Source organism: Triturus cristatus, chromosome 7 (assembly GCF_964204655.1).
Source record: "Triturus cristatus chromosome 7, aTriCri1.1, whole genome shotgun sequence".
Lineage (NCBI taxonomy): Eukaryota > Metazoa > Chordata > Amphibia > Caudata > Salamandridae > Triturus > Triturus cristatus.
Genome location: NC_140590.1, coordinates 389,062,777 through 389,134,865, shown reverse-complemented (window position 1 = coordinate 389,134,865; position 72,089 = coordinate 389,062,777).

Genomic DNA, 72,089 nt, shown 5'->3' with positions numbered 1-72,089 from the left:
GCATTAAATGACCGCAATAAAATCAACACCACCCCGCATAAATGCAAAACACGTTTGCAAAAAAAGTTGCGATGATGCCAAGCGTGATACAAAAAGCAGCGAAAACCAGCGACAGGCCTGCAATTCACACGCGTCTGGCAGGAAAATGCACCATAAAAGCAGACCAAACAAACGGTGAGATGACAATGTACGAGCACAACCCCACAGCTGTGACGCAGAACAAATGACCATTGTCCAAATCAGATAGGCAGTTCCCCACAAACAACCACAATGTACATTGACATGCATTCAGTATGTAACCTGCGCCAATGCGAAAGTAACATGGAACACACTGTGAAACCGCATCCCCTCTTCAAATTGCAGAGGGACAAACAACACCCCCTGCACACCAACGTGCCATGTCCATAACCATACAATAATGAAAGCATGGACTGATGTAGGGGCAGTGACTCCCCCCACATACATGTCGCCCATGTCACGGGACTTGAGTCACAGGATGCATCCCTGCATCATGGCGGCACATATCATAGCACAAAAGAAGCCCTGTTGTCCCTTGTAGGCCACAAATGACAGCCAAAATGGAATGAATTGGGACACATGTGAAACTCCAAAGAGTGGGATACTTTAACAACTTTGACACTCAAAACTGGCAGTTCGAATACGTGACACCCTAAACAGCCTCACTGCACAGAGGTGACACACCCACCATCCATCAACAAATACCTCAATTGTCAGCACAACATGTTTCACCCACACTTGTCTGAGTGAAGTGCCTGTACAGATGAGTGACAAGCACGCAGGGAAGGTGTTTCGGAATGTATTTATTAGCACATGCTGTGCCTGTGGTGAGTCAATGTACTGTGCCATTACTGCTGAGGACCCTCATAATGTGAAGTCAACCAGAGAAGAAACTGTCAATGATGTAGTCCCTACGGGCAATTCCTGCTGTGGCTGCAGTGGGGTGTGGTCCACCTGCCTCATCTTCATCATCATCGTCCGGTGCATCTGGCACTTGTATCCATGGGGCTCTGCTGTGTACACATATCTTGTGCAACACACAACATGCAATGATCATCTTGCCCACGAGGCCTGGGCTGTACAGGAGCTTTCCACCTGTGACATCCAGGTACCTGATACGTGACTTCAACAAGCCAAATGTGCGCTCCACGATGCCCCTGGTGCATTTGTGGGCCAAATTGTACTGCCTCTGGGGCTGTGTGTTCGGGGCTCGGAGGGGTGTCATCATCCAAGTGCAGAGTACATAACCTTGGTCACCTGTGACAGTGCAGAGAATCATGAGTCAATAGTTGGTTCTGTATGATGTGTTGGCAGGCTCACTGGTTCATCGGTGTGTGATATTTGTGACTTAGTGATTCCCGTATGACATGTACTGCGTGTTGCTAATGAGCGGTATCACTGTGTATTACGTAGTCGCACTACTGCACCCCCCCGAGCACATTCACTATTGTGCGCAGCGCGAATGCATCACATGCACCCCTATGGCACACCATTTTCATGCCTGTCTGCGCATGTCAACAAGCCTGACTACGACACAGTGATGATGCTGCGCAGAATGTTGCCGGACACGTGTGTGTCTGCCCATTGCAAGGACAGGGCTGACACAGATGTAGAGCACCAGCCTGGCTGAACCCGACATGCAGTTGAGGGTACATCTTTGGCTCATGCAGCGATAATAGCGACACATACAACAGTTGGCATGTGTGATCCCTGACCATGTGCGGGCATGCCCTCCCCCATACACCCCTCCGGCCGAGCACACACACCGGGGGCATGCCACATGGCAACATTGTCTATTGCGGGACGGGTGGCGCAGACACTACAACAGAGACACACACATCAGCCACATCCTTGGCAAGGCCTACACTGCACCACTCCTAGATCCACGTGTGACATGGATGCGCAAGCTGTACACATCAAAATGTTATGTGGAATGACCCTGGTCCCTCATGCATACATAATGACCACACGGACACCCTGAGTGAGTTTGTGGGACTGGCCACAGACACATGCGCCCGGCCCCTTTTATTGCCAGGCTCACATCTCCAGTGACGCCTGTGCTGGATGGGTGTTGGGTAGTGTAAGCCAACACTCAGGGGTTGGTTGGTGCTGGCAAAGACCACAACCGTGAGCAGACAATCAGCAGGACAAGGTATGTACATCATGGGTCCCTTATTTGAGCAGCACAGAGTTTGTGGCCCTGGATGCACAGCGGCCGGCACAGGCACACAGCCACGGGACTGTGACTTGCGGTGCACTGAGGTAGTGCCACGCTAGTTGAGCGTGTACTCGTCGATGTCCAAGGGGAATGATGCTGTGTCCTGCCTGTGAGGGGCTGCATTGGATTGGTGTGAGGCCTGCAGGACCGCAGTGCAAGCCGAAGGCACGAGTCAGCAGGGGCCCACAGACACGTGCAGCACAATGGAAAAAGCAAAATGCGAAGGTTTGTTTATATACAGGAAGGGACACCTTCCTGTATATAAACAAACCTCCCTGCTCGCAGATACCCTTGCACTCTGGTGCAAGGGTGCCTGCGTTGGCGTTAAGTCGTGAGACTTAGCGCCATCGCAGGGGGAAGCACCAGGCTGCACCATATCCCTGGTAGTATGGTGCAGCATGGCGTTTCCGAAGTGATAATGAGAGGCGTTAAGCCAAGGAGACTAACGCCTCTCAGAAAAATACATTTTAAGAAGATAGATAATTATCAATAGGTTTCCAAAATAAATGATAAGAATTACAATTATGAATAACACCATTCAAGGATAAATGGGCTACTCTTCTAGTAAAAATAACCCATGACCACCAAACATGAACAGATAATAATGAAACGTGTTTCCATCATGAGTTAATGGATTTTAAAGCTGCTGATAACAGGAAATAAAAATGTTTACCTTCTAAGTCAATTAATTTTTGAGAAAGAACCACAGATTTACAAATTAGCAAGTTAAATGATAAATCATCATGAATATTAAGTATTTTTTATAACATCCCAAACTTAAGTCCAAAGTTAAATATAGAAGGACATTCAAAAAGCAAATGTTTTAATGAACCAGTATGCAAATTACAGTGCTAACACTTTGAAGTCGAAAGGAGTTTAGCTTGAAACAATCTCAGTGGAGACCATAGACAATAATGTAAAGTATGTGAGTTTGTTTGATAAAGCGAAAAAGGTAACCATCCTGAAATACTATTAAGCCAAATAGTTTTCCCCATTTATTAAGATAAACATAGAGAAAGCTCATTATTCCAAAATGTCAAAAGCCCATTAATATTGTTACCATTAAATGTAATCATCTTTTTATACAATAATGAAACACCATGAGGCAAAGTGAAGAGAGTTTGAATATAAATTGATAAATCTAATTTTAACATTAGAAGGTATATAATGACCAAATTAATCTAAAATAAAATTGAATAAAAATTCATATTTGAGTAAATCAGAGGAAGGTAAATTAAATTTTTCCTGTAGAGCATCAAAAGAGATAAAAGCATTGTTATTAATAGAGATCTTTGAGGCAAAAAATACAAGCTTTAATCCATGAATGCCAAATTCTAACATTTTTAGTAAGTTTTATTCTTGAATTATACCATAACGACATATCTTCAGTAATGGACATGGGTGATTGAAAAATGTAATTGAAATCATGTAATATTAACTTAGTGGATTTTAAAATAACAGATTTATTAAAAAATATTGATTTATTGGACATAGTTAACAAAGAAGGTAAAGGAAACGGATCTATTAAACTATTTTCTATAGAAAGTCAAGTAGGGGGAATATTCAAATGAGAATGAGTACACCAAAGAGAACTTTGCTTTAATATAAAAGCTTTGTGATAACAAAAAAAATCTGGCACACTAAAACCTCCATTACATTTAGGCAATTTTAGTTTTTTATAACTAGTACGAGGTGCTTTATTGCTTCAAAGAAATTTAGAAAGGAGTCGATCTACATCTTTATAAAACTTCATAGAAAATTGGGTAGGAATCATGGCTAGGGAGTAAAAAATTTGTAAAGCTATAGTCAATTTTATGGAGTCCATTTTTCCCCACCACGAAAGATGAAGTGAAGACCATTTAGATATTTTGTCCTTAATGTAACTTAAAATAGAATCACAATTTAATGATATTGTAGTTTTCATAGAAGATGAAAATAAAATGTCTAGGTATTTAAATTTTTCTCTTTGCCAAATTATATTCTTCATGGGTATCATATCTGGGTTGCAATTAATATTTATAGGAGGAAAAAATATCTTTTTTATTAGTATTTAATTTATAACCAGAAAGTTTGGAATAAGATGAAATGATCACAAATAAAGGAGGTAGGGAGGAAATAGAATTGCTAATAAATAAAGGTACATAATCTGCATATGCTAACGTTTTAACATTAACCTCCTTAATATTAATACCATTAATATCATTACATTTCCTAATTGAAACAAGCAAAGGCTCAATAACCAGAAGAAATAGGAGCGTGGAGAGGGGGCAACCCTGTCTGGTACCAGTGAAAAGAGAAAATTGGTTTGAAGTTTAGCCATTAATAAATAAACGAGCTGTAGGAGTAGAATAAAGAGCAGATATCATAGCAATAAATATGTCACCAGAATTAAATGCAAATAAAGTATGAAATAAAAACTTCCAATGAACTTTATCGAAGGCTTTTTCAGCATCTAATGCTAACACTCCTGATGGTAAAGACAATTGGACCCTTGTTCTAAAACATGTAATAAAGTTCTTGTATTATTTGCAGAATATCTATTTCTCATAAACCAAGATTTATCTGGATGAATGATAGAATCTAAAACAGAGGTTAACCTAGTTGCAAGTTTTTTTACATAGATTTTACAATCTTGGTTTAATAAGGAAATAGGACGGTAATTTGAAACAAGTGTAGGGTCTTTATTAGGTTTGGGTAATACAACAATTAAAGCTTCAGTAAAAGAACCTGTAGTAGTCCCTGTGGAGCTAAAAAAGATAAGTATATAAATAAATGAGGAATAAGTTGTATTTGAAATTCCTCGTAAAATTCTGCTGGAATACCATCTGGTCCTGGGGATTTATTTTGTTTAAGAGATTTAATGGCTAATCGAATTTCATCTTCAGTAATGGGCAGATTGAATTAATTTTTAGTTAAAAGGGAAATCGTGGGTAATCCACATGTAGATAAAAAAGAATCCATTAAAGAAGAATCATCAAAGTTAGGTTTATATATTCAGTAGTGTAATAATTTCAAAATTCATTAACAATATCATCTTGCGATAGGGCTATTTTCCCATTGGTGCCATGAATCGAATTTACTTGAGTTTTATCTTTTTTAATGCGTAGATAATTGGCTAAAAGCCGCCCCGATCTGGATCTGTTAACATTAAAACAAAATTTGGCTTTAGATTTGGAGAGTTGAATCCCAGCTCTTCTGCTATGAATGGAATTAAATTCACATCTAAGTTTTTGTAATTTCAACCTATATTGAGGTTCGTTAGAAGTAATAACAAGCCTTTCAAATTTTGCAACTTGCTTATCCAATTCTTTCATTCTTACATTGTTATGTTATGTTATGTTATGTTATGTTATATGCACTTGTAGCACGCACAGATACTCCGAGGAGTGTCCCGGCGCGAACCCAACAAGGATAACACAGCCTAAGAAAGGGGACTAAAACAGGAGAGTCTTCAAATGCTTTTTAAATATAACAGGATCTTTAATGCCCCTCAAAGTCAATGGCAGCGCGTTCCAAGCTTGAGCCGCCAGTCGAGAGAAAGAGCAGCCGCCCAGTCTTACACGCTTGAAGCGAGGAATCTCTGCCAAGAGTTGAGAGGACGAGCGGAGATGTCGTCCCGGGACATAAAAGGCCAGCCTATTCTGAAGATAGGTAGGGCCCAAACCATACAAGGCTTTGTGGGCGATGGATAAAATTATGAATTTTATACGATCCTTTACAGGAAGCTAATGCAACTGTCGCAAGTGGGCACGCACACTACATCTGCTTGAAAGGCCCAGCAGAAGCCGGGCAGCCGCGTTTTGGTTCACCTGCAGTTTATCCAGCAAGGAACCTGGAATGCCAGCATACAATGCATTGGCATAATCGAGGCGTGAGAGGATTAGCGCACGAACCACTGTTTCCTTGGCCGCTCTGGGCAGACAGGGCAAAAACTTCCTAAGAGACCTGAGGATACTAAAGCAGGAGCCTGTTAACTTCTTTACCTGAGAGGAAAAAATCAGGTTCTCGCTAAACCAAATCCCAAGGTTCTTAGCAGAGTCACCCTTAGAACAAGGGAGAGGGAACCCAGGAGGCCATAATTTCCTTCTAAAGTCATCCGGAAAGGAGCCGTACAAGAGGATCTCCGATTTCTCCTCATTACATTTAAGCTGAGCTTGGGCGAGCCAGCAAAAAACCGAGGAGAGGCACTGTTGCGCAGGGAGGACAGAGATCTCATTATGACCCCAGGAAAACAGCAGTTGGGTGTCATCTGCATAGGTCATCACCTTAGCCCCCAAGGATTCGGCCAGATAGATAAGCGGAGTAACATAAATGTTAAAGAGAAGGGGACTAAAGCATGAGCCCTGAGGGTCGGCAGTAGCCACAAGCTGTGGTGCTGAGGCGCACGGTGGACGCCATACCAGCTGAGACCGGTCCTCCAAAAAGGACCTGACCCAGCCCCATACTGACCCTGAGATTCCAATCTCGAGGAGGCGATTGAGCAGTAAGGCATGGGGCACCGTATCGAAGGCTGCCGAGAGGTCGAGCATAACCAGCGCAGCCCTCCCCCGGCATCAAGGCACTCTCTAATTGCCTCCGATACCTCCAATAAGGCAGACTCCGTGCTGAAAGAAGTCCGAAACCCTGATTGAGCCAGATGGAGCAGGCCAGAGGCCTCCACAGAATCCGTGAGCTGATTGGTGACCACCTTTTCACAAACCTTGGCGAGGCTAGGAAGCAAAGAGATAGGGCGGTAGTTACCAGGGGAGAGAGGGTCCAAAGATGGTTTCTTGATAAGAGGCAGAATTTTAGCTTGCTTCCAAGAAGATGGAACGCAGGCCTCCCGCAATGACATATTTATAATCCGATTGACCTCAGGATTAACACAGTCCGCAACTGCAGCCAAGAGCCTGGCCGCACAGGGATCTGTGGGCGAGCCTGATTTTAGGGCCGTCAAAATTTTGAAAGAAGTAGGGAGATCAACCACTGAAAAAGAGGAAAAATTATGGGAGGATACAAGTGGTCGAGAGACAGATATGTCTCGGACGGATGTGTGAGAGTTAGTGGAAAAGGTAGACTGAATATCCAGAATTTTGTCCTGAAAGAACTTGGCCAATATATTACACCAGTCCTCTGTAGCAGGAACAGGACGTACCAGAGCTATCGGAGACATGAAGCTGTTTACTATTGAGAAGATTTCTTTAGAGTTGTTCCTCGCCTGGTCAATCCGCCTGGTGAAGTATTGACTTTTAGCCACCTCAACCGCTGCATAGTAGCTCTTTTGTTTAGATCTCAGCGTGAGCTTCGCCAAGGGGCAGTAGCCACTCAAGCGCCAGGCCCTCTCCAACACTTTACAGTCATGTTTCAGAATTTTCAGCTCCGGCAGGTACCACGGTTTAGAGGGCAATTCCCTAGAAAGCTTGGGTGGGCGGGGTGCCGAAAGAGAGGACACTGCATCAGCAATCCACCTTGTGAACTCGACCACACTCCCAGTAAGATCTTGTTGAGAGGGGGGCCTAGAAGCAGCCAAGGCCAGCTTGAATTGCAATGGATCAATTTTAGTAAACACCGGGGGACGGAGAGAGCACAAAGACTGAACTGGCCGACTAATGTCCCAGGAGAAGCTAATAAAAAAAATGGTCTGACCAAGGGACCGGCACAGGCTCATCCACTACCAGTGGAAAATTGGAACAGATAGGGTCAAGGATATGGCCACCCTGATGTGTAGGTGAGGAAACCCACTGGGTAAGGTGAGCAAGTTGCAGAAAGTCAAGGAAGGCCATCGACTCCTTTGCATCTTGTTGATCAAGGTGAATATTTACATCCCCAAGAACCACATAATGGGAGAACCGAAGTGAGCGTTCAGCCAGCACATCCCCACATGATTTCAAAAAAGCGCTGGCTGAACCAGGGGGGCGATAAATTAGTGAACCGCCTAGAGTAAAGTGATCCGAAAGATGAATACTAAAATCCAAGACCTCACATCCATCCCACAGGGAGGAGACCTCGCTATTCAATAATAGGTTCTCTCTATAAAGGATCGCTACACCGCCTCTCCTTCCAGCAGGGCGGTCCATCCTGCAAAAATTAAAGCCAGCAGGTGTGACCAATGCAATGATGGGGTTGGATGCATCGTCCAGCCAGGGCTCTGTAATAAACAGTAGATCAAGAGCATTATCCATCAATAATTCAGAGACCTCAAAGTGATGTCTCCTCACTGATTTAGCGTTTATCAAAGCGGCTTTCAAACGCTGCCTTTGCGGAGCGTTAGAGAGGGCCAAAGGGACCTCGGAATTAAAGGCAAAGCCACAGTCAGCACACCTAAAATCGGCTGTGAGGAGCAAGGGCCTAGTCCCTAAACAGGGACAAGGGGGTTGACGAAATGATTTAAGGTACTCACTCGACAGCTGGATGATAGTTCCGCCAGAGGGAACAAAATGGGCAGCATAACTAGCCTCTGCCGCTGACTTGGCGCGGATGGGCGCAGACGGGCTTGCCTTAAGCACGCCTTCGGTGCGCCAGCGGTGTGCCCGCTGCGCGCGTCCGCTGCGCGTCCACTGCGCGTCCGAGCCTCGCCCATTAATTAGGGTTAAAGTGGATGTGTGCAGCGTGCGAGAGCTAGAACGCTACTCGCAAAAGAAAATGGCACAGGTAAAATGGCCGCTAAAAGCGGTGATTCACACCCCACCAAGGATCAGGGAATACTGAGGCTAGCGAAATGATTTTAAAACCGGAATAGAGGAGGCATAAAATAGATTAAAAAACTAGCAGCGTTGTGTCTTTAAAAGTTTTATTTTCATGTGCCATGAGAGAAATAGAAGCACCTCTAATATAAGCTTTATAAGTGTCCCATCTATTCACCAGGGATGTAGAACGTTCTGGGTTAAGACGAAAGTAATCCTGAAGAGCATCTAAGATTTTCAGTTTGTTTTGTTCATTGAGAAAATACCAGTATTTATTCTCCATTTGGACTGTGTTTTAAAATTTGAATTAAATTGCAAAACAAAAGATATGAAAGCATGATCCGACATATCAATATTACCAATAGTAGGAGTAACCACAGAATTAATTAATTGTCTGGAAATTAGTAAATAATCAAGTCTTGAATGTGAGTTATGTGGGTTAGAGAAAAAGGTAAACATTTTTTCCGTAGGAAAACGTAATCGCCAAATATCAATCAATTTTTTAGTTTTAAGGAAAGTTTTAAAAGTTAGAAAAGCTTTTGGAGGTCTAAATTTAGTGAGAGAAGGTCTATCAAATAAAGGATCAGAAATAAGGTTGCAGTCTCCTCCAACTATAAGAGGAACATTACCTAACTTGAGTACTTCAGTAGTTAAATTAGACCAAAACATAGGATCATCAGCAGTTGGACCATTAACATTAAGTAAAAACATACATTTTAATTCTAAATCTGATGATTTACCTAAAATTTGACAATGTAGCCTTTTAGCAAAAAGAAGAGCAACACCATTTTCCCTACCTTTAGCAGGAGAAGAGACAATAGTATCAACCCACTTTTTTTCATATAATCTAATATTTTATCTTCAATATGTGTTCCCTGAATAAAACAAATATCTGCTTTACAACTTCCTAAAATCTAAAATCCCTGTACGTTTTCCAGGATGTCTCAAACCCCTGACAATTAATGAGGTTATTCTAACATTATGAACATTAGCCATAATAAAATATAGAGTAAAAAGAAATAAGATTTAAGAAGAAGAGAAAAAGTTGAAGAAAAATATTGAAAGTAGTAGTTCTAGAACATTGTATAAGGAAAAGGAGGGAAAGGAAAAAAGACAAACAAACCTAAAAAAGACGACCACAAATAAACATTAACAACAGATTTGAAACGCACAAGCGCTTTACAAGCATGACCGACCCGTTGGAGCCTAATTTGGAGAGAACAATAAAATTAGTCAGAAATTCATGTTAAAACAATATTCACGTAGCAGAATCATGCATATCCATAGAATGCTGTGAATGCTGTTCCAGGAATAATTTTAAATCCTCTGGACGCTGGAAGGACTTTGAAAAATTATCTTTCCAGATTCGCATTGTTGAAAGATCAAATAGGCCATGTTTAAATCCTAGACTTCTCAATTGAGGACGAGTGTCAGTGAATTCTTTACAAATCTTAACAGTCTCTTTGGCAAAGTCTTGGTGAATAAAACTTTTATTACCAATTTTAACTTTTTTATCTTGTATTTTAATTGAAGTATCTGAAACTTTCATTGCCATACTAGCCATATCTTTGCACAGGCTTTTATTCTCTGACGCAATGGTATCAGTGTTGGCACGAAGTGTATGAAGCTCATCAAGAATTAATGCCAAGGAAGGCTCACTAGATTCCACCACTTTAGATTTTACTGGAGGAGGAGAAATTTTTTCCTCCTATTATTAGGATTTTGTGTATTTTTATTCTCCATTTTTGTATTATAAAAATGAAAGGAGTAAATGAATGCAAAGTACTGGAAAATGAGATAGATGCAGAAAAAAATGCTTCAAGGAAAAAGCTGGTGCAGCATCTAAAACAGTGGGGGTGGTTAGGCCAAAGCCAGGCCCTTTCCTGAGTACTTGCTCCACCCCCCTGACAGGAAATCTGGGCAGTACCTTAAAGCAGAGCTCGAAGCTGAACCAGGAGGGAGAAAAACACCACTTCCGACATCCTGAACACCAGGGAAAAGCACCACAGCAGCAGGTAGGGCTTCAGAAGACTGCTAGAGCATTTTTCAGTAAATTCTGACTGGAAATAAATGCTTTGTCGTCAAAAACTGGTCCCTTTGACACAGAGCTCACCAGGAGGCGGCAATCTTGTTTTGCGCTCTCGCGCATCCCCCCAGAGACACAATGATTTCTAAAAGAGCTGGAAGTAGTTACCCAATTAGCAACATAACCACCACCCCTGCAGGCAATACATTCAACACTATGGGTGACTTTTAATCAAAGGCTTCTGCATCTTCTGAAGAAACGGAGTCCTGGTGAACATGCAGGCGTGCATCAAATATTTGCTTCTAACCTAGCAGTGCTTGCCACGCACTGTACCAGGACGAAACGCTTTTTTGATGCATGCCATCTACATAAAAATTATCCCACTTCCAATTATGCACACACACAAAACATGCAAATCCTGCTCTGCTAAGCATGTCACCACCCACAGTACTCTTACACCTTTTTCAACAGTCTATACCCTTGCGGTATGCTTTTAAGTATCCTCAGCAATACATATGAAACAAACGCCTCTACTGCCTATTATCACACCTCACAAATAGGCTTTATGACCTTTCACATTCACTATTCGTTACCTGTATTGCGGAGTAACGCTAGAATCAGCAACTGGCTGAATGAATGCAATCAAAAGGGCAACGTTCCCTAGATTTGAGAATTTAGGATTGACTAACTCAAGTTGCCTTCCTTATGTCCACACCGGTGTCCCTGGAGGGGAGAAAATGGGTCCCTTTCCCCATCGATATTAGTCATGGTACCCCCTTAGTGCCCCACCATAACAGCTGCCAGGAGGGCACAACAACAAAAAAAAGACATAAAATCTTGCCTGTAATAAGCTGCCCAACTAGCTTTCATTATAAAGCAGTGTTGTTTGTGTCTCTCTCTCTCTCTCTCTCTCTCTCTCTCTATATATATATATATATATATATATATATATATATATTCACAGAAGAAACCATAGGTTTCAGGGGCGTTATAGTTAGCTGGACTTTTCACTCGTACAAAACCATTGAAATTGCCCCGTTATAGTTAGTTCAGCTAACTATAACTCGCGCGCCAGAAATGCACTGCTGATGACGTCACATATTACATCACTCATGACATGGTCAGTGACATCACTCATGACATCACTGATGACATCTCAAATGACATCTCTGATGACATCACTGATGACTTCATCCAGTGAATGTGAGTTTTTCTGAAAATTACATATGTTTTATATATGTATTTCTCAAGGTCGATAGAAGAATAAATGGGTATATAAGTGTCTAAATGGATGATTTGTTTTTGAAAAATTGATTGTATAACTGACTGATTAAGTGCATCTTAGTGAATACATGGCTTAGTGAGTAATGTTTAAATATGTAAATATCTGTATCAGTCTCTCACTTTGTGTATAAGTGGCTGCATACGTTGGTGAGTAGCTACATGAGTGTCTATATAGGTTATTAGTTGGTTTTTTGAGTATCAGTATGAGTGTCTGAGTGTCTGTATGGTTCGGTGGGGGTATTACGTAGTGCATAGGTGCATGAATGAGTGACTCACTGTTTGTATGTGTTGAAGACAGCATGTGTGCAGGACAGTATGGGTGGATGAGTGTGTGCCAGGGGGTGTTAGTGAGTGAATGACTGTCTCAATAGTGTCTTTATGAGTAACTACATATGATTTAAACTAGAATATGTGACTATTGGTGTATATAAGTGAGTATATGTGAGAGTGAGAGATTGGAAGAGTTCCTGTATGAATAAGTATGTGTTTCTATAAGTGATTGTTTAAAAGACTAAGTATGTGGAAGTTTCTGTTGAAGTAAGTGTGGTGGTGTGTGTATAACTGTATATGCAAGTAAATGGATGTTTGATTCTTTATTAGCATGAGTGACTATGTTTATGAGTAACTCTATGGATGAGTGGCGTTGTGTAACAGGATGTATAGGTGTATGAGTACATATGATGACTGTGTACATGTATGAGTGACTGTATAGGACTTTTGGTGAATAAGTGGATGTGTATGTGGATCTTAGAATTACTCAATAGGTTGGTGTAACTGGTATTGGTATGTCCATTGTTTTGAAAATTTTAGTTTCTATTTTTGAATGTGTGTATCAAAGGTTATATTAGGGGGAGAGGAGGTCTGCCACTCTATCACAAGGATGATGTCATCAGTGATGTCATCAGTGATGTCATTTGAGATGTCATCAGTGATGTCATTAGTGATGTCACTGACCATGTCATGAGTGATGTAATATATGACGTCATTAGCAGTGCATTGCGGGCGCGCGAGTTATAGTTAGCTGAACTAACTATAACAGGAGTATTTCAATGGTTTTGTACGAGTGAAAAGTCCAGCTAACTATAACGCCCCTGAAACCTATGGTTTCTTCAGTGAATTTCAAAGGTTTTTTAAATGCTAATTTCTAACTATGCCTACAGAGATAGGACATGTGAAGAAAGAAGAAAAAACGCACAGAAAGAACAAAAAGAAATGCAGAAAGAAGCAACGGAAGTCTTCAAAGACGAAGAAAAGTGCAGGAAGAAGGATAACGTGCAGAAAGAACAAACAGAAGAGCAGAAAGAAGCCTTGTTGCAAAATCATCCTGTACCCTCAACTTTTTCAGACGGATACTGGTGGTAACTGAGTCTGACTAACCAGTCCTAGAGCCAGTGCTATGTTAAAAGACACTCAGAATACAGTGAAAACACCTACATACACTAGGGAACACTATGCGTTGGGGTCCCCCTGTGATTAACATGACCTCCTCTGTAAGCCCCTAGTATGTAATAAGGCAGGGGATTAAAACTACCTCTTAAAACGTGCCACAGGGCGTGTTTGCACATGTCACCTCAGGCCCCGTCCCCTCCCCTCCCCACTGTGTAAACACGCCCTGTGGCCGTTTTAAGTTGGGAGATTAAGTCCCCTTGAATCCTGAGGGTCCCTAGGGTCCAACTAGACCACTAGGTACCTCCAGTAAGCGCCACAGAGCTGCATTGCAGAGAGATGTAAAAAGGGGCACGGCCTAGACCACCTCTCTGCAACGCAGTGCAGTAGCGCTTAAAGGAAGCACCTGGTGGGCTAGTTGGCCCCCGGGTCCCTCAGGATTGAAGGGGAATTATTTCCCCATCTTAAAACACGCCACAGGGTGTGTTTGCACACGTTAACTCAGGCCCCGTCCCCTCCCTTCTCCACTGTGTAAACACGCCCTGTGGCCGTTTTTAGTTGGGAGATTAAGTTCATTTGAATCCTGAGGGTCCCTAGGATCCAACTAGACCACTAGGTACCTCCAGTAAGTGCCAGAGAGCTGCGTTGCAGAGAGGTGTAAAAAGTGGCACGGCCTGCACCACCTCTCTGCAACGCATCTAAGTGGTGCTTACTGGAAGCACGTGGTGGGCTAGTTAGCCCCCAGGGGCCCTCAGGATTGAAGGGGAATTATTTCCCCAACATAAAACGCGCAAGAGGGCGTGTTTGCACACGTCACCTCAGGCCCTTTTCTTTGGAATGCCATGGAGATGAACAACATGAATCAGAAGTAAATTAGCTAGTTCACTAAATCTGGGCATCTTTTTACAAGCCACGAAATGTCCTGGTTTGGAAAAACTATCCACAATCACCAGGATACATGTATGACCTAGATCGTTTGGTAACACTGTTATAAAATCTACTGAACAATGTTCCCAAGGTATCTGGGGTGTTTGCAGTGGCATTAACAAACCTTTTTGCTTTCCATGTTCACTTTTATTTCGGGCACATGTTTCACACTCAGCAACCCATTTGGTAATATCCTGATTCAGTTTTGGGAACCAAAAGTTTCGACAAATTGCTGCTGATTTCTAAAATCTGCCTGGATGCCCAGAACATGGATGAGCATGATGCCAGTCAAACACTGTTTTTTGCAACTGTTCAGTAGGCACAAATAAAGCATTATCGTGAAATAGTAAATCTTGAATGATTTATCGATTTGCTTCCTGTGTGAGCCAGTTCTTCCAACTTTGAACAGGGAAGTTATCACGTACAGAGTCCAAAAAACCTTCAGTAGATATAAGACAAACAACTTTATCAGGATCGATTATGGCTTGTGGCTTTTCAATTGCAGGAAGTTGTGTTGAATCCTGACGGTTTAATGCATCTGCTTTCCAATTGTCTATACCAGGGTGAAAAGTGACTATGAAATCATATTCGGAAGAGAACAGCATCCACTGCATTTGACGTGGAGTTAAAACATGAGCTGTCTTTATGAATTGTAAATTGCGGTGATCTGTAAAAACTGTGATGGTGTGTCGTGCTCCTAATAAATGGTGCCTCCATTCTTTAAAAGCGTTCTTTATTGCCAGTAGTTCTTTTTCCGCAATCGTATAATTCTTTTCCGCTGGGGATTATTTTTTTTACATGAAAGCCACAGGATGTAGCTGGCCAGCGGTTACCTTTCTTTGTGACAAAATAGCCCCTATTGCAATATCTGAGGCGTCAGCTTCTACAATATAAGGCTGTTCTGGGTTAGGATGAAAGAGAATAGGAGCAGATGTAAAAGCCTTTTTCAGCTGATCGAATGCTTTCTGTGCTTCAGAGTTCCAATGAAATGGAACATTTTTGCGTAGTAACTGAGAGACTGGAGCTATAAGCTGGGGAAAATGACCAATAAAGCATCTATAAAAGTTTGCGAAGCCCAGGAAACATTGCACATTGTCTTTGGGATAGGCCAATTGAGTAATGCTTGGATCTTTCTCTGTGCCATTTGAAAACCTCCGGGGTAAGAATGACGCCATGGAATTCTACTTCAGTGACATGGAAGTCGCATTTATTTAGTTTGCACTGTAAACAAATTTTTTGCAATAGGTTCAGATTCGTAGAAACATGCTGCTCATGTATGTTGTGAGAGGTTGAATACATGAGGATGTCTTCGATATATACAATGACTAATCTGTCAAGAAACTCACGCAAAATGTCTTTCAAAAAGAATTGAAATGCTGCTGGGGCGGTACGGAGGCCAAACGGCATGACCACCGTCTTCCATTCATCTCCGGATCTCATTCGCACTAAATGGTAGGCACCTTCTAGATCCAATATTGTGTATACTACAGCTGCCTTTACTTGATCTAACAAAAATGGGATGAGTGGAAGTGGGTACATATTCTTTACTGTAATTTTGTTTAGCGCTCTGTAATCGATGCAAGGCCGGAGTTCACTATTCGCTTTTGGCACAAAAAATAACGGAGAGGCTGCAGGAGACTTGAACGGTCGGATAAAACCGTTGGCTAAGTATTTGTCAAGATAGTCTCTTAAGTGTCCATTTTCTTTTTCGGCCAGTTTGGACCCACGGCTCCTGGAATGAGATCTATCTGGCAATCATATGCCTGTGAGGTGGTAAAGTGTCTGCTTTTCCTTCATTAAAGACTTCTCGAAATCTTTCAAATTGTGGTGGCAAATTTGTTTCTTTCTCTTTGGCTGTATTTAGGTAGTGGTTCACTACTTGAGTTGTTTCCTCTTTATTAGTTGTACACACAACACAGCATTGTTTGCATAATGCGGACAAACTAATGATTTTGCACTGAACCCAGTCTATCTGCGGGTTATGAGACCACGGCATGCCAAGAATGAATCCATATTGGGGGGCACTAATTAAATTGAAAGAAATGGTCTCTACATGTCTTAAGTTGGCCACAATGAATTCCAATGATATAGCTTGAGTTTGTTTTGTGATGGGACCTGAAGTTAAAACTCTTCCATCCACTGTTTGAAGTATTTCTGGTTTTGTCTTGACTTCAAAAGGTAAAGACAATTGACGAGCCATCGTTGAGTCTACAAAATTGCCAGTTGCTCCTGAATCGATTAGCACAGTTATCTTTTTTTTGTGTTTTGGAGTGATTTGTAACGTCATTTCTAAGGTTAAGTGAGCCACTCGTCCATTGATGGATGCACTTACTGAAGGGATTTGCCAAACACTCAAGAGATCCCCTTCTTTTTTTTTGAGGTACTTAGTTTTCTGTCGGATTTGTCAGAGTATTTATTGTCTTGTTAGTCGGCGTAAAGGTTCGGTTCTTGGGTTTAACAGGAAAGTCATTCACAAAATGACCTTTTTTTCTGCAATACAAGCACAACCCATTCTTTCGGCGTGCTTCTTTTTCGTCTTTTATTAAGGATGGATGGACCGATCCAATCTCCATGGGTTCACCATAAGTATCTGAGGGTGGAATATTAATCACTGGTTTGCTTTTTTCAAACCGAAAATTATTGCGCTCTGGTCGTCGTCCTTTTCGCTCAGATAACCTGTGGTCTAAACGTAAGGTTAAGTTTATAAGTTCTGTACACCCTTTGGGTTGTGGATCTATTTGTGCAAGGACATCCTTTAATTCGTCTTGCAGCCCATGATAATAAATTGCGGCCTTTTTCTCTTCTGGCCATTTGGTTTCTGATACTAATCGGTTGAAATGGGTGAGATATGTAACTAAATCTTGGTTGCCTTGACCTAACTCTAACAATTCTCTAACTGCAGGCAATGTTGCAGCTCTTCGATCAAAAACTCTCTCAAATTATTTGACAAAGTATTTTCAATTATACAAAACAGCGTTATCTTCATGCACTAAAGGTACTGCCCAGGATGCTGCATCACCGGCTAAATATGAGATGAGAAACGCAACTCGAGACTGGGCATCTGGAAAGGCCGTAGGCTTACAAGTAAAATGCAATTCAACTTGCGTAAGGAAGCATTGGATTTTGGCAGGGTCTCCAGAAAATTGTTCAGGCATTGCCAATGGTACTGGGGAAAGGACGGTTACAGATATAGTTGTAGGGTTTTAACCCCCACCTGTAGCTCCCTGTCCCACAGGATGAGCTACACTCAGAAATGTACCTAAAGGAAAATCAAAGGGATTGCATTTTACTTTATCTGTACTATCAAACCTATGCTGTAAATGAGAAATGCTCTCAGCTAATGCAGTGGTACGTGCTTTGGAGTCTGACAACTCCTGTTGCACCCACCCTAATGCTTTCATAATATCATCTAAGGTAGCCATTCTATGATCGAGCAAGTCAGGAGTAATATAGATCGTGGGCTCACTATTCTGTCAAGGCATTATTCCTTGGGGCTTGCACGATGATAGAAGGATACACCTCCAGGCAGCTCCAACTCCGAATTGTCATTATGACACAGAGTATTAGATTGGCCGGGTGGGGGAAAGGGTGTTGGGAAAGGAAGAGCGGGGAAGGAGACATGCGTCAAATAAAAATGACTGTTAACATGAGTGACATACTCTATATTGTAATGGCTATATCTATTCACCTGAGTTTCCCTACTGCATAATCGGCATAGTCTTAGAGGACTAACTAAGGATAGAACACACAAGATCATTAGTTCACTGTGACATCTCTATTTCAGAAGGCAACAATCACTTCAAAAGAGACCCAAGTAATTCCCACCACTATCCTTTCCATTTTGTTTTGCCAAAGTTTTGCATTCAAATATAATCCGTATCTGATTCCTAACCAGGATTGCTTTTGAGCAAGGGGAGCTGCATGTCAGCAGCTCACCTTGCTCAATAAGGGGAGCTGCATGTCAGCAGCTCCCCTTGCTCAAAAACAATGCGGGCTCCTGCAGTAGGCGGGGAGCTGGCGGGACCATTGGGGCTCCCGCCATGGTCCCAATTACAGAGGCCAGGCCCTGGGGGATGGGGTACCCAGGCCAAAAGTGTCCCGGGAGGGGGGCCACATGGCCCCTCTCCCCTCTAATAACCAAATAAATAAAGAAATAAAAAGGAAAAGGCCAGCCGGGAGGATGGGGTCCCCCTCCATATAAATAACTAAAAAATAAATAAAAATAAAGTCTGGCCATGCCCTGGGGATCGAATCCCCGGGGCAGAAACTGGCCCCCTTACCGTTTAAAAAAAAGAAAATAGGGGTCAGGCCCTGGGGGAAGGGGTCCCCAGGGCCACAAAAAAAGTAAAAAAGGGGGGCCACACAGCCCTCCTAGTTAAAAGAAATAAAAATAAAAAGCTGCATCTTCCTGGAGGCCATGCCCCCTTTCTCCTCCACTCTGCAAAGGCGCCCCCTGGCACGTTGTTAGATGGGGAATTAATTCCCCTTGAATACTGAGGGTCCCTGGGGGCCAACTAGCCCACCAGGTACCTGGAATATGCGCTACAGAGCTGCGTTGCAGAGAGGTGGTCAGAGGCCATGCCCCTTTTTACACCACTCTGCAAATGCACTCTTTTTGGAGAAAGGGGGCGTGGCCTTTGTCTACCCCTCAGCAATCCCACTGTGTGGGGCTTACTGGTGGTAAGAGGTAGACTAGTTGGCCCCTAAAGGACCCCCAGTTGTAAAGGGGACTTCAATCCCCATCCAAGAGCATGCCAGGGAGCGTATTTGTAGAGTGGTGGGCAAAGGGGGCATGGCCTGGTATGTGTACTTACCAATGCTGCTGTGTGGGACTTACTGGAGGTAATAGGAGGGGAAGTTGGCCCCCAAGGATGTCCTTGGGGGCTAACTACCCCTCTTGTTACCTCCAGTAAGTCCCACACAGTGGGATTACTAAAACGTCTTCGGAGGCAATGCCCCACTTTCTCCACCACTCTGCAAACGTGCCTCCTGGCAGACTACAGGATGGGGGATGAAGTTGAATTTAGTCCTGAGGGAGTTTGGGTGCCAAGAAGCCCTCCTGGTACCTTCTGTAAGTCCTAGGCAGCGGAATTCCTGAGCGCTGGTCGGAGGCCCAGCACACTTTCTCCATCAATCAATCTGCAAATGTGACTACTACTTAAAGAAGCATCTTTCTGCACCTCTGACTTAGAGGTAGTTTTAATCCCCCGCCCTATTATGTACTAGGGCCTTACAGAGGAGGTCATGCTAATCAGCGGGGTACCCCAACACATAGTGTTCCCCAGTGTATGTAGGTGTTTTTACTGTATTCTAAGTGTCTTTTAGCATAGCACTGGCTTTGGGCCTGATAAGTCAGAGACAGTTACCACCAGTACCCGTCAGCAAAATGTTGGGTGCACAGGAGGACTTTCTGTTCCTCTGTTGGTTCTTTCTGCACATCTCTTGCTTTTTCCTGTACTTTTCTTCGTCTTTCTGGACTTCTGTTGCCTCTTTCTGCATTTCTCTTGCTTCTTTCTGTGCCTTTGTTCCTCTTTCTTCACATATCCTACCTCTGTAGGCATAGTTAGAAATTAGCATTTAAAAAACCTTTGAAATTCACTGTAAAAACCACAGGTTTCAGGGATGTTATCGTTAGTTGGACATTTCATGTGTACAAAGCGAGAGAAATTCGGCCGCTATAGTTAGTTCAGCTAACTATAACTCGTGCCCCCGCAATGCACTGCTGATGACATCACATATTACATCATTCATGACATGGTCAATGACATCACTGATGACATCACTGATGACATCTCAAATGACATCACTGATGACATCATCCAGCGACTGTGTGTTTCTATATAGTTTAAATATGTTTTATATATATTCCATGGCGTATTGAAGAATGAGTGGGTGTATAAGTGTCTGGATGGAGGATTTAGTAGGTGCGTGACTGTATAAGTGAGTGATTAAATGTGTCTTACTGAATGCATGTGTTAGTGACTAAACTGTGTGAATGTCTGTATCAGTGTGTCTGTTGTTGTGTAAGCTGGGACTCTCAAACCTACCGCCTCTTTTTCCACCCCCGTTCATACACACGAGGTTTAGACGGTATCCTTCCTAATGTTATGTCTTTGCCAAAACATGCAACGCAGGTCTGGGACTTGCTTTTTTATAAACTACCGTATTTAGTAAGCCTGGGCAAAGCACTACGCTACACTCGCGTAGTTTGTGAAGTTCGCGCTACTTCGCACTACGCAAACTGCACGTAGCACAGTGTGAACACGCATAGCGTAGTGTTGCGTAGTGCTGCGGTCATTTTTTGCTAGCTCGCGGTCCTCAACGTCAAGTTGGCGACCGCGAGCAAGCAAAATGACATCCCGGCGAGACTTTTTCCTTGTTCGCGATCAGGCACATCAAGTTGGCGATCACGAGCATGGAAAATAAACCTCCCGGCGAGATTCCCAACGCGAAGAGGTCAGGTTTCTCATTGCGAGTGGTCGCATATGCTCGCGACCGCTCGCGATGAGAAACTGCCAGTTCGCGTTGAGAAAGCTGCCGCTCGAGTAAAAATCTACTCGAGCAGCAGAAAACTACAGCTCGCACTGTGCAAGATGCCATTTTCAATGATCGCACAGTGCCGGTTGCTTGTCCACACTGTGCAATCATTGAAAACGGCATCTGGCACAGTGCGAACAAGGTACTACGCAGTTCGCGAAGTGCTACGCGTAGCTCGCGTAGTGCGAACTGCACTTTGCGTAGCTTCACGAAGTGCTACTTCGCGAACTACGCCCAGGGTTAGTATTTAGGCTCTCTTCCAGAAACCTGGCTGACACCTGCCTCTTCTTCCGCCATTGAATTGGCCCTCCCTCCTAATTACTCTATGCTTAGGCTAGATGGCCCCTTGAGGACGGGGGGGTGGCATTGCCATTCTTTTCAAAGACTCAATAAAGCTGTCTGTGATTGACGCCGGCCCTATAAACTGGGCAGAAATGTGTTTATTTAGACTGGAACTATCACCTACTGTGCATTGGAGAGGTGCATTAATATATCGTCCACCGGGATTGAAAAATAACTTTTCTCAACACCTAACTGAATACATTGCACAGCATGTCTTGGCGGCAAAACAATTTCTCCTAGTAGGGGATTTTAATTACCATGCCGAAGACCTTGGTAATGAGAAGGTGAGCCAATTTATTACCGATTTGGCCACTCTTGCCCTTCTACAAAAAGTGAGCGGGTCAATCCATGCCGCAGGACACACATTAGATTTGTGTTTTACTAATTTCATGCCTCTGGTATGTGAACAGCCTCAACCTCTACTCTGGACTGATCATTGTTTGGTCAGTTTTAAGATCCCCATCATTTCAAGAACCTAGGTTGTACCCAGAGTAGACAAACGCTTCGATAGACCCTGGCGTACAATTGTACCAGAGTGTTTCGCAAATGTTTTTAATCATTCTCCCAAAGCAGGCACTTTAGATGTTGATCTACCACTTTTAGATTATCATACTGCGCTACATAGGGCTTTTGACAACCTCATCCCGTTCCAAAGAAACCACAACTCTACGCGAGTCCCTTTTGACCCATGGTACACAAAAAAGTTGGAAAGACAGTGGCGTTGCTCCAAATATTCCTGCGATAGGGAGCTGTATAGAATGGCTCTCACTTGTTACCATCACAATATAAAGAAACCCAGGAAAGTTTACATCACAGCCCATATCGCGCAATCAAAACACTCTTGTTGTTTAACATTTTAAATGAGTTTGTGAACCCTCGAGCATGCTCTTCAGCTAATCTGACATCTCAGGCACTCTGCTATTCATTGGCCAATCACTTTGAAGACAAAATAAATATAATCTATCAGAGTTTTCCCGGCCCCCTGGAAGGGACCGAATCCTTTAATTTCCCTGCTCCTGGCACTCCAAGCTTGGGAAAGGTCAACAAATTCTCCTTGGACGAAATCCAGAAGGTGCTTGTCACTGCCAAATCTGGCTCACTGCTGGATACCTGTCCCCCGAATATTACAGCCACCCTCACCCAGCAGTTGGCCCCTGCTATACATTTTATATTCAATCTTTCAGTCAACTCTGGGAGAATTCCGGTTTACTGGAAGGAGGCCCAGGTTAGGTCAATCCTAAAGAAACCTAATCTATCATAAGCAAACCTCTCTAATTATCGTCTAATCTCATTGCTCCCTTTATTGGGGAAGCTTTTGGAAGGACTAATCAACTCTCAGAGTTCCTCGAGTCCAATAATATCTTAGACTACTCACAATCATGGTTCAAACCATTTCACAGTACTGAGACTGCTTTGGTTGCGGTGACCGACCATATCTGAGGCTCGTTAGATGCCAATATTCCAAACTATTACAAAGGCTACTGGATATTGGCATCCATGGGACAGCCCTAAACTGGCTCGGCGATTTCCTGACCAACAGAACGCAAACCATCATCCTTGGCTCTTTTAAATCTCGTACCGTACTATTAGAAAAAGGGGTTCGCCAGGGCTCCTGTCTCAGCCCACTGCTCTTTAACACATATGTGGCCCCTCTTGCTAAGATTATAAGAGCTTTTGGGTTTGAGATTATTTCTTATACTGACAACACTTAGTTAGTAATTTCCTTAAAAAAAGACCTTGCTTACACAAAAGAATGTTTTCGAGCTGGTCTGATTGCAATTGCCTCATGGATGAAAGAAAGCTGTCTCTTGCTTAACGTGGAAAAAACTGAGATTATATTATTTGATATGGCACAACAAATGTGGTCTGCTGACTGGTGTATAACAGCAAACACTTCTCACACATCAGTAATTTAATGTAAAGTAATACATCGAAGATAAAAATACAATAGTCCCACAGACCGATGGTGTTCAATTTTTATTATCAAAAATATAAATCATTTTTATAAGTCAAATTTTTTCATTCAAATCACACATATACATCAACATGCTTTGCCGAATCAATGTTTAGTACATCAAATGTTGAGGAGCCCCACCAACAGGACGAACAGCAGATGACATAATATATATAAATCAATTAGTGAAGCATGACAGGAGACATAATAAATTTGTCAAAACAAATGGACAATAAACAAAAACAATTATAACAACAACAAAAATACATTCATACACCAAACCACAATATAATGTTTGCTCAATAAATTAAATACTCATTTATACATTTTTCAAAGAGAGAACCGTCTGCCGGTCTGCTGAACTTGTAACTGCTCCTTCACCCAAGTTGCTGGTTAAGAATCTGGGAGTACGTTTGGATCAACCCTTTTCAAAGAAATAACAGGTGGATCCTGCTTTCATACTATGCACCTACTGAGAAGAGCACTCCCCTTTCCCCCATTTGCCTCTCAAAAACACTGTGGTCCATGTGGTCCATGTGCTGGTGACTACTGTAATGTGTTGCTGACCTCTGCTAATGAAACGCTGCTATCTAAACTGCAAGTGGTGCAGAACACTGAGGCTCATCTTATTCGTAATCAGCAGGCCATTACCGCTTCTGCACCCCGCCTTCAAACTCTTCACTGGCTTCCAGTTCAGAAGAGAATTATCTTCAAGCTGTGCTGTCTTACACACAAAGCCTTAATTGGCCGTGACTTTGTTTATCTAGCCTCCAAACTTAAACAGTACCGTCCACCCAGACAGCTGAGATCTAGTGACAAAGCACTGTTAAGCATCCCACGTATCAAGAAGACCCATTTAGGTGGTAGGTCGTTTTCCTGTCTGGCTCAGCTATATTGGAATAAGCTCCCACTCTATATCAGGACCTGCGTGGACCATTTGTACTTCAGGAAACTTCTGAATACAGCTTTTTTCTGAGCTGGTTATGCTATGCTGCTTGGCTGCCTGGTCACACCGAGATACTCCTCGGGGTGATTTGTGCATGTTGTAAATGGCTTTAACATTAACAGTAACATTTATAGATATATGGACATATAGAGTACATAGAGATATATAGATATGTAAAACAGGGAGCAAGGAACTCTGGGGAGTTCCTAAGTCTAGGTGAAGGGATGGTCCATTATATGGATCCCCTACAGCACCAGCGACTGCTCACCTTAAATGTGTGCTTTTTCTAGCAAAGCCTTTAAGCACAGGATTAGCATAGTGCCATCCACACCGCACTGAAAAATGACAAACTGTGCGCGCATGCTGAAAAAACACACGTAAAACATTTTTTTAAAATTTTTAACGGAAAATTAAGCGAGGTTCGCGCACCGTGCGCGCACGCTAAAAATCCCATAAAAAAAATTAAAAATACATACATAAATTAGCATTTAAAAAACCTTTGAAATTCACTGAAAAAAACCATAGGTTTCACACACGTTATAGTTACGAATTAGCATTTAAAAAACCTTGCAAATTCACTTAAAAAACCATAGGTTTCACACATGTTATAGTTAGCTGGACATTTCACTCGTAAAAAACCAATGAAATTCCCCCGTTATAGTTAGTGCAGGCAACTATAACTCACGCGACCGCAATCCTCTGCTGATGACGTCAGATATTACATCACTGATGACATATGTGTCTTTCTGAAAAAAAAAAAAAATGTAATATATGTATAGCTAAAGATGAATGGAAGAAGACATGGGTAAATAAGTGTCTAAATACAGTGATGTAATATCTGACGTCATCAGCAGAGGATTGCGGTCGCGTGAGTTATAGTTGCCTGCACTAACTATAACGGGGGAATTTCATTGGTTTTTTACAAGTGAAATGTCCAGCTAACTATAACATGTGTGAAACCTATGGTTTTTTAAGTGAATTTTATATATATATATATATATATATATATATATATATATATATATATATATATATATATATATATATGTTTTGAAAAGTTACCCCGCAAGGTGAATGATAATCCAAAAGTAATAAACATAGATGATGGGAATTGCTGGTGGTCGTTTGCCATTTCAATTTCAACACAGCTGCCTAAGGAAGGGCTTATGGCTTGAAACGCGTAGCAGCAACAGATTGTAGAGGCTGTCATTTGGGACCTGTGCTATCCTGGGTGTGCCTCCACCTTGCGGGGTAACTTTTCAAAACATATTAGTGACCGACCCCCGGTCACGGACGGCACCACCACAGATTGAGTTTGGGTTCGCCGGAGCACCGAGCGGCATTGCGAAACGGGAATGCCTGGCTGAAATTATGTATTTCCCACATGACTTTGTTTCCTGAAAACGTGATTGTTTTATTGAAAAGAAATTGTGGCACCCAATTTTGGGATGATTGTTGTTAGACTACCAGTCCCAGAATTCCATGAATGATAATCCAAAAGTAATAAACATAGATGATGGGAATTGCTGGTGGTCGTTTGCCATTTCAATTTCAACACAGCAGCCTAAGGAAGGGCTTATGGCTTGAAACGCGTAGCAGCAACAGATTGTAGAGGCTGTCATTTGGGACCTGTGCTATCCTGGGTGTGCCTCCACCTTGCGGGGTAACTTTTCAAAACATATTAGTGACCGACCCCCGGTCACAGACGGCACCACCACAGATTGAGTTTGGGTTCGCCGCCGCCGGAGCACCGAGCGGCATTGCGAAACGGGAATGCCTGGCTGAAATTATGTATTTCCCACATGACTTTGTTTCCTCAAAACGTGATTGTTTTATTGAAAATAAATTGTGGCACCCAATTTTGGGATGATTGTTGTTAGACTACCAGTCCCAGAATTCCGTGAATGATAATCCAAAAGTAATAAACATAGATGATGGGAATTGCTGGTGGTCGTTTGCCATTTCAATTTCAACACAGCTGCCTAAGGAAGGGCTTATGGCTTGAAACGCGTAGCAGCAACAGATTGTAGAGGCTGTCATTTGGGACCTGTGCTATCCTGGGTGTGCCTCCACCTTGCGGGGTAACTTTTCAAAACATATATATATATATTACCTACTGGCGGTCGCCAGTAGGTAGTTATAGTTAGGACCGTGTTTCCATAGGAAATCCGCAACATTCTATTTTGAATAACTTTGGCGCAGATTGACGAATCCTGGCGAAATATTCAAAATAGGAGGGGCGCTCCGCTTCGCTCCTACCCTGAAAGTCTCGGGGGGATTCGTCAAGCGGGGGCTGAGTAAAAGGGGGGGTCCCAAAACGTGTTTTCCCCATGCATTTTTCCATAGGACCTTTAGTCCAAGCTACAGCCCGAACGGCTGAACAGAATTACTTGAAATTTGGCAGAGAGGTAGTCCTCAGGTCAGGGATGTGCCTTTTGTAGGTCTGGTGTAAATGAGTTCAGTATTTGCTGAGAAAATAGCATTTAAATCAATATATATATCTATAGGCGCGCTCCGAGCGCGTACGGTAAGCTTACCGTACGCGCACGCTGCCATGCGCGAGGTTAATTCTGATTGGTGGTTACATGGCTGTAAACATTCGAATCGGTCAAAATCAGGAAGTGTCGGCCTCCATTTTGTGTGTCTCACACTGATAAACAAAGGAGGAGAACGTGGAAAGGGGGCAACGAAGAGAGTTGCAGACCCCCTAGCATTTGTCAGGGGGTCCAAGAAGGCCATAAAAGTATGAAAAATACATTTCAATTTTTTTAAAAAAAATCGGGGGGTGCGCGTACGGTAAGCTTACCGTACGCGTACGGTAGAAAATAAAAAAAAAAGAAGAAAAAAACAAATTTAAGTGTTAAGATATTAGGGGGCTCTAAAAAGAGCCGTTGTGTTCATTGAGTGTTTTTTGGTACCTACAGGTAAGTACCGATGCAGAGTCTAAAGTTCAAGAGGAAGACTCTGTTCCCTTCATCATTGAAATGTACACCGTCTCCTCTATCAATGTCTTGCATGTTGTAACGCAAGTTGTTGTGGTATATAGAACCCATACCATAGTCTCTGAGGAAAGCAGAAACAGATTTGTTGACGTGCTTTCTTGCTTTGTCAATCTGCGGACAAAATTGGTTGCCTTTGGCATATGTTAGAATATACAAAGGCAGATTGAGGAAAAAGCGACATCAATTGCACAAAGGTGTCCTTAATAAGCATTCCCAGACCTACACCAGTTAAAGTGCCTAGGTCATTTCCACCACAGTGCACAATAATAAGGTTAGGCAGTGGGAGATGTTGAAAGGTTTTCACCAAAGGCAATAATTGGTGCCATTTTAACCCTCTCTGACCAATCCATTTAATGTCTACATTTGGCAAAGCAAGGTCTCTCACCATACCTCTGTTTTCTGCATACTTTTCACTCCAGAAGACATAGCTGTGAACTACAATCTACACTGTGAACCTCTTTCAAGGAGATCTGAATGCACTCAGAAGGTGTCTTTCAGTAGAATGGCAATATGAAATGAAAGACAGTTGGAAAATGGAGGCATACATATTTTTTTTAAATAAAAAGAACTCATTGGCTGATTCAAATCTTTTTACAGTAAAAAGTAGGCTGTATGTGTACATTTTTAGAAGCATGTTTTGTATTGGTTCAGAAAATTGTGTTCACACAGAAGAATAGTTTGGATTTGCTGTTAGGTTGGACAGGTGAAGCACTCTTGGTCTTTCGATTTGAAACATTGTGTGGTGAACTTCTGACCTCTCTCCTCACAGCAGTGTTCCATGAGCTGTTGCTATGGTAGCAGGCAGAAGTCAAGTTGGGGGAAGGGTACATTTGGAAAAGGGTTGAAGTTTTCAACCAATAGAAATGTATGATTTCATTTGAAAAAAAGTTGGAAGCACTGAGATTTGTAATTAACATGTATATGTGTGAAAAAAGAGAGGGAAACATTGCCATTTATTGGTTCTGCTCAGAGGAGAGAGGTGTACAGCTCTGATATTCTGACTCTGATAGTCTGCTGTTTGAGTGCCACATTTCTTTCTCAACTAACTAATTTTAAAGGTGAGTTATGAGTATGAGAGGGGATGTATGTGGTGATTTTTGCATGAGTCTGTGAGCACAGGAATTGCTGTCAGAGATGTATTTCGTGTCTCTCTGGTTCTTTTTGGAAGTATCCATGCATATGTCTCTTGCAACTGAAAATACACAGTGTGCATAAGCAGACTGTTAGCACACACCCAGCAGTTTATCCTGTACAATCATGCTGAGTATTCACAAGTGAGTGGTGTTTCAGGTAGCAGTGAGTAACGCTAATACATTCAACATCACTAAGGCTGATTTCTTTTGCTGGAGTGTAGTCAGTCACCAAGGTCACACATGTTCATGGTCTCAAAAAGCTGTTTGCACATGTGCTGTTTTCTGTATCTGAAAACTGTAATGAAAATGTATGCGACTGTTAGAGTACTTAACACTTGGAGGAAAAAACAGTAGTAAGTGTGCTTTGAAATTGGCAAGCAAATTTCATTTTCTGCCTAAAATCACAGAAAACAGTAGTAAGTGTGCTTTGAAATTGGCAAGCAAATTTCATTTTCTGCGTAAAATCACAGCATGAGTCTGTGAGCACAGAGGAATTGCTGTCAGAGATGTATTTCGTGTCTCTCTGGTTCTTTTTGGAAGTATCCATGCATATTTCTCTTGCAACTGAAAATACACAGTCTGCATAAGCAGACTCTTAGCACACACCCAGCAGTTATCCTGTACAATCATGCTGAGTATTCACAAGTGAGTGGTGTTTCAGGTAGCAGTGAGTAACGCTAATACATTCAACATCACTAAGGTTGATTTCTTTTGCTGGAGTGTAGTCAGTCACCAAGGTCACACATGTTCATGGTCTCAAAAAGCTGTTTGCACATGTGCTGTTTTCTGTATCTGAAAACTGTAAAGAAAATGTATGCGACTGTTAGAGTACTTAACACTTGGAGGAAAAAACAGTAGTAAGTGTGCTTTGAAATTGGCAAGCAAATTTCATTTTCTGCCTAAAATCACAGAAAACAGTAGTAAGTGTGCTTTGAAATTGGCAAGCAAATTTCATTTTCTGCGTAAAATCACAGCATGAGTCTGTGAGCACAGAGGAATTGCTGTCAGAGATAAATTTCGTGTCTCTCTGGTTCTTTTTGGAAGTATCCATGCATATGTCTCTTGCAACTGAAAATACACAGTCTGCATAAGCAGACTCTTAGCACACACCCAGCAGTTTATCCTGTACAATCATGCTGAGTATTCACAAGAGAGTGGTGTTTCAGGTAGCAGTGAGTAACGCTAATACATTCAACATCACTAAGGCTGATTTCTTTTGCTGGAGTGTAGTCAGTCACCAAGGTCACACATGTTCATGGTCTCAAAAAGCTGTTTGCACATGTGCTGTTTTCTGTATCTGAAAACTGTAATGAAAACATATGCGACTGTTAGAGTACTTAACACTTGGAGGAAAAAACAGTAGTAAGTGTGCTTTGAAATTGGCAAGCAAATTTCATTTTCTGCCTAAAATCACAGAAAACAGTAGTAAGTTTGCTTTGAAATTGGCAAGCAAATTTCATTTTCTGCGTAAAATCACAGCATGAGTCTGTGAGCACAGAGGAATTGCTGTCAGAGAGATGTATTTCATGTCTCTCTGGTTCTTTTTGGAAGTATCCATGCATATGTCTCCTGCAACTGAAAATACACAGTCTGCATAAGCAGACTCTTAGCACACACCCAGCAGTTTATCCTGTAGGCTCATGCTTAGTATTCACAAGTGAGTGGTGTTTCAGGTAGCAGTGAGTAATGCTAATACATTCAACATCACTAAGGCTGATTACTTTTGCTGGAGTGTAGTCAGTCACCAAGGTCACACATGTTCATGATCTCAAAAAGCTGTTTGCACATGTGCTCTTTTCTGTTTCTGAAAACTGTAATGAAAATGTATCAGACTGTTAGAGTACTTAACACTTGCAGAAAAAAACAGTAGTAAGTGTGCTTTGAAATTGGCAAGCAAATTTCATTTTCTGCCTAGAATCACAGCATGAGTCTGTGAGCACACAGGAATTGTTGTCAGAGATGTGTTTCGTGTCACTCTGGGTCTTTTTGGATATATCCATGCATAACACTCTTGTAACTGAAAATACACAGTCTGCATAAGCAGACTCTTAGCACACACACAGCAGTTTATCCTGTAGAATCATGCTTAGTATTCACAAGTGAGTGGTGTTTCAGGTAGCAGTGAGTAACGCTAATACATTCAACATCACTAAGGCTGATTTCTTTTGCTAGAGTGTAGTCAGTCACCAAGGTCACACATGTTCATGGTCTCAAAAAGCTATTTGCACATGTGCTGTTTTCTGTATCTGAAAACTGTAATGAAAATGTATGCGACTGTTAGAGTACTTAACACTTGGAGGAAAAAACAGTAGTAAGTGTGCTTTGAAATTGGCAAGCAAATTTCATTTTCTGCCTAAAATCACAGAAAACAGTAGTAAGTGTGCTTTGAAATTGGCAAGCAAATTTCATTTTCTGCGTAAAATCACAGCATGAGTCTGTGAGCACAGAGGAATTGCTGTCAGAGATGTATTTCGTGATACTCTGCTTCATTTAGAATTGTATTCGTATGAAAGGGGAAGCTTGTTTTCTGGAAATGTGGTGGTTAACATTCAGCCCAAAACAGTTTCTCAAATAAGAGGCAAATGCTAACATATTTGAAATCCATATAGTAGATTTTTCTTCGACTCTTGCAATGGGTCATGTAGTTGCTACATGCTAAAAACTCATATTAACCCTTACCACACATGTAGTCTTACATACATGTTTACAGTGTTTATGCAGTTATGTAAGGGTCCATTCAAGTCTCTCTTGCACCTGACAGTAGACAGTCTTCAGAACCACACTCTTAGCAGAGAGCTAGCTGTTTTTCCTGTACACTCATGCTTACCAATCAGCACTGTGTGGTGTTTTAGGTAGGAGTGAGGAACGCTAATGCATTGAACATCACCAAGGATCATTATCTTTGCTGGAGTGTAGTCAGTCAGCCAGGTTACACATGTACATGCTCTAAAAAAGCTGATTGGACATGTGCTCTTTTCTGCCTCTCTAAACTATAAAGAAAATGTGTCAGACTGTTAGAGTAATTAACAGTTGCAAAAAAAAAAAAAATAAGTGTGCTTTTGATTTGCAAATGAAATATCGTGTTCTGCCTAGAATCACACCAAGAGTCTGTGTGCACACAGGAATTATTCTTAGAGATTAAATTCGTGTTGGTTTTCTTGTGTTTTTCACTTGTAGGAAAGGGGTAGATAGTGTTAGAAGAAAAGAAAAGATTATAACAAATATAGTAATATATTAAAATTACAAAAAGGTATTTTTTTTTACTTTCTTTCAGGTATTGCTGCAGAGCAGTGAAGGAAATATAAGATGCCTATAAAATCAAGACAGCGAAAAAAACAGAAAAAACATGTATATTTGAAGACAACTGGAGGACCCAAGTTAGTTGAAGATGCTCATGTTGGGAAAAAGAAAAAGTCTTCTGGTAAGCAGACAAAGGAATTCTTTAAAAATATATTCAAAAAAAGGAAAAATTTAAAAAATGTCCCTATTGGAAAAACTGTTTCAAGTAGAAAACAACAGGAGAATAGTGAGAATTTACTAAATACTAATGTACAAGCAGAAGCTATAAAAATTGACTTGAAAAGAAAATCAACATTTAAAGAGATCCGTAGGAAAATGTTTCAGAGAAGAGTGATGTCCAATTTGCTAAAGGATGTGAAAAACTTTAAGAAAAGAGCTAAATTTTACAAGAGAAAAAAAGATATTGAAGCCATTATAGCTAAGGCTTTAGAATTAAAAAGAAAACTATTCATTTTAATTTTGAACAGGATGCGTACATTAGAAAAAATAGTTAATGTAATGAAGTCACAAAGCAAAACGAAAAGAGAAGTGAAAAGAAATAACTTTTGTAAAGTGTTTTTAGGAGAATGGATGCATAGTTCAAGAACTGAACCATTTTTTAATGAAGAGAGTTATCTTCAAAGTAATAGTTTGCTGCATGCAGTTGACACCAGTGGACGAGCATATGAAGTAAAAGATGGTTGTATAATGGAAAAGGAGAAAATGGTTCCAAGAAATGAGGAAGAAGTGATTGTGGATGAGGTTATGGGGAGACGTCCTAAAGCCCCAGTGTATACTTGGAATTGTAGTAGTATTTGTACTTTGCGACTGGAATCTATTGATAAATTACGTGTGTTTTTAAGAGAATATAGTAAAAAGAGTGTTAAACAGAAGATTAAGGTGCTTCAAGGACTAGATCCATGCAGAGTGAGAGAGAATACTGGTTTGCAAGGACACTCTCTGGCTTGTCTATCTAGGAACGTTTGTCAAAGTGTTTTTCACCATTTTAGGATGCTGGCAGTTCATCATACTAAAATTAGAAAATTTGTGAGAAGATTGTATTTTGCTAAAAGTCCAGCACTAAAGTTAAATGAGTTGAATAACGCTCTGTTTCGTGGATCTGTATCAGATGTTGAGAAGGTTACTGATGAGATTCAGTTTTGTTACTTTGGTCCAGAACAAGAAAGTGCAGGGAATGACACAGTTATTGAGGAAAATGTGGAAGAGAATGTAGAACCCTCCGTAAATAAGAAATTTGAAGATCAAATAACAAAATTTGCTATCATCTCTAATGAAAGACCAAATATTACTTGTATTTGTTGCCGGAGAAGCCATTATAAAATCCAAACAAGGAATGTTGATCTCTACAAAAAAAGTGAAGAAGAAGATAATTATAAGTGGAAGGATTTTGCAACATATATATTTCTTGAAAATTGTTTTGATTTGGGTGAAGATCATCGTATTTGTAAATACTGTTACAACAAGTTAGAAGAAAATAAAATGCCAGCTAGAGCTGTACATAATAATTTAGAATTGGTTGAAGTTCCTGCAGAACTTTCTGATTTAAATACGTATGAGTCTATACTCATTCAATGTGTTCATCCGTTCCAGACCATAGTACGTATGGAGCCAAAAACAGGCAAATTACCTCCTTCAGATTTACAGAGAGGTTTAAAAGGAAGAGTTGTCTATTTGCCGTTGGATTTGAAAAAAAATATGGAAACTATTGATACAGATACTTTGGAAACTGAACCATTAGTTATTCTGGTTAATGGTGTACCTACAAAGAGTAAGAAAATTTGGCAGGAGCTGGTAGATGTACGAAAAGTACAAAGAGCAAATTTGTATTTGAAAAAAAATAATAAATGGTATGAATCAATTTATATAGATGAAGATGAAGAAGATGTACTAGGAGACACAGAAACACCAACTGGGCAAATTGAAAAAGTTGACAAGTCAAAAGAAGAAGAAATGTATGAACATTTCAGCATACATCATCTTCATTCAAAAGAAGTAATGGCAAACACCATTGATCTGTTTCAAATGAAAAAAGCACAAGGAACTCCTGTGAGTGTATGGGAGGAGAGCTTGGAAGCTCGTTGTTTTCCCCAGCTGTTTCCTACAGGAGAAGGTGGACGATACAATGAACGTCCAGTCCAGATTCCTGCTTCTGATTATCGGACTACAAGATTATATGCAGAAGATCCCAGATTTCGTCAAAGTATTCCTTATTTGTTCCATCTGTTATTTGAAAGTGACTTGTCTGCACTATCTTATGCAGTAAACCACATTTTAAAAAGTGGAACACATCTACATAATGTGTCTGCTAAGGATTTTATGAACAAAGTGCAGCAGCGAGATGATCATTTGGAATCACAATTGATCAATCTGATGGCTTGTCAGAGTGGGACGAATGAATATTGGTACCGACGCCATGGAGAATTGAAATGTATGTTACGGGATTTAGGAACTCCAACATGGTTCCTAACCCTAAGCTGTGCCGAGTACGCTTGGGATGATTTACTGGATTTTCTACGAGAGGTAAATTCAAACATTAAAAACATCGAATACAAGACAGCAGGAGAACTGTGCTCATTGGATCTGGTTAATGTTTGCAGATATTTCAATCATGGATTTGAGGCTATGATGTCCTTCATCGGCAATAAAAAAAATCCACCACTTGGAGAAGTTGTGGATTTCTTTTGGAGAAAAGAGTACCAAGCAAGAGGTGCTCCTCACATTCATATGCTGTTGTGGATCAAGGATGCTCCAAAAGTTGGAACAGATGCTGATGAAGCAGTGTTATCTTTCATTGAAGAATATGCAACATGTGCTATACCTAAAAGCACAGAAGAGAAAAAGTTAAAAGAGCAAGTTTTACGTTTCCAAAGTCATCGGTGTGGAAAATACTGTCGACGGAAGTACAAGACCAAAGATAAATTCTACACAAAATGTCGATTTGGATTTCCTAGACCTGTTCTTTCAAAAGGAAGAGTCAACAGTTTTATGTCAGCTGTGCGACATACTATTACAAGAAAATCTCCCAAAAATATGTACAACCTAAGAAGAAAAGAAGAGTCAAAATATATATATGACTACAACCCAGTCATTTTATCCGTGTGGAATGCTAACATGGATATTCAGTATGTGGCAGACAATTCTATTGCTGTTGCTCGGTATGTCACATCTTACATCACTAAATCTGAGAAAACAGAATTGAAGGAAATGTGGGAAGAGATTTCTCACGAGAAGACTGTCAGTAAGAAGCTGTACAGTTTCAGTTTAAAGATGTTATCACATCGAGAAATTGGATCCTACGAATGTTCAGATAGGTTATCATCTGCAAGTCTGTACTCGAAATCAAGAAGAATAATTTGGGTCAGTTTAGGCCTTGCAGGAATGCGAAATCGGGTACTGAAATCTGTTGGAGAAATTGAATATTTGGCCGGGAACGACCCAGAAAATACAGATATTTTGAAAACAAACATGTTGGACACATATTACCCAAAAAGAAGTCATCATCTTGATAACATGTGTCTCTATGAAGTGCTGCAGAACTACATTTTTTCACGGAAAGCCACAGAAGACATCAACAATGGAAAATATAAAGTCATTGGTGAGGAAGGATGTTTGGTGAAGCAAACAAAAGGAAGTTTGATTAATCACAGGAAGCTGAGTTGTGACACTACTGACAAAAAGGAATTTTACTTCTTGCCACTTTTACAGCTGTTTAAACCATGGCGTTCAAAGGACGAACTACTTGGAGAATTTCAAAGCTATGAGGATTCATTTAATGCATGTAAAGATACCATTGAATGCAGTATTTTCAGGAATTATGTCCAAATGTTAAACGAAGAAATTGAACAGGAAGCTACAATTGCAGCTGAAGTAGCTAGAGACAGTTCTCAAGACAGCCAAAGTTCTGGAACGCTCAGTCAAGATCCACTAGGACCGCCAATCTTAGAAAATGAAGCTGCAATAGCCATGACTGAAGTGGAAACGGCTATGAATCAAGCTCAGGAAGATTTAATAGACTTACCAGATTTGGAACAACAACTGAATGAAGAACAACAACAAATTTATGAAGAAGTCAGAAAAAAAATTGATCACGGATTACTACATGAAAATAAAGAGTGCACATGCACATCATTTGAACCAATTAGGTTGTATGTGAGTGGACAAGCTGGAACTGGAAAACGTTTCTTAATTAAAGTCATCAGAAGCTACCTACAGCAAAAAACTGATTCAACTTTAACTTGTGTTGTTACTGCTCCAACTGGGTTAGCAGCATATAATATTAAAGGAATTACTCTCCATCGCTTGCTAATGTTACCAGTGGAGCATGAGAACAAAATAGAATATCACAAGCTAACTGGCGAAGCATGTTTCGAAGTTTCAAGAGTGTTGAAGAAGATGCAAGTTCTCATTATTGATGAGGTAAGCATGGTATCAAACTTAATGCTTGCCTTTGTGCATTTAAGAATGCAGCAAATTCTAAAGAGAGACTATGACGTGTTATTTGGTGGAAAACATGTTATAGTTTTTGGGGATCTACTGCAGCTCACTCCAGTTAAAGGACAACCAGTGTTTAATACTGTGACACATGAGGACACGAAGAAGTCATTAGGAAGCATTGGTAATGCGAATATTTGGTCATTCTTTGAGTACAAAGAACTCACTACCAATATGAGGCAAGCAAATGATGAAGAATATGGAAGTATTCTGAAAGATATCAGAATTGGACTACTCACAGAAGTTGGCAGAAAAGCATTACAGAGTCGGTTGCTACATAATTTATTTCCAAGTGAAGAAATATTTGCAGAGAAAATATACAAGAACATTGCAGAAAAAAATACTGTAATCTGCTTAATGCCAACACTACGTGAATGCTCAATATTCAATGAGGAACTTTTGAAATTGGAAAAGGAAGAGATTAAGAAAATGGAAGCAGTGGACAAAATCCAACATGAAAGAATTACTATTACATTAACAGGCGAACTGAAAAATAAATTGGATTCTCTAGAGAAGAACATTTCGAAAACAGCTGGATTAGAAAAAAATCTATATCTTTGCATGAACTGTCGAGTATTTTTAAGGAGAAATTTGGATGTTGAAAAAGGTTTAGTAAATGGAGCTATGGGTAAAGTTGTGGGTTTTGTTAACTACCAGAAAAAAGAAGGAATTGAGTTTTTAAAAATAAAATTTGATCAGATTGAAGAGGTAAAAGACATTAGTCATTGTTCAGTCCGTTTTTTGCTTGTGAAAGACTTATATGTACGTAGGGAGCAGTTTCCATTTTCTCTAGCATATGCTGTAACTATTCACAAGTGTCAAGGATTAACTGTTGATAGTGCATTTGTAAACATTGGATCTACTGTGTTCAAAGAAGGTATGGCATATGTTGCTTTGTCATGAGTGAAAACATTATCTGGATTATTCATGATAGACTTTGATGACTCAAAAGTTAGTGCTGATGCAAATTGTGTTAAGGAGTATAATAGAAGAACCTATGCTCCTCATTTAGGTCAGTATCCTGTGTTGGAGAAACGTGTTGTTTGTCGGAAAAGGAGAATTGAGAATATCTGTAATGAGGATGTACAGAAGAGAAAACAAAAAGAGAGTCATGTGATTGCAAGCAAAAAGAAAAAGGACAATGTTGAAGAGGTTGTTGGTTGCCATTTTGAAAATAGCTCTGGTGTCAACTGCTACGCAAATGTAGTGCTGAATGTTGTATTTTATCTTGAAAGTTTGCAAGAGCAGATAATAGAAAATCATGAAAAAAGATTCTGTTCTGTGCTAAGTCTTCTTTATGAGAAGCTGAGTGTTGATAAAGCTAAAATAGAAAGTGCGACTGAAATTAGAAATCTATTAGATGTATGTTCAGGACGAACACAGTTTTCTCAAAATGTCCAGCAAGATGCACAGGAATTCTTGATGTACATCCTTTTGGTACTTGAAGATGAAGGGATAGAAATTGAAAATTTGTTTGGTCTCTGTTATAAATGGGAACATAGTTGTTTCTACACATGCAGCTCTAATGTTGATTCAGAAAGGTTCATCTATTTAACATTGCCAGAGACTAAATCAGTGACTTTTAGTAAATTAATTAAAGATGCCAATCACAACATGGAATGTTCTAAATGTAAATCAGACATGTTTTCAACGTAATTTTTAATGAAATATGGACAGTATGTAATTTTAATGATGCAACGTTGTAGAGCTGATGGAACAAAATTGGACACTTTAATAAAGAAATTTACAGGACAGCAATTATCAATTTCTGGAAAAACTTTTGTCACAGTTGCAATAATTTTCCATGATGGGCCTATTGTAACTTCTGATCATTACACAGTTTTTCTTAAATGTGAAAAAGGCTGGACACTGTGTAATGATTCTCAATTGGTTTTCAAGCAACGTTTGCCTTTTGATTTAGCAAATTCCTATTTAATTTTTCTGAAACCAAAATTTTAGACAGAAATTGCAACATCTGTACAAAACATTATTGCAATTTAATTGGATTACCATTGGAAATGTCATCAAAAAATATTTTAAAAATTACCATTTGGCCTAAAGGAAAGGTAATAATTTGCATTGTGGACTTCTTTGACACAAATCATTTTGGTGATTATGCTTATGCAACAGAATTTCAGACGATATTTATTGTTCTTAGGTGAGATTTTTATTGCAAATGTTACATTTCTATTACGGTATGTTTTAGTGAGAAGAGATTCTGGGCTTTTTTTAAACAATCTTTCAGATTGTTTTTTTTTTTTTGCCCGCTGTTAAGTGATGAATGCAATTGCTTTTGCGATTTACAGTGAAATGCAATATATTCTGAAAACAGCAAAAAAGGGCAAAAAAATGTTTGTTGAAATATGAAAATATGTGCACTGTATTCTAAAATGTATTGTTAAATATTAATACCTTTTTCTTTTTTTACAGATTGAGAAAGGAAAAATATGAAAAATAAACTTCTTTATATAAAGTTGAATAAATCACTTATTTTTAATTAAGTTATTTTCATTGTCAGGTAAGTGTGAAATTTCTGGAATTATCACACATTTACTTTAATGCTCACTTTTTTTCACTACTCTTCTCTATGCTTTTCTCATTTCTGTAGTAGTCCCTCAAGGACCTTGTAGGGTGATTAAAATTTTTTTGTTTTAAAAAAAAAAAAAAAAAGTATGTGATTAAAAAAATTTACAAAAAGTTAAGAGGTAAGATTGGCTCTTAAAAGGACCGTTGTGTTCATAAAGGGAAAGAGGAAAGAAAGAATGGGAATACTAACAAGGACCACAGATGTGCTGGTCTATCCTATTGTTTATTAGGGAAACACTGGTCTCCGCATGAACAATAAGGCCATGAAATCTTGTGCACCTCATTGTAACACTCCCAAAACGAGGGTTTATATCCAGAGGAGCAGAAAAGGGTGATGCTCCCACCGCAGAGGAAGGGCTCAGCTGAGCTGCCGAAGATGTACTCGGCTGAGCTTCTGCAGGTGTGCTCGGGTGACTTACTGGAGATTTTTCTCCAGTATGTCGAGCATAAGTCCTGGGATGTTTATCCTTAATGTGTCTAACCATAGAGTGATTTCCAAAGGAATACTTCTTCCTTGGATTCCCTCTAGATAAGACACGCTCACAAAGTGAGCAGGTGACTAAAGGAGCATTTACCTTTTTCTGCCCCTCTGGATAGGTAAAATATTCCCATACAAAATAAGTCTTTTGTTTCCTCCTTCTCTCTCTGATGATGCTGCTACCAGGCTCACTCTCAGAAGAGGACTGCTGTTCTGCCATCGTATCACAAAGACAACTCAGCTCCTTCTCCTAAGGGGTCACAAGCAGTAATGAGGGGAATGGGTGTGGTGTAGGAAGGTTCTAGAACTGAAAGTAGTTTAAACCAATCAAAAGTGTTGTTTCTTGATCACATGACCAACCGTGCGCGTACGTTACGCTTACGGAGCGCTTACGTTACGCTTACGGTAAAAGTACGCATGCGCGTACGAAAGACACACGCACGCGCGCATGCGCATAACAGGCACGCTCAAACACTTCCACGTAACGTGCTCGCGCGCGTACGCGTGTAAAGTATGCGCTTACGCGTCGCGTAGGAAGTACGGACGTCTACGCAAATTGCGTAACCATACGCAAACAGAGTAGAAATATTACGTACATAAAGCGAAACGTGCGCTTACGGTAAGCTTACCGTACGCGCACGGTAAAAAAAAATTAAAAAATTAAATTAAATTTGTAAAAAAGATTCACTATGTTATACAACTATATCTTACCTGTTTTTTAAAAAAAAGGTGAACATTTATATATTGCAGAATGCATTAAATTTTACCATACTGTTTAAAGGGAAAACATTTTTTAAAAAACCTTGCAAAGATAAAAAAAAAAGAAAAGTTTCACACACGTTAAATATAAGAATTAGCATTTAAAAAACCATACAAATTCACTGAAAAAACCATGGGTTTCACACACGTTATAGTTAGGAATTAGCATTTAAAAAACCTTGCAAATTCAGTGAAAAAACCATAGGTTTCACAGACGTTATAGTTAGCTGGACATTTCACTCGTAAAAAAACAATGAAATTCCCCCGTTATAGTTAGTTAAGCTAACTATAACTCGCGCACCCGCAATCCACTGCTGATGACGTCACATATTACATCACTCATGACATGGTCACTGACATCACTCATGACATCTCAAATGACATCTCAAATGACATCAATGATGACATCACTGATGACATCATCCAGTGAATGTGTGTTTTTCTGAAAATTAAATAGGTTTTATATATGTATATCTCAAGGTCGATGGAAGAATAAATGGGTATATAAGTGTCTAAATGGATGATTTGTTTTGGAAAAATGTATTGTGTAACTGACTGTTAAAGTGTTTCATAGTGAATACATGGCTTAGTGAGTAATGTTTAAATATGTAAATATCTGTATCAGTCTCTCACTTTGTGTATAAGTGGCTGCATGGGTTGGTGAGTAGGTACATGGGTGTCTATATAGGTTATTAGTTGGTTTTTTGAGTATCAGTCTGAGTGTCTCCATGGTTCGGTGGGGGGTATTACGTAGTGCATAAGTGCATGAATGAGTGACTCACTGTATGTGTTGAAGACAGCATGTGTGCAGGACTGTATGGGTGGATGAGTATGTGTAAAGGTGTGTTAGTGAGTGAATGACTTTCTCAATAGTGTCTTTATGAGTAACTACTTATGTTTTAAACTAGTATATGTGACTATTGTTGTATATAAGTGAGTATATGTGAAAGTGAGAGATTGAAAGAGTTCTTGTATGAATAAGTATGTGTTTCTATAAGTGATTGTTTAAAAGACTAAGTATGTGTAAGTTTCCGTAGAAGTAAGTGTGGTGGTGAGTGTATAAGTGTATATGCAAGTAAATGTATGTTTGATTCTTTATTAGCATGAGTGACTATGTGTGTGAGTAACTCTATGGATGAGTAGCATTTTGTAACAGGATTTATAGGTGTATGAGTACATATGAGTGAGTACATGTATGAGTGACTGTATAGGACTGTTAGTGAATGAGTGGATGTGTATGTGGATCTTAGAATTACAGAAGAGATTGTTGTAACTGGTATTGGTATTTCCAATATTTTGTTAATTTTTAGTCTCTATTTTTGAATGTGTGTATCAATTGTTATATTAGGGTGAGAGGAGGACTGCCACTCTATCACAAGGATGATGTCATCAGTGATGTCATCAGTGATGTCATTTGAGATGTCATCAGTGATGTCATGAGTGATGTCAGTGACCATGTCATGAGTGATGTAATATGTGACGTCATCAGCAGTGGATTGCGGGTGCGCGAGTTATAGTTAGCGCACCCCAAAAAAAAAAATAATAAATAAATCCTCCCCAAAAATTTTTGGGGTTTAGTTTTTAAGTGGCTCTTAAAAGAGCCCTTGAGTTAAGGGAGGGAAACAGGAAGAGAAAAACGAAAAAAAAGAAAAAACATCTATGGCCTACTGCACTGATGCGCATCAAATTTTCTCTGAATGAGATCAAGACTGGTCTCACACACAGAAATAAGTTTACCGCAATCAGTGCAGCGTGTGGACAACCTCGCAAAACAAGGTGTTCCAAACGAGGTGTGGAAGAAGGCAAAGGCACCACTGCAGAAGAAGTGCTCGGCTGAGCTGCCGAAGATGTGCTCAGATGAGCTGCTGCAGATGTCGTCGGTTGAGCAGGTGGAGGGTTTGCTCCAGAAGCTCGACGAAAAGTCACTGGATGCATTTTGTCAACATGCCTCAACATAGTGTGAATGCTAAAAGAATACTTCATGTTAGGATTCCCACGTGACAAGACTTTTTGACAAAGTACACATGTAACTTTAGGTGCATTTACCTTTTTTTGTCCCTCTGGAAAAGTGAAAAACTGCCATATAAAGCTGTCTTTCTGCTTCCTGCTCCTCTGCCTCTCAAGAGTGTCCTGGTCACTGTCTGAAGATGGTTGCTGTTCAGCCATTGTATCTCAACAACAGAATAGCTCCTTCTCCAAAGGAATCAGAACTAATAATGAGGGGAGTAGGTGTGGTTTGGGAAGAATCTGGAACTGAAAGTACTTCAAACCAATCAAAAGTGATGATTCTTGATCACATGATTTGCCATGAGGCGATTGGGTGTGGTGTTGAAACAATCAGAAACTGAAAGTAATGATAACCAATAAGAAGTGTTGTTTTATTAAGCATATAACCCGAGGTGCACGCACTGCGCAAGCTCCGAGCGCGCACCTCTTGATTACGCATGCGCGAACGCGTAGGAGCGCATGTGCATACGTCATATGCGCGTAAGTAGCGCGAATACGTTGAACACGCGTATACGCGAACGTTGTTGCGCGTAAATTAAGCGTATGCGGAAGTAAACCGCGTGGAGCGCGTAGGACGCACGCACGCATGCGTACGTACGTACGCATACGTACTGGGTGCGCGCTCCCAGCGCGCACTATGACGTATATATGCGTACATAAATAACGTACGACGGTATTCATAAAAAACTTACGAAAACGTACTAGGAGCGCGCTCAGAGCGCGCACCCCAAGAATTTATATAAAAAAAAAAAGTGGAGAAAAAATATTTGCAAAAATTAAAAAAACTGTTCAACATTATCCTAATTTAAATTTTTTTTAAAAAGCAAAAACAAATAAAAAGATACAGATAATATATAAATGAATACATAGGAATTTTATTTTTAATATAAAAAAAAAAATTATTAAATAATTCAAAAATTAGCATTTAAAAAACCGTACAAATTCACTGAAAAAACAAAAGGTTTCACACACGTTATAGTTAGGAATTAGCATTTAAAAAACCTTGCAAATTCACTGAAAAAACCATAGGTTTCACACATGTTATAGTTAGTTGGACATTTCACTCATACAAAACCAATGAAATTCCCCCGTTATAGTTAGTTCAGCTAACTATAACTCGCGCCCCCGCAATGCACTGCTGATGACGTCACATATTACATCACTCATGACATGGTCAGTGACATCACTCATGACATCACTGATTACATCATTCTTGTGATAGAGTGGCAGACCTCCTCTCACCCTAATATAACCTTTGATACACACATTCAAAAATAGAGACTAAAATTTTCAAAACAATGGACATACCAATACCAATTACAACAACCTCTTCAGTAATTCTAAGATCCACATACACATACACTCATTCACCAACAGTCCTGTACAGTCACTCATACATGTACTCACTGATCATATGTACTCATACACCTATACATCCTGTTACACAACGCCACTCATCCATAGAGTTACTGACACACATAGTCACTCATGAAAATAAAGAATCAAACATACATTTACTTGCATATACAGTTATACACACACCACTACACTTACTTCTACGGGAACTTACACATACTTAGTCTTTTAAACAAACACTTATAGAAACACATACTTATTCATACAGGAACTCTTTCAATCTCTCACTCTCACATATACTCAGTTATATACACCAATAGTCACATATACTAGTTTAAAACATATGTAGTTAATCATAGAGACACTATTGAGACAGTCATTCACTCACTAACACACCCATACACACACTCATCCACCCATATAGTCCTGCATACATGCTGTCTTCAACACATACAAACAGTGAGTCACTCATTCATGCAACTATGCACTACGTAATACCCCCCACCGAACCATGCAGACACTCAGACTGATACTCAAAAAACCAACTAATAACCTATATAGACACCCATGTAACAACTCACCAACCCATGCAGCCACGTATACTCAAAGTGAGAGACTGATACAGATATTTACATATTTAAACATTACTCACTAAGCCATGTATTCACTAAGATACAATTAATCAGTCAGTTATACAATCAATTTTTCAAAAACAAATCATCCATTTAGACACTTATATACCCATTTATTCTTCCATCGACCTTGAGATATACATATATAAAACATATTTAATTTTCAGAAAAACACACATTCACTGGATGATGTCATCAGTGATGTCATTTGAGATGTCATCAGTGATGTCATGAGTGATGTCACTGACCATGTCATGAGTGATGTAATATGTGACGTCATCAGCAGTGCATTGCGGGGGCGCGAGTTATAGTTAGCTGAACTAACTATAACGGGGGAATTTCATTGGTTTTGTATGAGTGAAATGTCCAACTAACTATAACATGTGTGAAACCTATGGTTTTTTCAGTGAATTTGGAAGGTTTTTTTAAATGCTAATTCCTAACTATAACGTGTGTGAAACCTTTGGTTTTTTCAGTGAATATATATATATATATATATATATATATATATATGTATATATATATATATATATATTACCTACTGGCGGTCGCCAGTAGGTAGTTATAGTTAGGACCTATTTTCCATAGGAAATCTGCAACATTCCATTTGGAATAACAGTGGCATCGATTGACGAATCTTTGTGAAAATCTCTAAACTTTTGGCCAGCTCCGTTCCGCTCGTATCCTGAAAATTTCACAGTGATTCGTCAAGCGGGGGCTGTGAAAAAAGGGGGGTCCCAAAACGCATTTTCCCCATGCATTTTCACATAGGACCTGTTGACGCAGCTACAGCCCGAACTGCAGAACGGAATTACACCAAATTTGGCAAAGAGGTAGTCCTCAGTTCAGACTCGTGCCTTTTGCTTAAATGGTGTAAATCCGTTCAGTACTTCCTGACATAATTAGAGTTAAAAAGATAGAGATATCCGGGCGGAGCCTAACCACAAATCTCATCATGAGATCTGATTGGCTGTCAGTACATCCAAGAAGTGTTGGCAGCCATCTTGGGACCAATATACATGATAGCACATCATTAAAAAGCATTGCAGTTAATAGAAGTTTTTAAGACTTTAGTTACATTATAAATCATTTGTTGATGGTACCATACTCGTTTTAGGAATTGTGGTGTGTTCTAAGGTGATTTTACCATGTGAAAAAGCCTTCTGCTGTGATATCATGAATCATGTTTGAGAGAACTATTTTCTCATGCTTTTCCCACAGAGGTTTGGAAGGTGATCTATAAGATAAACTGAGAGCATATTTTCCGTAAATTCAAATTATCTTTCTCAGTCATGTGAGAATGAAGTTTGACATTCTCAGTAAAACATGTACATCCAACAAGGGCAAAGACTGTCAGTCGATTCCTTTGTGTTCTACTGCAGCCTCCCAGAGTGTTCTAAAGAACAACTAGAGCGCTAACAGTCCTACTTATGACAAATGTATTGCACACCTGAAGCCATCTTGATTGGAATAAAGTGGTAACTCTTAAAACATTTAATTTAAAAAGGAGTAAAATGAGGGGGTTCATTTTGCCATAGAAAGTATGATTAGTGCTGCAGAAAGAAAAATTAGGGCACATTTTGAGTGACTTCTCAAATCCTCTTCTATTTCATTAAAAAATTCTGACATGCAAACTGAAACATGCACTTTCAATACCAGCAGCAGACTTCCCTGGTGAGCAGTAGCTTTACTACAGTGATCTAATAAGCAACTAGAGTGCTAACATTCTGAATTTATGGCAAATGTGTGACACATCTGAATGCCTTCTTGATGAAATCAAAGTAAAAAACTGAAAGTATTTCCTACTGAGGAGACTGTAGTAAATGAGGAAATTAGGAAACTTCATAACAAATAAGTCTCCCAAAATGGCCACCAGAGACAAAAGAGCCCAAATGAAGCCCAAATATCACCCACATGTAGCCCAAGTATAGCCCAATTACAGAATGTCCCAGAGTGTTCTTAAGAACAACTAGAGCGCTTACTGTCTTACTTATGACAAAAGTATGGCACACCTGAAGCCATCTTGATTGGAATAAACTGGTAACACTTAAAACATTTAGTTTAAAAAGGAACACAATGAGGGGGTTCATTTTGCCATAGAAATTATGATTAGTGCTGAAGAAAGAAAAATTAGGGCACATTTTGAGTGACTTCTCAAATCCTCTTCTATTTCATTAAAAAATTTGGATATGCAGACTGAAACATGCACTTTTAATACCAGCAGTAGACTTCCGAGGTGAGCAGTAGCTTTACTACAGTGATCTAATGAGCAACTAGGGTGCTAACAATCAGAATTTATGGCAAATGTGTGACATATCTGAATACCTTCTTGATGGAATCAAAGTAAAAAACTGAAAGCATTTCCTACTGAGGAGACTGCAGTAAATGAGGAAATTAGGAAACTTCATAACAAATAAATCTCCCAAGATGGCCACCAGAGTCAAAAGAGCCCAAATACAGCACAAATATCACCCAGATGTAGCCCACATGTAGCCCAATGACAGAAGTGTGCAAAACACTTATTTTTTGTGTGTTTGCAATTTAATATAGTGCAGACTTGTCAGGTATTCAAGTGCTTTACATGAGCATTGGTTACATCACACAAGATCAAATTCATTTTGGTTGTAGACATGGGGAGATTAAGTGATTTGACCAGAATGTTGAGCTGAAGCAGAAACTCCAACCTGGTTCCCCAGTTGCAAAGTCTGCAGCTCTGGAAGTAACACCACATCCTCTCCCCCAGGTGCAACATTTAATCAAGTGGTCAACTGGATAAAACAACATAAAGATTACAATAAAAGCTCTTTGTCGCTATTGGAAAACTCAGAAAATATGTCCTCATTTTTGTTTTTTAGAGCACTAACCATAATTTTGATGCAAATAAGACCCTCTCATATATGTCATTTCTAAAGGAAATACTCTAGGTATTACAGTTTGATTACATCAAGATGATGTCAGGCGTTCCCCACTTTTGTAATAAATATTGAATGTTAGCAATCTAGTTGTTCATTGGGATACTGTTGAGAGGCAGAGGCCAGGGGCACTGACTCTGAAAATTGAAGGCAGGTAGGAGAGTGCAGAGGCAACAATTTGACCACACTGGGCAGGCAGGAAGGGCAGTGGCAGCACAACAGACTATGGAGGGCAGTGGAAAGGGGGGCAGGGGCAACAAACCAACAATACAGGACTTGCAAGAGAGGCTGGGGCAATGTAATAGACCATTGTGGGCAGAAGGAAGAGGCAATGGTAGTACAACCATACATGCCAACAGACCCGTTTCAGCCAGGAAACGTCCAATATTTTTAAGCTCAAATGGGCTTTATTTGATCTGTCTCCTATCTACAATCTCCTCTTTTTCAATGTAACTCAAAGGGGAAAATCAATACCCCAGTTTTTTTTAAAAATCTCTCTCTTAGCAAGTTCAAAATGTTCGCAAGTATGGTACATTGGATCATGGTAGGCAAGAGGAATTGGGGTAGGGACATGGACTCGGATAACAGAAGACAGGAGGGACATGGAGAGGTGCACCAAACTGACCCTACAGGGCAGGCATCAGGGTTTGCAGCAGCACAATACACCACACAGCGCATGTGGGACGGGAGTGCAGCACAACAATCCATAAAAAGCAATAGGGAGGGGACAGGACCATGCACATGGACAACAAAGAACAGAGGGGAAAGAGGCAATGGTAGCTAGCTGACCATAATGGACAGACAGGAGAGAAAGCTGCAGCATAACAGACCATAAAGGGCATGAGGGATGGATCAGGGGCATTACAATGGAACAGACAAGCCAGGAAGGAGGGAATAGGGGTCTGCACATGGAAACAGAGGGCTGGGGGCAAGGGGGCAGGGCAGGAGCAGCAAGATGACCATGGAGGTCAGGCAGGATGGGCACTAGAAACAAGACACACCATGGAGAGCAACAATGAGACTATGATGGCATACACACAGACCAAGGAGGGAAGGTGGGAGGGGGTCAGGGGCAGCTAGCTGACCACACAGGGAAGGTGGGAGGGGCCATGGCAGCACCGAAGACCATGCATGGCAAGCGGGAGGGTTAGTGGCAGCACAATGGCTATAATGGGCAAGAAGGAGGGTGCAGGGGGATGCACAAAGGACCATGGACGATAAAAGTGAGGGTCAGGACCTGGGCACAGACAAGAGAGTTCAGGGGAAGGGGCCTCACAACAGACCGCGCGGGGCAGGCAGGAGGAGCAGTTGCAGCACAATAGACCAGGGAGGGCAGAAGGGTGTGGCAGTAAAATGGACCATGGAGGACAGGAGGAAGGGGATAGGGGCATGGCATGTGGACAGGCAGGGTGGAGGTGGCAGGGACAGGTTACAGTCATCTGACAATGCTAGGCAGGTGGAGGGGAGTGGCAGCTCAACAGAACACTCAGAGTAGATAGGAGTGGCAGGTCCATGCAACATGGTGGGCAAAAAGGATGGAGCAGGGGCATGCACAAAGACATCGGAGGGCAGGTGGAAGGAGAATAGGGGCAGCAAGCTAAGCACAGAGGCTAAGCAAGAGGTCAATGATGGGCCCTAGAATTGGGCAAAGGAGGGCAGGAGGAGTGGACTGGTACATGGAGGGCAGTGGTAGCACATCAGACCATGCATGGCAGGAGGGAGGAGGCTAGTCCATGGATTCAGACAACAGAGGATAGGGAGGAGGTGGATGGGGCAGCAAGCTAACTGTTCAGAGAAGGTGGGTATTAGGAACGTTATTGTTTTTAAAATGTGTGTCTGTGCGAACTACTTAAAATATGAACATGTATGCAGCATAATCTCACTTTTATTCAGGAAGAAGAGGACGTTTGTGACTGTGACTCCGGGTTCACTTGGCAGATACACCCCCTGACCCTCCACCCCCCATCGCAAAATGTAATGCCTGTGAAAAGGGTAGGTGGACGCAGTGTTATATAGAACATAGTCCTGAGAGCACGATTGAAAATGAAAACTAGATATAATATATGGTATAAACTATGCACCAAAAAGTGTGATATAAGATGAACCGGGGCGTGAAATATAATATGCAATACATTGTGCGCAATGACAGATTCATTGGAGAGCGCGAGATAGCACAGGCACTAGCGCGTGCTATGCAATATGCGCCTTGGAGTGTAATATGCACAGGGCAGTGTTGTGTAACCTAACTAGTTTCTAAAGTTGTAATATAAAATATGTGCTGGGGAGGGTAACGTTGCATATGCACTGTGACAAAGATATGGATCCCAGATTGTAATATGTAAGGCATAGCGCTGTGCGTTATAACATAGGTATTGACGAAGGCATTTTAGATGGGGCAATATAACCCGTGCGAAGGCAAATGTGGCATGACATATTCACGGGGTGGTGTTACAGTGCACATGGGCTAGAGAGTGTCATAGCATACGCACTACCTGGTGGAATACAACACAGAGGTGTGTGGCACTCGGCGGGCACTGGTGGGTGTAACACAGCATTGGGCTCATCCAGGAGCACGCTGTGACTCTCAAGTGAGGTTCGTCTCCTTTCCAGAGAGTAAAATAAAAAGTATTACACATCCGGCGGTGGATGTGTGTTTTATTAACCGTGAGGAGGTCTTCTTGCATAGTTTGGTTGAATTTTTGTCGAATCCCCTTTGAATGGCTTGGTGTGCGTGTGTATTAAATGTGCCCGTCAATAGCTACCTATGTTTGTATAAATAAACGGCAAGGGTGTCTACTTGGAGAGTACCCACCGGCGGGGGCGCCGGGATTAGGCACGGTAGGTGTGTCAGACACGTCAGAGCTTCACTAGCGGTGTATATACATTCCACGTGGATTCATTGTATGCATAGTCACCTTTTAATGAATATCACGCAAATCGTCATGGTGATAGGTACATACGGTTTGTCCAGCATGTCCTAGGTATTTCTATAAATATATTGTTTTTTTAAATAATAAAAAACAAAGGCCGGCCCCGGGGCATGGGGTCCCCAGGGCCATAAGTGGCCTGAGGAGGGGGGCAACGCAGACCCCCTCCTAAAGAATTTTTTTTAAAAGAAAAAGCCATGATCCGGGGGTTGAGGTCCCCGGGGCCGATTAAGGCCTTGGGAGGACCACATTTATTTTTTTCAACAACAAAAATTAGGGTGCACGCCCTGGAGAATGGGGTCCCCAGGGCCAATAAATTAGAAAAAGAAGGGGGGACACACAGCCCTCCTTCTTAAAAAAATTAAATAAATAAAAGACCGGCATCATGCCGGAGGCCACGCCCTCTCCTTGCAGCACTCTGCAAACGCGCCCCCTGGCCAGTTGTAAGTTGGGGAATTAATTCCCCTTCAATATTTAGGGTCCCTGAGGGCCAACAGGTATCTCCAGTATGCGCCAGGGAGCTGCGTTGCAGACAGGTGTTCTGAGGCCATGCCCCTTTTTACACCTCTATGCAATGCAGCTCTGTGGCGCTTACTGGAGGTACCTAGTGGTCTAGTTTGACCCTAGGGACCCTCGGGATTCAAGGGGACTTAATCTCCCAACTTAAAACGGCCACAGGGTGCGTTTACACAGTGGTGAAGGGAGGGGACGGGGCCTGAGGTGACGTGTGCAAACACGCCCTGTGGTGCGTTTTAAGAGGTAGTTTTAATCCCCTGCCCTATTATATACTAGGGATTTACAGAGGAGGTCATGCTGATCACAGGGGGACCCCAACGCATAGTGTTACCTATTGTATGTAGGTGTTTTCACTGTATTCTGAGTGTCTTTTAACATAGCACTGGCTCTAGGACTGGTTAGTCAGACTCAGTTACCACCAGTATACGTCTGAAAAAGTTGAGGGTACAGGATGATTTTGCAACAAGGCTTCTTTCTGCTCTTCGGTTTGTTCTTTCTACACGTTATCCTTCTTCCTGCACTTTTCTTCGTCTTTGAGGACTTCTGTTGCTTCTTTCTGCATTTATTTTTTTTCTTTCTGTGCGTTTTTTCTGCTTTCTTCACATGTCCTATCTTTGTAGGCATAGTTAGAAATTTGCATTTAAAAAACCTTTGAAATTCACTGAAAAAACCATAGGTTTCAGGCACGTTATAGTTAGGAATTAGCATTTAAAAAACCTTAGAAATTCATTGAAAAAGCCATTGATCAGGGGCGTTATAGTTAGCTGGACTTTTCACTCGTACAAAACCACTGAAATTCCCCCGTTATAGTTAGTTCAGCTAACTATAACTCGCGCGCCCGCAATGAACTGCTGATGACGTCACATATTACATCACTCATGACATGGTCAGTGACATCACTCATGACATCACTGATGACATCTCAAATGACATCACTGATGACATCATCCTTGTGATAGAGTGGCAGACCTCCTCTCCCCCTAATATAACCTTTGATACACACATTCAAAAATAGAAACTAAGATGTTCAAAACAATGGACATACCAATACCAGTTACAACAACCTATTCAGTAATTCTAAGATCCACATACACATCCACTCATTCACCAACAGTCCTATACAGTCACTCATTCATGTACTCACTCATCATATGTACTCATACACCTATACATCCTGTTACACAATGCCACTCATCCATAGAGTTACTCACACACATAGTCACTCATGCTAAAAAAAGAATCAAACATCCATTTACTTGCATATACAGTTATACACACACCACCACACTTACTTCTACAGAAACTTACACATACTTAGTGTTTTAAACAATCACTTATAGAAACACATACTTATTCATACAGGAACTCTTTCAATCTCTCACTCTCGCATATACTCACTTATATACACCAATAGTCACATATAGTAGTTTAAAACATATGTAGTTACTCATAAAGACACTATTGAGACAGTCATTCACTCACTAACACACCCATGCACACACTCATCCACCCATACAGTCCTGCACACATGCTGTCTTCAACACATACAAACAGTGAGTCACTCATTCATGCACCTATGCACTACGTAATACCCCCACCGAACCATACAGACACTCAGACACTCATACTGATACTCAAAAAACCAACTAATAACCTATATAGACACTCATGTAGCTACTCACCAACCCATGCAGCCACTTATACACAAAGTGAGAGACTGATACAGATATTTACATATTTAAACATTAATCACTAAGCCATGTATTCACTAAGATACACTTAATCAGTCAGTTATACAATCAATTTTTCAAAAACAAATCATCCATTTAGACACTTATATACCCATTTATTCTTCCATCGACCATGAGACAGTGATGTCACTGACCATGTCATGAGTGATGTAATATGTGACATCCTCAGCAGTGCATTGCGGGCGCGCGAGTTATAGTTAGCTGAACTAACTATAACGGGGGAATTTCAATGGTTTTGTACAAGTGAAAAGTCCAGCTAACTATAACACCCCTGAAACCTATGGTTTTTTCAGTGAATTTCTGAGGTTTTTTAAATGCTAATTTCTAACTATGCCTACAGAGATAGGACATGTGAAGAAAGAAAAAAAAGAAGTGCAGAAAGAAGCAACAGAAGTCCTCAAAGACGAAGAAAAGTGCAGGAAGAAGGATAACGTGCAGAAAGAACAAAAAGAAGAGCAGAAAGAAGCCTTGTTGCAAAATCATCCTGTACCCTCAACTTTTTCAGACGGATACTGGTGGTAACTGAGTCTGACTAACCAGTCCTAGAGCCAGTGCTATGTTAAAAGACACTTAGAATACAGTGAAAACACCTACATACACTAGGGAACATTATGCGTTGGGGTCCCCCTGTGATTAGCATGACCTCCTCTGTAAGCCCCTAGTATATAATAGGGCAGGGGGATTAAAACTACCTCTTAAAACAGGCCACAGGGCGTTTTTGCACACGTTAACTCAGGCCCCGTCCCCTCCCTTCACCACTGTGTAAACACGCCCTGTGTCCATTTTTAGTTGGGAGATTAAGTTCATTTGAATCCTGAGGGTCCCTAGGGTCCAACTAGCCCACTAGGTACCTCCAGTAAGTGCCACAGAGCTGTGTTGCAGAGAGGTGTAAAAAGTGGCACAGCCTGGACCACCTCTCTGCAATGCAGCTCAGTGGCGCTTACTGGAAGCACTTGGTGGGCTAGTTAGCCCCCAGGGGCCCTCAGTATTGAAGGAAAATTATATCCCTAATTTAAAAGGTGCCATAGTGCGTGTTTGCACACGTCACCTCAGGCCCCGTCCCCTCCCTTCACCACTGTGTAAACGCGCCCTGTGGCTGTTCTAAGTTGAGAGATTAAGTCCCCTTGAATCCTAAGGGTCCCTAGGGTCAAACTAGACCACTAGGTACCTCCAGTAAGCACCACAGAGCTGCGTTGCAGAGAGGTGTAAAAAGGGGCTTGGCCTCAGAACACCTGTCTGCAGCGCAGCTCCCTGGTGCATACTGGAGATGCCTGTTGGGCTAGTTGGCCCTCAGGGACCCTCAGTATTGAAGAGGAATTAATTCCCCAACTTACAACTCGCCAGGGGGCGCGTTTGCAGAGTGCTGCAAGGAGGGGGCGTGGCCTCCGGCACGATGCCAGTCTTTTATTTATTTTAATTTTTTAAGAAGGGGGGCTGTGTGGTTCCCCTTCTTATTCTAATTTATTGGCCCTGATGACCCCATCCCCCAGGGCCTGTCTCCTACTTATATTTTTTTGACCCCAATCCCCAGGGCTGGCCACTGTTTTTTATTATTTTAAAAAAATATATATTTATAGACACACCTAGGACATGCTGGACAAACCGTACGTACCTATCACCATGACGATTTGCGTGATATTCATTAAAAGGCGACTATGCATACAATGAATCCACGTGGAATGTATTTACACCACTAGTGAAGCTCTGACATGTCTGATGCCCTACCGTGCCTAATCCCGGTAGACACCCTTGTCATTTATTTATACAAACATGGGTAGCTACTGACGGGCACATTTAATACACATGCACACCAAGCCATTCAAAGGGGATTCGACAAAAATTCGACAAAAACTATGCAAGAAACCCCCCTCACGGTTAATAAAACACACATCCACTGCCGGATGTGTAATACTTTTTATTTTACTCTCTGGAAAGGGGACGAACATCACTTGAGAGTCACAGCGCGCTCCTGGCAGAGCCCACTGCTGTGTTACACCCACCATTGCCTGCTGAGTGCCACACACCTCTGTGTTGTATTCCACTAGCTAGTGCATATGCTATGACACTCTCTAGCCCATGTGCACTGTAACACCACCCCGTGAATATGTCATGCCACACTTGTCTTCGCACGGGTTATATTGCCCCATCTAACGTGCCTTCCTCGATGCCTATGTTATAACGCACAGTGCTATGCCATACATATTACAATCTGGGATCCATATCTTTGTCACAGTGCATATGCAACGTTACACTCCCCAGCACATATTTTATATTACAACTTTAGAGACTAGTTAGGTTACACAACACTGCCCTGTGCATATTACACTCCAAGGCGCATATCGCATAGCACGCGCTAGTGCCTGTGCTATCTCGCGCTCTCCAATGAATCTGTCATTGCGCACAATGTATTGCATATTATATTTCACGCCCGGTTCATCTTATATCACACTTTTTGATGCATAGTTTATACCATACACTATATCTAGTTTTCATTTTCAATCGTGCTCTCAGGACTATGTTCTATATAACACTGTGTTCACCTACCCTTTTCACGGGCATTACATTTTGCTATAGGGGGTGGAGGGTCAGGGGGTGTTTCTGCCAAGTGAGCCCGGAGTCACAGTCACAAACGTCCTCTTCTTCCTGAATAAAAGTGAGATTATGCTGCATACTTGTTCATATTTTAGGTAGTTCGCACAGACACACGTTTTAAAAACAATAAAGTTCCTAATACCCGCCTTCTCTGAACAGTTAGCTTGCTGCCCCATCCCCCTCCTCCCTATCCTCTGTTGTGTGAATCCATGGACTAGCCTCCTCCCTCCTGCCATGCATGGTCTGATGTGCTGCCACTGCCCTCAATTTAGTATGATGTACCAGTCCACTCCTCCTGCCCTCCATTGCCCAATTCTATGCCCCATCATTGACCTCCTGCTTAAACTCTGTGCTTAGCTTGCTGCCCCTATTCTCCTTCCCCCTGCCCTCCGATGTCTTTGTGTAAGCCCCTGCTCCATCCTTTTTGCCCACCATGTTCCATGGACCTGCCACTCCTATCTACTCTGAGTGTTCTGTTCAGCTGCCACTCCCCTCCCACCTGCCTAGCATTGTCAGATGACTGTAACCTGTCACTGCCACCTCCACCCTGCCTGTCCACATGCCATGCCCCTATCCTCTTCCTCCTGTCCTACATGGTCCATTGTACTGCCACACCCTTCTGCACTCCCTGGTCTGTTGTGCTGCAACTGCTCCTCCTGCCTGCCCCGTGCGGTCTGTTGTGAGGCCCCTTCCCCTGAACGTTCTTGTCTGTGCACAGGTCCTGACCCTCCCTTCTATCCTCCATCGTCCTTTGTGCATGCCCCTGCACCCTCCTTCTTGCCCATCATAGCCATTGTGCTACCACTAACCCTCCCACTTGCCATGCATGGTCTTCTGTGCTGCCATGGCCCCTCCCACCTTCCCTGTGTGGTCAGTTAGCTGCCCCTGAACCCCTCCCACCTTCCCTCCATGGTCTGTGTGTATGCCATCACAGTTTCACTTTTGCTCTTCATGGTGTGTCTTGTTTCTAGTGCCCATCCTGCCTGACCTCCATGTCTATCTTGCTGCTCCTGCCCTGCCCCTTTGCCCCCAGCCCTCTGTTTACATGTGCAGACCCCTACTCCCTCCCTCCTGGCTTGTCTGTTCCATTGTAATGCCTCTGATCCATCCCTCCTGCCCTTTATGGTCTGTTATGCTGCAGCTTTTTCTCCTGTTTGTCCATTATGGTTAGGCTTTCCTGTTTTCAGTTTCTATTTTTGGTGAATTCTGGTGGTGTTTTTTCAGTGTTTTCCAGTGATTTCAAAACCTCAAAAAAACAGTGCTTTTCAGTGGTTACTCATTTTCGCGCCATAAAAAACAACTGAAACGGTGTTTTACCGGTGTTTATGGAACGCTTTGCGTTTATTATTTCTTGCTTTCTTCATTGATGCATGGTATATAGACAGTGTACGTACAGTGTAGATGAGGTCCAAATACATTTTTACAACTCGAAGGTTAAGTCAGCACTTTCTGTAATGTGCCTGAAAAGGGTGGCTCTGTGCAAGGCACACCTCTTGAACTACGGGGTACAGAGAGAACTTTTTGGAAATGAGAGATTTCTGGGGGTGTTGGGCGTTGTAGGCAAGGCAGGCAGTTCTCATAGTTCATTTAGAAGCAATGTGTTGTCATTTGCAGAAAGTGAGAGCTTGGTGACATGTTCATGGTTTTGGGCACTCCTCCTCAGGGAATAGACGCACCCTTGCACTATGACGCAAGGATGTGTGCATTGGCTCATGGGTGCAATATTGGGTCTCGCAGTTGCGAGAGTTTCAGCTATTGGCATTGTAAATAACAATGCCTTTTATTTATGTTTTTAAAACAAAAATTTAAAAAAGGCATTTTTATGTGCAATGTCAATAGCTCAAACTCGTGTAAATGCGAGACCTATTGCATTGCAAATGCTTGTTAAATTCTGAGTTTGTGCTTTTGTACTCCATAGAAACCATACCGAATCGGTATTTGGCAGGTGCGGGTTTAGGGCAGCCCTTTGAAATAACGATTCCTGGTATGTGTTCATGTTTTGCAACCAAAATCTGGTCTTAAAACATTTATATTTTACAGGCTATTAAAAGGTATTGCTAATCCATTTGCCAATGGCTTCTCTTTTGTGAATGGTCAAACAACAATTTTTAGGAATAGTCAAAACTGTGGTGTGTCTGTGTATGCATCTGGTGTGTCCTGTGTGTCCTGTGTGAAAGGAGATGATGTAGTGATGTGATGTATCTGTGGCAGTACATGTAACAAGAGCTGCCCTTAAACATGGGCTTATAACAGACAATTAAAACGCCGGCTCAGCTGGATTTCATGTATCTAGGTATCTCAGTAGGCAACACGATTTTTGGCAATCAACTAATTCAAGCACAGAAGACACACAACAGCCTCAACAGGATTTAATATGGACCACAATTTAGAATCAAAAAACAGTATTGACAACAGGATATACAACCCACGACGTATACATACATGAATATGGACAAACAGAGAAAAATACTGCGCAGTGTCCCAATGTGAGGAGCCAAGCATATATTAACATAGGTCTGACACGTCAGCCAAGCATATATTAACATAGGTCTACTTTGCAGGTAATGCCGAACTTTTGCGATAATAACCATAACAATATCTACTGTGTTTAAAGAGCTTCAGAAATGATGTTAATGTTCGTAGACTGGAACTGACGAAAGCCACTCGACCCTCAGTCCCACTCTTGAGTTGGACTCTGAAAGACATCTTGTTGTTGCGATGCTGACGCTGACCTCAGGAAACCTGTGGTCCTTCTGTGCGGCCTCCCCGAGCTGCCTTTCACCCCTTCCATCCAAATCTCACCGGCATCAGTGAACAACAATTCACCCCAGTATTATTTGAATGCCTCTAGTTCCATTTGAAGTTTAAATCCTATACACAAGAACGGAAACAGAAGAAACAAGGAGCCAATGTAAGCACTCAAAAAAGCAAGACAGAACTATGTCGGAACAGAGGCGCAACTAGAGCCAAATTTGGGGGGGGCTAAGAAAAAATTTCGGGGGGGGCTGAATCTTCTAAGCCATAGACAGAGTGGAACTGCAGGGGCTCTTAGAAGGGGTGAAACAACAGCGAGACCTCATTGACATGCAAATGGTCTTTTAAAGACCGGTGAAGTGCTCGGGTGCGGCTGTGTTCGTGCCCTGAAGCTGTCTCAGCCCGGGCTGCCACACACGACGGGGGGAGGGGGGGGGGCTGAAGCCCTTTGAGTCCAATTTGAAAATCGTGGGCGCGAGTGGGGGTGCTAATCCCAAGTTGGTAGTGTCGCGCATCAGGACTGGTCTTATTAGGATCACTGTGCAAATGCACGATGCCTATGCCACATACCATCCGCAAAATGCAGACGAGTCCACCTTGTCTGGGCCTTCCGGTTTCCCCGCCTCTCCAGTAGTGTGTGCTCCGCACTGCAAATCTCATTTCCCGTCTGCCAGCTCTCACCTTGACTCGGTTTGTCTCTGGGGTTCGAGTCCTGTCTCTGCGCATTCACACCGATGCTCAGCCTGCGGGAGACAGAGATCAGCCTCCAGCAGTCCCAATTCAGCCTAGGAGGGGACAGTATGGTGTGGTGCGGTGGGAACTTATACCGGGCCAAATAAAGCAGCTGCTCACCTGGGGGGGTACACCCCATGCCCCTCTCCCAAGGCCAATGTCATGCGGCAGAGCAACCACGTGAAGAGGACAGATAGCGAGTGCATTATTAGCCGCGCCCCTCCCCTGATCCATTCCTGGCTCGCACTTCAAAGCCAGGACGGCAGCCAGGTGTACTTACGCTGTATTCCAGCAGATGGCACAAGTTCGCAAATATGAAATCGGTGCGGCCGTAGTCAGACAGACGGCAGACCACAACAGCTCCTCTCCCCCGCCAGCTATGAAAATCAGTGACACTCGGTTTAAAGCGAGCGCGCTGATTTTCATTCGGTAGGGTAGTGTCGGTTAGATTCGGTTTAAACCGAATTCCGGACAGCCTAATTATGGTCCTGCCTCTTGCCCCTCTGTTCTCTGTTGTCCATGTGCATGGTCCTGTCCCCTCCCTCTTGCTTTCTATGGATTGCTGTGCTGCACTCCCGTCCCACATGCCCTGTGTGGTGTATTGTGCTGCTGCAAACCCTGATGCCTGCCCTGCAGGGTCAGTTTGGTGCACCTCTCCATGTCCCTCCTGTCCTCTGTTATCCAAGTCCATGTCCCTACCCCATTTCCTTCCATGATCCAATGTACCATACTTGCGAACATTTTGAACTTGGTAAGAGGGAGATTTTGAAAAAAAACTGGGGTATTTATTTTCCTCTTTGAGTTACATTGAAAAAGAGGAGATTGTAGACAGGAGACAGATAAAATAAAGCCCATTTGAGCTTAAAAACATTGGACGTTTCCTGGCTGAATCGGGTCTGTTGGCATGTATGGTTGTACTACCATTGCCTATTCCTTCTGCCCACAATGGTCTATTACATTGCCCCAGCCTCTCTTGCAAGTCCTGTATTGTTGGTTTGTTGCCCCTGCCCCCCTTTCCACTGCCCTCCATAGTCTGTTGTGCTGCCACGGCCCTTCCTGCCTGCTCAGTGTGGTTAAATTGTTGCCTTTGCACCCTCCTACCTGCCTTCAATTTTCAGAGTCAGTGCCCCTGTCCTCTGCCTCTCAACAGTATCCTAATGAACAACTAGATTGCTAACATTCTATATTTATTACAAAAGTGTGGAACGCCTGACGTCATCTTGATGTAATCAAAACTGTAATACCTAGAGCATTTCCTTTAGAACTTACATATATGAGAGGGTCTTATTGGCATCAAAATTATGGTTAGTGCTCTACAAGACTAAAATAAGGACATGTTTTCTGAGTTTTCAAATAGCGAGAAAGCACTTTTAAATTATTTGTTACCTTTATGTTTTTTTATCCAGTTGACCACTTGATTAAATGTTGCACTTAGGGGAGAGGATGTGGTGTTACTTCCAGAACTGCAGACTTTGCAACTGGGGAACCAGGTTGGAGTTTCTGCTTCAGCTCGACATTCTGTGATTCTGGTCAAATCACTTAGTCTCCCCATGTCTACAACCAAAATGAATTTGTTCTTGTGTGATGTAACCAATGCTCATGTAAAGCACTCCAATACCTGACAAGTCTGCACTAAATAACACTGCAAAAACACAAAATATTAAGTGTTTTGCACACTTCTGTCATTGGGCTATATTTGGGCTACATCTGGGTGATTTTGGGCTACATTTGGGCTCTTTTGTCTCCGGTGGCCATCTCGGGAGATTTATTTGTTATGAAGTTTCCTAATTTCCTCATGTACTGCAGTCTCCGCAGTAGGAAATGCTTTCATTTTTTTACTTTGATTCCATCATGAAGGTATTCAGATATGTCACACATTTGCCATAAATTCTGAATGTTAGCACTCTAGTTGCTCCTTAGATCACTGTAGTAAAACTACTGTTCACCATGGAAGTCTGCTCCTGGTATTAAAAGTGCATGTTTCAGTCTGCATGTCAGAATTTTTTAATGAAATAGAAGAGGATTTGAGAAGTCACTCAAAATGTGCCCTCATTTTCTTTCTTCAGCATTAATCTTAATTTCTATGGCAAAATGAACCCCCTCATTGTGTTCCTTTTTAAATTAAATGTTTTAAGTGTTACCAGTTTATTCCAATCAAGATGGCTTCAGGTGTGCCATACTTTTGTCATAATGAAGACAGTAAGCGCTCTAGTTGTTTTTAAGAACACTCTGGGACATTCTGTCATTGGGCTATACTTGGGCTACATCTGGGTGATCTTTGGGCTACATTTGGGCTCTTTTGTCTCTGATGGCCATCTTGGCAGACTTATTTGTTATGAAGTTTCCTAATTTCCTCATTTACTGCAGTCTCCTCAGTAGGAAATACTTTCAGTTTTTACTTTGATTCCAAAGGCATTCAGATGTGTCACACATTTGCCATAAATTCATAATGTTAGCACTCTTTTTGCTCATTAGATCACTGTAGTAAAGCTACTGCTCACCAGGGAAAACTGCTGCTGGTATTGAAAGTGCATGTTTCAGTCTGCATGTCAGAATTTTTTAATGAAATAGAAGAGGATTTGAGAAGTCACTCAAAATGTGCCCTAATTTTTCTTTCTGCAGCACCAATCATACTTTTTATGGAAAAATGAACCCCCTCATTTTGTTCCTTTTCAAATTAAATGTTTTAAGATTTACCACTTTAATCCAAGCAAGATGGCTTCAGGTGTGCCATACGTTTATCAGAAGTAGGACTGTTAGCGCTCTAGTTGTTCTTTGGAACACTCTGGGAAGCTGCAGTAGAACACAAAGGAATCAACTGACAGTCTCTGCCCTTGTTGGATGTACATGTTTTACTGAGAATGTCAGACTTCATTCTCACATGACTGAGAAAGATAATGTGAATTTACAGAAAATAAGCTCTCAGTTTAGCTTATAGATCACCTTCCAAACCTCTGTGGGAAAAGCATGAGAAAATATTTTTCTCTCAATCATGATATCCCAGCAGAAGGCTTTTTCACATGGTGAAATCACCTTAGAACATACCACAATTCCTAAAATGAGTATGGTACCATCAACAAATGATTTATAATGTAACTAAAGTCTTAAAACCTTCTATTAACTGCAATGCTTTTTAATGAGGTGCTATCATGTAAATTGGTCCCAAGATGGCTGCCAACACTTCTTGGATGAAGTGCTGACAGCCAATCAGATCTCAGGATGAGATGTGTGGTTAGGCTCCGCCCACATATATATATGATTTTACTTTTGATTTTCTCAGGAACTACTGAACAGATTGACACCAGACCTGCAAAAGACACATCCCTGACCTGAGGACTACCTCTCTGCCAAATTTCAAGTAATTGTGTTCAGCCGTTCGGGCTGTACCTTGGACTAAAGGTCCCTATGGAAAATTGCATGGGGAAAACGCGTTTTGGGACCCCACTTTTTTCTCAGCCCCCGCTTGACGAATCCCCCCGAGACTTTCAGGGTAGGAGCGGAGCGGAGCGCCCCACCTATTTTAAAAATTTCGCGAGGATTCGTCAACCGGCGCCAAATAGAATGTTGCGGATTTCCTAGGGAAACACGGTCCTAACTATAACTATCTACTGGCGACCGCCAGTAGATAATATATATATATATATATATATTTTTTTTTTATGACTACAGAGATGCAGTGACCAAAGGGCGATTTGAAATACATGCTAAAATCAAAAAGCATGAAGATGTCATCACAGTAAGAAAGGCATTCAAATTCGCCAGACATAAGAATGATTATGAAACTGGCCATGTTTTCACGTTTGCGGAAAAATTTGCCACTGCCAAAAAGGCAATCTTTAGCTGGTAAAGCAGTAACCATTTAGATGACATCGCAGGCAACAAACCTGGTGACGAATTTTGCTTCAGATGTAAGTTCCCTGACAAGTAACAGCGATTCAGAAGACAGCGGGGCTTCCTCTTCTGGCATGCAGGCTGTAGCTAAGTCTAATCTAACACCGGCAGAAAAGTTACATTTTTTGCGCCAGAACCGACGGCAAACCCTCCGGCCTCGGAGTACCCAAGGGAAAACAGGCAAAGAAGGAACTAGTGGAGGAGGCAGAGGAGCAAACAGCAACACCTCAAACAGAGGAAATTGAGGGAAAAAATGGAAGCATTGAAAGGCGAAAGAAATAACACTGTCATCAATCTAACGAACATCAATCTCAGGTCTGCAGAATCTCAGTTGCTCTCTCTGGGACTCACGTATTGCCCATAAAGCAATTTTATTTACAACCATTCACGGGTAGACATCTATAAATTCATTCGCAAACTAAAACTGAGCAAATTCCATCAATTAAAAAATTCCACTACTAACACAGTATCAGACTCAATCTCTGGTGAACCGGGTAACAAATTGCTCGCTAAAGAAGTTAACACTCTAAGGGTCTTGCATTCATTGGCTAATAATGATGAAGTGTCTAACTCCACACAAGTGGACCTTGTTGGCCCTGAGGTTATTATCAACAAACCTGCTATCAGTCCTTTTTGTCCTCTGTCCAAATTTGTTCCCATCATGCCTAAGGATACTAATGATATTTATTGTGATATAGTATTTGAAGATCTCAAGAAACTCAATATCACTATGAATCACAAAAAACAAACATACACAACTGCAATACTTCAAGTTGATGAAGAGATTAAGTGAAAATCATGAAATCATCATCAATAAGGCCGATAAAGGAGGGAACATTGTTCTTTGGCCCAGTCAACAGTATTTGGAAGAGGCAAATAGACATTTGGGGGATAATTTATGTTACCGTAAAGATCTATACGTGAGTTTCGCAAAGTCAAAGACACAGTATGTGAACATCTTAACCACTGAAAAAGATCTGGACTTTTAACTAAAAATGAAGTAAATTTCCTTATGAATGTCCATCCCATCACTCCGGTTTTATATTTTCTCCCCAAAGTGCATAAAGGTACCACTCCCATTCCTGGCAGTCTGATCATTACAGCTAAAAAGAATCTTCTGGAGTCAATATCAAAATACGTTGACTATTTCCTGCAGGATTTTGTTGTTGGTCTCCCTTCATTTGTAAAGGATACTAGTGATTTCATTAGAAAGTTGGAGGGTACAATATGGCAGAGTGATTATCTCTTTCTAGTGATGTTCATTTCTTCCCTATACACAAGCATCAATCATACCGATGGGATCAAAGCAGTCCAATCTTTTCTTGATTTAAGATCTATTGACATGTATGAACATAATCGCATGTTGGCATCCATGATTGATTTCTGTTTAAAAAATCATTTATTTTTGTTCAATAAGGATTTATACCATCAACAGAGAGGCGTGGCTATGGGCGCATGCTTCTCCTCCAGTTATGTGTGTCTTCGGGTTGGCTGGTAGGAGGAGCATGTCCTCAGGTCTCAGCACAGATCCACATGGGATTAATTGATAGAGATACATCGATGATGTATTCGCAATCTGGAAAGGCACTAGAGAGGAGTCAGAACACTTTGTGTAGCAAAACAGTTTTTTTTAAATGCAATTCCTGTCACACCTGCAAATTTGGTACCAACACCTCCGAATATGTAACTTCATTTGACCCCAGACCTATTAAAATCAAAGGACATTATACATGTCGCAAGGAATTTGCAGTGTATATTTTAGAGTGTTCCTGTGGGCTCAAATATGGAGGCAGCACTAAGTTCCACGTTTTTAACCCTTTTTTACAGCACTTAAGAGCAGTGGTGAACTCTGACCCCAATTACCCCGTGCTCGCCATTTCAAGTTAGTCCTTGACAATAACTTGAAAGATTTGAAATATTTTGTCATTGGCGCAATTCCTGTATCACGGCGCGGAGGTAACCGCGAAAAACACCTCAGGCAGTTAGAGTCCCATTACATCTTAGCACTCGACACTAATATGCCCAATGGACTCAATATGAATGAAGATTTGCACAACTTTCTATAATAGCAATTTTTGATTAATACTTTTTATATTGATTGGATAACACCATCTAGTTGTGGCTGTATAATCTCACTATTATTCCCCTATTCTATGGTCTGTCTATGAACTTCTTACATCTGCGCAATTTGCACAATATTTATGAGTTGGGGGATTTACTGTAATGTACCATGATGTTATTTATATATACGCCTCTGGGTCGCTTCTCGCTCAACAAGTTTGTATTTTAGATTATACTTAGCACTTTACACTTTATGCATTTCATGGGTAAATTGAATTTGCAAGTTATGTACATATCAAGTGAATATTTTTTAATCAGGGTTTTATTGCTACGTACAATATTTTATGCAAGAATGCTGTCCTTTTCTGGTTTACTTCATTTTAACAAAGTTATATTAGAGATTTTAGAGATTTTTTTACTACTACGTGCTCAACTACTTCGATTAAGGATCATTGTCCCTTTCATGTAGGGATTCTCTTTGCACTTGCCCTTTAGAAAATTCAGCACTACCACTTTATTAAATTAGATGATGTCAACTTATTTTCTGACCATCTTTGGGTACATCTGTATAGTGAATATTTACCTCTGGAATTTTTTCTCTGATTTATGTTGCTGAAGCTACCTTATGTTGGGGACAATATATTCTGTATGATTTGTACATTATTGCAATTGTTTTAGAATTTTGGAATTAGTTTTGCTTCCATTCGACACAAGTCTGTACATTTACCCAACAGTCTGTTGATTATGTCTATGAGCCTTAGTTTTGTTTTATTGCACTTTGGGTGGAGTTAAGTTGCACTATCTAACAGTGGCATTTTTGGCAGTGTGTCATGTGATCAAAACGGTGTGCCTTTACGGTCGAAACGACTCATGGCCGGCACTGTCCTGTGCAACACGATGTGATGTGCCATGGATCCAATAAAGCACTTTGATTGAATTGAGAACCGGATATATATATATATATATATATATATATATATATATATATATATATATATATTCACTTAAAAAACCATAGGTTTCACACATGTTATAGTTAGGTGGACATTTCACTCATAAAAAAACAATGAAATTCCACCGTTATAGTTAGTTCAGATAACTATAACTCGCGCGACCGCCACTCTATCACAAGGATGATGTCATCAGTGATGTCATGAGTGATGCCACTGACCATGTCATGAGTGATGAAATATGTGACGTCATGAGCACTGGATTGCGGGCGCGCGAGTTATAGTTATCTGAACTAACTATAACGGTGGAATGTCATTGGTTTTTTACGAGTGAAATGTCCACCTAACTATAACATGTGTGAAACCTATGGTTATTTAAGTGAATATATATATATATTCACTGAAAAAACCATAGGTTTCAGGGGTGTTATAGTTAGCTGGACTTTTCACTTGTACAAAACCATTGAAATTCCCCCGTTATAGTTAGTTCAGCTAACTATAACTCGCGCGCACGCAATGCACTGCTGATGACGTCACATATTACATCACTCATGACATGGTCAGTGACATCACTCATGACATCACTGATGACATCTCAAATGGCATCACTGATGACATCACTGATGACATCATCCAGTGAATGTGTGTTTTTCTGAAAATTAAATATGTTTTATATATGTATATCTCAAGGTCGATGGAAGAATAAATGGGTATATAAGTGTCTAAATGGATGATTTGTTTTTGAAAAATTGATTGTGTAACTGACTGATTAAGTGTATCATAGTGAATACATGGCTTAGTGAGTAATGTTTAAATATGTAAATATCTGTATCAGTCTCTCACTTTGTGTATAAGTGGCTGCATGGGTTGGTGAGTAGCTACATGGGTGTCTATATAGGTTATTAGATGTTTTTTTGAGTATCATTCTGAGTGTCTGCATGGTTCGGTGGGGGGTATTACGTAGTGCATAGGTGCATGAATGAGTGACTCACTGTTTGTATGGGTTGAACACAGCATGTGTGCAGGACTGTATGGGTGGATGAGTGTGTGTATGGGTGTGTTAGTGAGTGAATGACTGTCTCAATAGTGTCTTTATGAGTAACTACATATGTTTTAAACTAGTATATGTGACTATTGGTGTATATATGTGAGTATATGTGAGAGTGAGAGATTGAAAGAGTTCCTGTATGAATAAGTATGTGTTTCTATAAGTGATTGTTTAAAAGACTAAGTATGTGTAAGTTTCCGTAGAAGTAAGTATGGTGGTGTGTGTATAACTGTATATGCAAGTAAATGTATGTTTGATTCTTTATTAGCATGAGTGACTATGTGTGTGAGTAACTCTATGGATGAGTGGCATTGTGTAACAGGATGTATAGGTGTATGAGTACATATGATGAGTGAGTACATGTATGAGTGACTGTATAGGACTGTTGGTGAATGAGTGGATGTGTATGTGGATCTTAGAATTACTGAAGAGGTTGTTGTAACTGGTATTGGTATGTCCATTGTTTTGAAAATTTTAGTCTCTATTTTTGAATGTGTGTATCAAAGGTTATATTAGGGTGAGAGGAGGTCTGCCACTCTATCACAAGGATGATGTCATCAGTGATGTCATCAGTGATGTCATTTGAGATGTCATCAGTGATGTCATGAGTGATGTCACTGACCATGTCATGAGTGATGTAATATGTGACGTCATCAGCAGTGCATTGCGGGCGCGCGAGTTATAGTTAGCTGAACTAACTATAACGGGGGAATTTCAATGGTTTTGTACAAGTGAAAAGTCCAGCTAACTATAACACCCCTGAAACCTATGGTTTTTTCAGTGAATTTCTGAGGTTTTTTAAATGCTAATTCCTAACTATAACGTGCCTGAAACCTATGGTTTTTTCTGTAAATTTCAAAGGTTTTTTAAATGCTAATTTCTAACTATGCCTACAGAGATAGGACATGTGAAGAAAGAAGAAAAAATGCACAGAAAGAAACAAAAGAAGTGCAGAAAGAAGCAACAGAAGTCCTCAAATACGAAGATAAGTGCAGGAAGAAGGATAACGTGCAGAAAGAACAAAAAGAAGAGCAGAAAGAAGCCTTGTTGCAAAATCATCCTGTACCCTCAACTTTTTCAGATGGATACTGGTGGTAACTGAGTCTGACTAACCAGTCCTAGAGCCAGTGGTATGTTAAAAGACACTTAGAATACAGTGAAAACACCTACATACACTAGGGAACATTATGCGTTGGGGTCCCCCTGTGATTAGCATGACCTCCTCTGTAAGCCCCTAGTATATAATAGGGCATGGGGATTAAAACTACCTCTTAAAACAGGCCACAGGGCGTTTTTGCACACGTTAACTCAGGCCCCGTCCCCTCCATTCACCACTGTGTAAACACGCCCTGTGTCCATTTTTAGTTGGGAGATTAAGTTAATTTGAATCCTGAGGGTCCCTAGGGTCCAACTAGCCCACTAGGTACCTCCAGTAAGTGCCACAGAGCTGCGTTGCAGAGAGGTGTAAAAAGTGGCACGGCCTGGACCACCTCTCTGCAATGCAGCTCAGTGGCGCTTACTGGAAGCACTTGGTGGGCTAGTTAGCCCCCAGGGGCCCTCAGTATTGAAGGGAAATTATATCCCCAATTTAAAACGTGCCATAGTGCGTGTTTGCACACGTCACCTCAGGCCCCGTCCCCTCCCTTCACCACTGTGTAAACGCGCCCTGTGGCTGTTCTAAGTTGAGAGATTAAGTCCCCTTGAATCCTAAGGGTCCCTAGGGTCAAACTAGACCACTAGGTACCTCCAGTAAGCGCCACAGAGCTGCGTTGCAGAGAGGTGTAAAAAGGGGCTTGGCCTCAGAACACCTGGCTGCAGCGCAGCTCCCTGGCGCATACTGGAGATGCCTGTTGGGGGCGCGTTTGGAGAGTGCTGCACGGAGGGGGCATGGCCTCCGGCACGATGCCAGTCTTTTATTTATTTTAGTTTTTTAAGAAGGGGGGCTGTTTGGTTCCCCTTCTTATTCTAATTTATTGGCCCTGATGACCCCATCCCCCAGGGCCAGTCTCCTAATTATATTTTTTTGACCCCAATCCCCAGGGCCGGCCACTGTTTTTTATTATTTTAAAAAAATATATATTCATAGACACACCTAGGACATGCTGGACAAACCGTACATACCTATCACCATGACGATTTGCGTGATATTCATTAAAAGGCGACTATGCATGCAATGAATCCACGTGGAATGTATTTACACCACTAGTGAAGCTCTGACATGTCTGATGCCCTACCGTGCCTAATCCTGGTAGACACCCTTGTCGTTTATTTATACAAACATGGGTAGCTATTGACGGGCACATTTAATACACATGCACACCAAGCCATTCAAAGGGGATTCGACAAAAATTCGACCAAAACTATGCAAGAAACCCCCCTCACGGTTAATAAAACACACATCCACTGCCGGATGTGTAATACTTTTTATTTTACTCTCTGGAAAGGGGACGAACATCACTTGAGAGTCACAGCGTGCTCCTGACAGAGCCCAATGCTGTGTTACACCCACCATTGCCTGCCGAGTGCCACACACCTCTGTGTTGTATTCCACTAGCTAGTGCATATGCTATGACACTCTCTAGCCCATGTGCACTGTAACACCACCCCGTGAATATGTCATGCCACACTTGTCTTCGCACGGGTTATATTGCCCCATCTAACGTGCCTTTCTCGATGCCTATGTTATAACGCACAGTGCTATGCCATACATATTACAATCTGGGATCCATATCTTTGTCACAGTGCATATGCAACGTTACACTCCCCAGCACATATTTTATATTACAACTTTAGAGACTAGTTAGGTTACACAACACTGCCCTGTGCATATTACACTCCAAGGCGCATATCGCATAGCACGCGCTAGTGCCTGTGCTATCTCGCGCTCTCCAATGAATCTGTCATTGCGCACAATGTATTGCATATTATATTTCACGGCCGGTTCATCTTATATCACACTTTTTGGTGCATAGTTTATACCATACACTATATCTAGTTTTCATTTTCAATCGTGCTCTCAGGACTATGTTCTATATAACACTGTGTTCACCTACCCTTTTCACGGGCATTACATTTTGCGATAGGGGGTGGAGGGTCAGGGGGTGTTTCTGCCAAGTGAGCCCGGAGTCACAGTCACAAACGTCCACTTCTTCCTGAATAAAAGTGAGATTATGCTGCATACTTGTTCATATTTTAAGTAGTTCGCACAGAGACAATGTTTTAAAAACAATAAAGTTCCTAATACCCGCCTTCTCTGAACAGTTAGCTTGCTGCCCCATCCCCTTCCTCCCTATCCTCTGTTGTGTGAATCCATGGACTAGCCTCCTCCCTCCTGCCATGCATGGTCTGATGTGCTGCCACTGCCCTCAATTTAGTATGATATACCAGTCCACTCCTCCTGCCCTCCATTGCCCAATTCTATGCCCCATCATTGACCTCCTGCTTAAACTCTGTGCTTAGCTTGCTGCCCCTATTCTCCTTCCCCCTGCCCTCCGATGCTCCATCCTTTTTGCCCACCATGTCCCATGGACCTGCCACTCCTATCTACTCTGAGTGTTCTGTTGAGCTGCCACTCCCCTCCCACCTGCCTAGCATTGTCAGATGACTGTAACCTGTCCCTGCCACCTCCACCCTGCCTGTCCACATGCCATGCCCCTATCCTCTTCCTCCTGTCCTACATGGTCCATTGTACTGCCACACCCTTCTGCCCTCCCTGGTCTGTTGTGCTGCAACTGCTCCTCCTGCCTGCCCCGTGTGGTCTGTTGTGAGGTCCCTTCCCCTGAACTTTCTTGTCTGTGCACAGGTCCTGACCCTCCCTTCTATCCTCCATCGTCCTTTGTGCATGCCCCTCCACCCTCCTTCTTGCCCATCATAGCCATTGTGCTGCCACTAACCCTCCCACTTGCCATGCATGGTCTTCTGTGCTGCCATGGCCCCTCCCACCTTCCCTGTGTGGTCAGTTAGCTGCCCCTGACCCCCTCCCACCTTCCCTCCATGGTCTGTGTGTATGCCATCACAGTCTCACTGTTGCTCTTCATGGTGTGTCTTGCTTCTAGTGCCCATCCTGCCTGACCTCCATGGCTATCTTGCTGCTCCTGCCCTGCCCCCTTGCCCCCAGCCCTACTCCCTCCCTCCTGGCTTGTCTGTTCCATTGTAATGCCCCTGATCCGTCCCTCCTGCCCTTTATGGTCTGTTATGCTGCAGCTTTCTCTCCTGTCTGTCCATTATGGTCAGCTAGCTACCATTGCCTCTTGCCCCTCTGTTCTCTGTTGTCCATGTGCATGGTCCTGTCCCCTCCCTCTTGCTTTCTATGGATTGTTGTGCTGCACTCCCGTCCTGCATGCCCTGTGTGGTGTATTGTGCTGCTGCAAACCCTGATGCCTGCCCTGCAGGGTCAGTTTGGTGCACCTCTCCATGTCCCTCCTGTCCTCTGTTATCCAAGTCCATGTCCCTATCCCATTTCCTTCCATGATCCAATGTACCATACTTGCGAACATTTTGAACTTGGTAAGAGGGAGATTTTGAAAAAAAACTGGGGTATTGATTTTCCCCTTTGAGTTACATTGAAAAAGAGGATATTGTAGACAGGAGACAGATCAAATAAAGCCCATTTGAGCTTAAAAACATTGGACGTTTCCTGGCTGAATCGGGTCTGTTGGCATGTATGGTTGTACTACCATTGCCTCTTCCTTCTGCCCACAATGGTCTATTACATTGCCACAGCCTTGAAGGAGGGTAGATTTTGTATCACAGGGGGCCCCTGGCCCGTTCTGTCCACACCTGAAGTATGAGACCCTTGTCCTTGCCCTGCCAGCTGCATTTGTAGGCCGTATTAAATTGACCAGCGGGTCCTGTGTTGCTATATAATTATCCTGAGACATCCTTACCACTCAGCCAGCATAAAACCCCTGTGTAGGCCCTTCTGTTCAATATGTAGGCCTCTTTGTTAAATTGACCATAGCTCTGCAATTTTAGTGTATAGCAGTCTGAAGGCAGGTCTGCGAGGCCTTCTGATCCAAACTAGTAGCCCCCACCCTACCCGAGTGCTCCGTGCTCGGTATCAAAGTTCAACATCCCCCTGAAGCTGTCGACATACAGTAGGCTGCATCCTGGACTGGTACTTCCTTCCTGGGCAGGTTTCCCGCTTTTAAGGAAGTGGCAACCGCAGAGCGTCAAGTTAGGAGAACTGAGGAGATTTTATACATGAATATATTGAATTCCCGTACAATACCCATTATTTTCTGCTTGCTCTATGGAACTTACGATAAGCGATTGGCCTGAGAGACTGACCTTTTCACCCAGTCCATTGTCAGCATTAAGTGGGTAAATGACGAAATGTCTGGTAAAATCTGCAGACGAAGCTTTTGGGTAGCATACGTAGGTAGATGTAGCGTGCAAAGGAGCCCACAAAATGATATAAAAAGGGAGCACCCACAGATATCGACGGACTACCTCGCCGTCTGTATGTAGGTTAACAGGCAGTGCAGGTTTTCCCCAAGAGCTGGGAGCTCTTGTCTTCCTTTGCTTAAAATGTCTTGCTCTGCTTTGCTTGAAGTATCTTATTCTATTTTACCTATATGAAATGTCATGTTATGTTTAACCATTGTTCTCTTTACTTTTGCATTTAAAAGATTTTGTATTGTAATTGCAGGAATGCTTGCTCTAAGAGTAAACATGAGTGTTCCTAGGTAACATTTTCCTTGGTGTAACTTGTTTCTCATGATGCATTTATAGATGTGTTTTCTCTCTCTCTCTGTCAGTACATTAATTGAGATACAGAGAATATTATGACAGCTGTATGATTATCTGGATTCTGTATTTTGTACTTTATGTCTCTATTCTGCGGTTTCCTTGAAGTTGCATCTTCTCATTAAACTGCCATTGTATTCTGCCTCCAATTCCATGTCTCAGA